The sequence below is a fragment of the Schistocerca piceifrons genome, chromosome 7 (genome assembly GCF_021461385.2).
Source record: "Schistocerca piceifrons isolate TAMUIC-IGC-003096 chromosome 7, iqSchPice1.1, whole genome shotgun sequence".
NCBI lineage: Eukaryota > Metazoa > Arthropoda > Insecta > Orthoptera > Acrididae > Schistocerca > Schistocerca piceifrons.
Window position 1 is genome coordinate 99,277,971 of NC_060144.1, and position 72,089 is coordinate 99,350,059.

General features: G+C 41.1%; 1 non-coding gene across 1 annotated transcript; it reads left to right on the top strand.

Annotated features, from left to right (window-relative positions):
* Nucleotides 1-22,044: 22,044 nt before the first annotated feature.
* Nucleotides 22,045-22,119, top strand: Trnas-cga. The gene has a single exon. It is a non-coding gene; the product is annotated as a tRNA-Ser (tRNA).
* Nucleotides 22,120-72,089: the final 49,970 nt, after the last annotated feature.

Here is a 72,089-nt window from a genome sequence, read left to right on the forward strand (position 1 = left end):
CTCTATGCCAATTTCATCCCACCCCTCTGTCTATCTTCTCTTCCCTCTCTTTCTCTGACCTTCAGTCGTGCCTGTGGTTATTTCAGATACTGTAGTCAGAATTTTTAACAAATTATCATTTAAAATTTTAAGTAAGTCGGTCAAGAACTTTACGATATTTTTCTTAATAATGTTTACCCATTGTATAATACACATTTATTTATATATGTATTTAAAAATAAGTACTTATAAGTAATCGGGTATTTCTGTGCGACGTGTCTCAAAATTTCAAGTCAATGGACCACAACTTTTCCAGTTTTGCGAGATCAAACATACGCAGATTGAAATTTTATATGTAAAGATAGCTGCTGTGACTGCACTCATAAAACCAGCGCTTGATAGCGAGAATGCAGTAAGTGAGTTATTACGCATATCCTAGTTGATTAAAGTGCCAGTAGTCAGCGATGCAAATCAAACGAACTCCACGTCTATATTTATAGTTCAAAGCAAGTGCTCAGTGCAAAAAGGAGTCCATTTACATCCATTTACACAAGTTACTTTACTGCCAGACGAGCGTAGCTTTTTATTAATTAATTTGTGAAATATTAGCACATGACAAGAAGCATATTTGTACATTAACTTCACAATTGATGCTATACGTCGGAAACAGTCCACCTGATAAAACAGTTTTCCGATTTCGTAGCTTTCACATTATTATTTGCTGATACAATGATAATAACTTTCATCTATGCGTCCATTAAGTTCACAACCCGAGCTACACTTTGAAAACAATCCACTCAGCGATCACATTACTCCACTGTCCGCACATCCCAATTTTCAAGCTGCTTTGCACGCGACCGGAAGCATTTTAAAATATTTATTTTTGGGCTTCACGGTCCGCAATGTGCATCGAAAACAGAACGCCCCATACACCGTAAACAGGGGCCATAAAGCTGCTGCTGTAGACGCGCCAAGCACGATAAAAATAAAAATATCCCGCAAATTAATAATTTTGCTTGATGTCAGAAAGAAAGGAGGTATATCAAAATATACACGAACAGAAAAAAAAAATCATAACACCAATAAGTAATTAATGTAGAAAGTGGCTCAAATGGCTCTGACCACTATGCGACTTAACTTCTGAGGTCATCAGTCACCTAGAACTTAGAACTAATTAAACCTAACTAAGGACATCACACACATCCATGCCCGAGGCAGGATTCGAACCTGCGACCGTAGCGGTCGCTCGGGTCCAGACTGTAGCGCCTAGAATCGCACGGCCACTCCGGCCTGCTAATTAATGTAGAGTAATGAAATTTCTGGAACACATTTGTCTAGCGAACACATATAAGTGATTAACATTGCAAAATCACAGTTTAATGTAAGCCATTGCAAAAGTGAAATGCAGTACATTAAGAACAGGTGTAACCGCCAGAATGTTGAATGCAAGCAGACAAATGTGCATGCATTGTGTTGTACAGATGCCGAATGTCAGTTTGTGGGATGGAGTTCCATGCCTGTTCCCACTTCGTCAGCCAGTGCAACAGCCGTTAATGAAGGTTGTGCATGACACTGGAATTATCGTCCGATGATGTCCCACAAGCGCTCCGTTCGAGACAGATCTGTAAAGCGCAGGCCAAGGTAGCATAGTGACACTCTATAGAGCATGTTAGATCACAACGGCTGTTTGTGGGCGAGCGTTATTCTGTTGAAAAACACCTCCTGGAATGCTATTGATAAATGGCAGCACAACAGGTCAAATTACCAGACTGCGAAATTGCCCCTAGGCCGTAACTCTAGGTGTATGTATAGTGTGTCTAGCCCGCAGACCGGTTGGTCGTAGGCCCTCAACTGCTCCCGTTCTAACCGACCCATGGCCATCATTGGAACCGAAACAGAACCAGCTTTCGTCAGAAATCACAACAGATTTCCACCCTGCCCTCCACTCGTTTCACATAACTGAAGTTGCAACTGGCGGTGGTTTGTGGTCAGGGGAATACACGCTACAGGGAGTCTGGCACGGAGCTGTCGTTGAAGTAATCGATTTTTAACAGTTCGTTGCGTCACTGTGATGGCAACTGCTGTTGAGATTTGTGCTGCAGATGCAGCACGATGCTCCAGAGCCATACATCGAACACGATGGTGTTCCTTTTCGGTAGTGTCAAGTGTCCATCCGGTGCCCGGTCTCTTGCAACCATGCATTCTCGTGATCACCTCTGCCAGCAATTATCAACAGTTGCTACCCTCCTGCAGAATCTTTCCGCAATATCTGAAAAGTAGTTCTATTTCAAGACTTCTTCAAACTCAATAAAGTGCTGATAATGATGTCTCTGTCGCCTTAAATGCATTATTGACTAACATCAACTGACCACGTCCAGTCTCACAAGGTAACCAACGCCCACAACCGTTATGGATGTATTTAAAGCGAACCTATTAGCGCCGCTCTTATGCGACTGGCACGAAATTTTAGAAGACATCGTGTTAGTAAAATTCCTCTCAACTTTCGTTTATGTTGCATAAGTCGTTCTTGGTGGTACGATTTTTTTTTTTTCCAGTCAGTATTTTGAAATGGGTTTTTGTATGGTGTCTTGGGATTATCACTAAATGAAAAGGTATTCGATGTACTAGATTTTGTTTCAAGACGAGGTACAATAAATGCCGGTAATGAGAAAGATTTAGTGCATCCGCAGATTATTAATTGTAGTAAGAAAATGTTTTATTAATATGGTTTCGTAATTTTTAATTAATTAACGAAGACCGGATTTAGATGTACAATATCTTACTGAAAAAAATGTCCGCCTATGAAATAGATTTATTGGCTTCGTTTTGTTAGGGCTATCGGACGAGATATGATTTATTTCTTGATTTAACTTTCTCGATTTTCTGAACTTTAAGCTATTATGAATACATAGCACGAAGCATCAAAGGTAAATGTACTTGATATCTACAGGCTAAACGTATTTAAAGGTAACTTTCCTGCAAAGAATATAGTAAGTCCATTCCTTTTCCTTTTCATTAGCATTTGCATCAAAGACTTTCACAATCGCTGACTACTGTAAACTTGTTTATTCGCATCGACATTTAGTACGCTGTTACCTAGGATCCTAGTGAGAGTGGTGAAGAACTGTACAGTTCGAAACGCTCAGTGCACCAAGATATCCTGATTCGTTGCAGTTTGACGATTTATAGGAATACGTAAGAAAATATGGGGCACTTTTCTTCTAATTACAGTGTATTAGAGTAAAATGTAGCATGTCCCTGGCATTGAACATACAGTTAAGCGGAATTGTATACTGAGTGACTAAAAAAAAAAGGACTAGTCACTGGTTTCTACAGTTTCAGTGATTTACGACGAGTGGGAGTCGACTGTACTTCTAATGTTTTTCTTTTTTTAAATGCAGTATCCATGTTTTACGTCTACTAAGATAACCATCCTAGGCAACGAACATTACTTTGTATTCAGCTTAAGCAACGAACATTACTGTGTATTTGTCTTCCGCTCGGTGTGTTTGATGAGCTAAGTTTTGTCTGAAAACGAATTGGAAGTCTGTGCTCTTCGATGTCATTAAAAGTATTACCAGAATCGGACCAGTAGTGAAACACTTGTTTGTAGTATGGTTCTGCCTCACGTGAATTTGTGTTTGTAAGATTAGCGGAAGAGTTCATACGGTTGTGATGCTTACAGTGATCGCTTTCTACACACGGTCAAGCAAATGATAGTGTGAATCGTTACAGTGTCCTGCATACTGCCAAAGATTTTATGGGTAAATCATTGACCTCACGTTACTGATAATGAGGTACTTCACCGATTTGGTACGGGTACTGAAGTCATGATCACCATCAAATAAGTAAACAGCATAAATTTATGAAATTCTCCTAAAGGAGAGACACAGAACCATTTTATACATCCTTGAAAAAACGACAGAAGAAAGAAACGCTGGTCACGGTCTTTGGTCTGCCTCATTTTGTGATTTTTTTTTGTGGTAAGTTCCTGTGGGACCAAACTGCTGAGGTCATCGGTCACTAGGCTTTGTGACGGTTCGTCACACAAATTGACATTTAAGTAAAAGATAAAAAGGTTTCTGCTTGTGTCACGTGTGAATTATAAATTATTTCAAGACTGCGTACGTGTGCGCGATGTATAAGAAAGATTAAAGAGAAGTTAAATAATGTCACCAAAAATCACAAACAGCGATGCGATGTAAAAATAGAAGAACATTCTTTTCATCTGTGTAATGAAAATGAACATGACCAGAGATTATTGGTTTATTGAAACCTCTCCTGTTTTTGTTTCGTCTAGAGGTAGGCCGCCATTGTAGCGCTGGAAAATATTTAATGTAAATTTGGTTGTAATTTTGTAAAATATACTTATAATTGTTATTGGAAAGTGTGTATTATTAACTTAGCTGTCACCTCGCATGATCGCAACAATTAATTCTCATTAACCAAGTTTGTACAGCAGGATTTAGTCGGCCATTACGTTGACTGAATCATTTAATTAAAATTTCATGTCATAATATTAAATGTAAATGCGAGAGACTTCTCAATTTTGATCTTTCATCAATTTCAAAGTTAAAAAGCTTAGTAATAAATTTCATTTACTAAAATCCACAACTCTGAATGAGTTCAGTACGTTTCATTTTGGCCGCCTAACGGCAGATGAGATTCTCTCCAGTTTTGCCTTGCAAATAATGAACCAGAAATATTGAAAATCATTACATTCAATAAGCTCCACAATATCTCAGTTAATCTTTGTGACATTTGGTATATAAATAACCAGTATCCCCTGAGACCTATATCAATAATTACAGTTTGCGTATGAATACGCATATTTTCTTTTTTAAATAGCAGCGCTCACGCAAACTTTTAGAAGGCTGTGAGTCGCACGTTGTGTTTAAAAAATATTACATCGTACGTACTTCGGGGCAGCCGATGTCCGTACGAGTGTTATCGTGGTATAAGTTAATTGAAAGACTCATGCTAGCCCACAATATCTAAAGAAATCCCAACCAAAATCATAAAATGTTATTATAGAAATAAAAAAAAAAAATGTAATTATCCCAGGATAAGTGGCCACACACACACACACACACACACACATATACAGTTATACCGTGATAGCTTACACACTACTTAATCTAACTTTAACTTACGCTAAAGACAACCCACACACACCCAACCGCGAGGGAGGACTCAAACCTCCGATCGGGGTAGCTGCGCGAACAGTGGCAAGCCGCCCAAGACCGCGCGGCTACCCATCGCGGCTGCTGTTGTGAGTTACCTCATCAGGGGAAATCAGGTTCGGGTTTAGTAATGCTGCTTAGCGTGCCGTGTGTTTACTTGACAAAGCTACAATTAAATATGAAACATACTGATTGGTTAGCTGCATCGAACAGATCTTCTTTCAACATTTTTCGACTGTTGACACTTTTACAAAAACAAAAAAAAATGGTTGTGAATTTATAACAATTATTCCTATCCCATATTACATCATAAGCTACATGCAGCTCGTCTCCAGAGTCGTAGCACTGCGAAAATGGGCACGTTTAGGTTGCATTTGTTGGTGAAATACCCACAGAAAATTTTTGGATTAGTGACTCTGTCATAACGCAAGCAACGCTAAAGTAAGGGGCACGAAAATGAGATAGACAAGCATTAATTTATAGCTACTGGGAGAAAATGGGACCATAAAAGCATTAAAAAAACTAAGTACAAGAAATACATTTTTTTATATACGTCGCGCGCGATTAGCCGAGCGATCTGAGGCGCTGCAGTCATGGACTGTGAGGCTGATCCCGGCGGAGGTTCGAGTCCTCCCTCGGGCATGGGTGTGTGTGTTTGTCCTTAGGATAATTTAGGTTAAGTAGTGTGTAAGGTTAGGGACTGACGACCTTAGCAGTTAAGTCCCATAAGATTTCACACACACATTATATACGTCGGAAAGAGCGACTGACATACTACTTTTCCACATAGTCACCAAACACAACGACACAATGAGGCAGTTATCACAGCAGTAGACAAGCTTAGAAACACCTTCGTCGTAAAATTCTGTCGCCTGAGGCTTAGGCCAGTGAGTCAAGACCGCCTGGAGTTCCGCATCGTCATCAATGCGCTGCGTTGCAAGCCAGTTCTTCATCTTGGGATACAAGTGAAAGTCGCTTGGTGCAAGATCGGAGCCGTAGGGCGGATGAGGGAAAATTTCCCATTTGAATGACTTAAGGAGTTCTTTAGTGCGGTTTGCTGTGTGAGGTCGGGCATTGATGTGCACAAACAAAATTTTGGACGTCAGTTTTCCTCGGAATTTTTTTTGAACTGCTCTTCTTAGGCTGCCCAAAGTATGTCAGTACTGGGCAGAATTTATTGTTGCACCACGTTCGAGAAAATCAATAAGAAGCAACACTTCCCTATCCAAAAACACTGTCGCCATCAACTTCCTTGCTGACAAGGTTTGCAAATATTTATTTATTTTTTATTTATTTATTTATTTTGTTTTGAGAGGCGGGTGGGGCGGCTTGTGTGCCCCCATTCCATGGACTGTAATTGTGTCTCGAAATTGACATGTTTCACCCGAGTCTCGTCATCGGTTACGAATCGGTCTAGTAATTAATCACCCCATGTTTGTGGTAGGCCACCAAAAAGTCAACGTTGCCCCCATTCGCTGTTCTTTATGGTGCTCTGTAAGTATTTTGGGCACCCACCGTGCACAAAATTTGTGATAGCCTAGTTTTTGAGTGACAATTTCAGACGACGAAGTCGGTGAAACTTGTGGAAAAGAAAGCGAAACCTCCGTTGCTGTTAAGCGACGATTTTCACGAATCGTTTCATCAACTTTAGCGACAATATTGTCAATCATAATGCTCGGGCGTCCACTTTTCTCTTGATCATGAACGTTGGTTCGGCCATGTTTAAACCGAATGCACCATTTCCGGACGAAGCATTCAATCGTTACTTTGTTTCAGTACGCTTCACACAGTTCACGATAAATTTCTGTAGGTTTTAAGTTTTTTGCCAAAAAAAAAAAACTGTATCACAGACCGCACCTCACAACATTCGGGATTTTCGATTGCAGGGTACATTTCAAATTCGAATATCGAAAACCCAGACGCGCAGAGACGTTCCCGCTGCCATAGATGGATGCCGACTGAGCTGCCGAGCACGTACATACCAAAATATACGGCGTCAGACGGAAACGTTCCCTACTTTCTGAATAGGCCTCGTATTTATAGCTTATGGTTTTTGCTTATTTTAAGGATTTCAGAACTGACCGATTTTGTGTAACCGTTGCCCGCAATGCGTCTGCAAAATCCGGGTCCTGCAAACAGCGGCAATGATTACGTGTTAAACCAACGTGGGGATAGAACTGTATGAAGCGGTGTTAATTACGGCATGCACATTCTTTTGAAATTTCAGTATAAAATGAAATTTTCGTTCTTATTTGATTTACCCACTGGCTAAAGTTACTGAGGAATTTAAATGATGTACGCTATGAACGTGTTCTATTAGTGCGGGCATTTATTTAAAAGTTGCTTCTACCATTGCTTGTATCAAATTAACTGCATCTCTGCACCGAAATTTGATAATAGTTTCTGTTGTAAATACTGATTAATTTCGACGTCATGTAAATTTACTGTGCATTGTAGAGTACACCATTTCCATCAGGCCTTTTTATTTAATTCGTATGAAAGCTGAGCAATGCTTTGTTATGAGTAATTTGTGTAATCTTCTCATCCATATGATTGCTAAACTCAGTTGACAGATGGTCCTACTGCTTTGGATAGTATGATAAGTAACCACTCGAATGTGTTGGTCACATTCATTTGGAGCGAGGGGCGTGTCTTTAATATTCATTTAGGACGTCGAAGCTGACACTAAAATAATAGGTACATTTCATTAGTTTTAAATATTTAAATGTGTCAGATGAAGCTGAAATTAAAAATATTTTATTTCTTGCGCAGGTACAGTCTAATAATGGGAGTGTTGTGCGATAATTAACAGCGCTTCCAGATTAATTGGACAGACTGACATGGTGGCTATCGATTACTTCCTGGATGGAGACAGAGATTATTAGCGATACCTGAGTCTCTTTCGCGGTGAACATCACAGACCGTGATACAGTTGTATTGCAGTTAATGAGAGCCTAAGTACATCTCACAATACCGCAGGTGGGCAATTATTTTCACTCGGGTATCACTTTGTGGAACAGGGTGTTGGAGGAGGGCTACAGCTTTTAAAATCATTGCATTCGTTAGTTAACTTTGCATTTCTGAAAAGATATAAATTTTACCATAAACGTCAATAAATAAGAATTAAATAAAATAGTGGAAGTTACGCTCTATTAATTTCTTACACCAATTTCATATCGTCTATAGCTGCAAGCACATTTAATTTTAACATCAGTTTAACTAGACAAATGTATCCTATCACACTTTTATACATTGGTTTTGAAATCAGAAATGAGATTACTTGTTGGGATTTTCATCACAGCCAGCAATATAATGTCTGAAAAAAAGAGCATCCATATTTACCTACATTTATCTTCAAACAAGAAAGAATTTTCTACTTGTAAAGTCAAGTGTAGACTACACTTACACAGAATACGTTCTTCAGGCTTGGAAACGTCAAGTCAGCACGGTGTGGCCAGCATGCATATCAATAAGTTCAAGTCAATATCAGTGATGATAGGATAAGAGATCAAATTGAATTTAGGGACAGTTTTCTTAAAGTCCTGAAATCTTCTTGTGATCAAGTCCTCCAAACGCTTCAGGTGACCTGTAACCTTAGCAATCCCGCCGCCCCGCCCCCCACCCCCCCCCGCCCCCTTTTAACTAATAAAGTAATACGACAAAACTGTCTTCACCTACTTGCCTTCTCAATAGACCCAGGTTGCTTTGAATGAGTTTCACGTGATTCCATATTTAATGTGCAAGCATCTTCTTTCCCTCGCAATGTCACATTCAGCTCAATCATTTTCTCAGATACATCATAAGACAAAATTGTCCAGAAGGAAGAGGATTTCACTGTGTGATACCCAGGTTATTTTTAACACTTTGTCCAGGCTCAACCAATTACACTGTTGGGGTAAATTACGTCCCCTCTTTCTGCCTCCACATCCTCAAGAAAAGATTTGAGGTCTCGATGGGGGAGCGCCTTTTCTCTGATTGTGTGCACAGCACCAACAGTAGAACCACCTACTTCTTCCAAGGTGCTGCTTTATAGAGGATCTCCCGATGCAAAACGCAGTGAAAAAACAATATATTACTGTCTGCATTGTGTTCTTCAAACCTGTTTTTTAAAAGCTTAAACATATCTACAAACTGCCTACAGAACCCTATGGCCACGTCTGTGGCAATGCTTGCCGTTTTGTCCAGAACATGCCACTTTCCTCCTCATAGTTTACAGCACACTCAAGAAAGTCCCGAGTGATTGTTCTACTTTTCATTGACTCTAGGTCGAGTAATTCCTGTGTGATGACGAAATTTTCATTAATTCTATAGACAGAGATGAGTAACTGTGCAATGTCTTCGTTATCTGTGCTCTAATGGTTTGCCAAAGAAAACCAAACAAAATCTTGCTTCACACGTTCTAGAATTCTGTCAATGAGCCGCACTTTAGTTCTTCTTGAGAATGATATGCTAGCAGATTTGTCTCTAAGTTCGAGACACAAGGCACATGCACACTCTGCAGTGCATTGCTTAATAAACTCGCCATCCGAAAAAAAGGCCTCTTTCGATCAGGTGTTTCACAGGTCATCAGAAAACATGCGTCTGTGAGGCTGTTTTGAAGTGCTGATTGTTTTGTAAATAAGGATTGTTGGTTCTTCAGCCTTTTCACACATTCGCAGCTCTTATTTGGTGTTTTTCGTTGGAAAGTTTGTAGCCAAATTAACTGTATTTTGTTTCGCAATGTCTTTTTAGATGGTACTCCTTGTATACGGCTTTTGTTTCTTGACATAATAAACACACTGCTTCATTCCCTATATTAACAAGGAAATATGTGTTTGTCCAGTCTTCATTAAACACACGACATTAATCACTGTTTTTATGGTTTTTGGCTGGTTCATGGTTCCAATAAAATACGAAGTTTGTATATTTGCTTTTGCATAGGAAAAGTATAAACTAAATCAACCGGAAAGGAATTCTGTATCCTCCTACATCCGCTAACAAAGTTGACATTCGGCGCCATGGCTGTTAGGAGCGACCATAAGATTTTAAATGCCTTCCGGTCGCTAATATCTGCTACCGCGTCGAAAGTCAACTTGGTTTGCCCGGTACCCATCTACACTGCACATGGGTAATGACTTGGCCGTACTAGTGGAAACTTTCGGTCCCTCACGGGAGGGAAATCTTGGTTCATGGAGAAATTTTCTGTCTTGGTGGTCCACTGAAATATCCTGTGGATCACTATTCCGACAGATCTATACTCTGAAAACCACTGTGATGTCCATGGGACAGGGTTCATCCCATTGTGCTAATTGTTAGTGATCCTTCCCGTTCCATTGAAGTATGGAGCGCGGGAAGAATGATTGTTCAAATGCCTCCATGTGTACTCTAATTAATCTAATCCTCATTATCCCTGTGTGAGAGTTAAACAGGAAGCTGTAAGATATTACTAGAGTCATCATCAAAAGCCAGTTCTTGAAACTTTCTGAGCAGGGTTTGTCTGGATAGCTTAGGTCTATGTTCAAGAGTCTGACAGTTCAGCATGTTCAGCATACCTGCGACATTTTCCCTAAAAAACATACATAGACCATTCATGCTGCCCTTCAATGCTTACGTTCAATATCCCCTGTTAGTATTGTTTCATACGGGTTGCAAACACTTGAGCAATGTTCCAGAATGGGTTGCACGAGTTTTTTGAAAGCAGTCCCCTTTTTTGACTGATTGCATTTTTTCAGTATTCTACAGTAAAGTGAAGTCTGCTTAACTCATGTTTTGTTAAGTGCACCATTATACATTTCAGAGCATTTAAACAATCTGTCATTCTTTCGACCACTTAGGAATCTTATCAAGGCCTGATTGAATATTTATGCATAGATAAGTTTACACGTAGTACTGAATCAAACGCCCTTTGCAAATCTAGAAATACTGGATCCACCCACCTGCTTTGATCCAAAGTTTCCAGCATGTCATGTGAGGGAAGCGCGAGTTGGTTTTCGCATGATCGATGTGTACTGAATAATGCTGGTTGGCATGGAGGAGGTCATTGTGTTAGAGATGCGTCATTATGTTTTAGCTCAGAATATGTTTTAAGATACTACAAGAAATCGATGTCAAGGATAAAGGACGGTCGTTTTGTACGTCACTCTACTACCCTTCTTGTAAACGGCTGTGACTCCTGCTTTCTTCCAGCTACTGGGCACGATTTATTGTTCGAGCGATCTGTTACAGATTATAGGTAGAAGACGGGCTAACTCGGCCGCAAATTCAGTGGAGAATCTGGCAGGGATACCATGGGACCCTGGAGCTTTGTTCAGTTTTAAGATTTCAACTATTCCTCAAAACCACTGAAACTATCACTTAAATATCTTAACGTTTCAGTGGTATGATAATTAAATTATGGCAGTTCTCCTGGGTATCCTTCGTAAAGGAATATTTGAAACCAGAGTTAAAATTTTTGCTATGATAATCTCAATTTAAGTTGCTGTCCCATTCGCCAGTGGTTGGTTACTAAATTTGGTGCATGAAGCTGTATAAAGGAATCACAACATTTAAAACTGATGCTGGATCGTGACTCGAACCCAGATTTACCGCTTTAAAAAAATGGTTCAAATGGCTCTGAGCACTATGGGACTCAACTGCTGAAGTCATTAGTCCCCTAGAACTTAGAACTAGTAAAACCTAACTAACCTAAGGACATCACAAACATCCATGCCTGAGGCAGGATTCGAACCTGCGACCGTAGTGGTCTTGCGGTTCCAGGCTGCAGCGCCTTTAACCGCACGACCACTTCGGCCGGCTACCGCTCTAAGAGGCCCCGTTAAGCGCTTCGTCTATCCAAGCCAGACCCAAACTTCCACACGTCGTCATGCATAGGCCGATGTCTACAAACTGCACTCATACATGTCATGTAATTCCCGTACAGAGAGGCATTTTAATTGAAACTCGCTGGCCACGTAATGGTCGATAAATATAATACTGCAGAGCCTTTGTTGCTAAGAAGTACGATTCATTCATGTCCGAAGGAACACTGCATCGTGCTTCTAACGAACAAGGCCCTGCAGTATTATATTTATTGCTCACAACCGGTCCATCGCCATTCAGTTAAAATGTCTCTCATTGGTATCTATGAGTACAGGTTATAGATTTGTATACAACCGTTTAATTACTGTCTAAGTTACAAGGGTTAGAAATCATTTATCACCCAAAACCTCTGATTTCGACACCGTAGGGTATTGGAGAATAAAATAAGTATATTTAGGAGCTACAAATATTGCAATAGACATCATTATTGGACTGGGTTAAATGTGGTAGAATAAACGCTTTCTCTGTACAACACTTTTCAGGAAATGCGGGTTAGATTTTGTAGAATAAATCCTCTAAGCGATATTACCAATTCTCAAAAAGGAAGCAACGGCTAGTCGCAGGCAGAAAGGAATCATCGCTGTATAACTATTACGGGGGAAATGATGTATGGTAACCTGCGGCAGTATCACCTCATAAAGGTTCTGTTGTTCAGGCTTTGTATGTGGTGCTGTAATCCCTCTTCCTCATTAGTAAGTTGTTAATATTTGTTGTAGTGAATATCAAAGTCAAGAGAGACAATGGGCGATTACAACGAAGAGATGAACGCCGAAAATCGGCGAAGCCAAAGCTACAGTCCTGTCTTTAACACGATTATGCGTGACAGTGGAAAGATGATTAATCAGTTTTGCGTGCCAGAATTAATTTTTCAACGAAGTGATGCTCATAAATCTGAATCGGATTTTGTTATCATGCAACTAATTGCATCTTCCCATTAAGACCAACAACAAATATTTGCCGAAAAGCGTTAAACGTTACCAGATGAGGATGACGAGCAACTTAAATAATACAATGAATACTAGAGTAATTCAGGCAATTTAAATTAGCACTGAATACATAACATTTTATTTCATCCGTTCACTAAGACGGCGAGGACGAAAAGATTACAAGAAAGTAACGGTACACACCAGCAGTTGTCCTAAAAACAAACTTGTAGCGGAAATAAGTCGTAGGGCATCCCTCTGAGATCGAGAGTCTGTGATGTTGATGAGAAACTGTGGAATTACAGTGCCCACATCCGGGCGCGAGCCGTCTGGACCAGTCTCCAGCGCAGGACGAGCATCATGAAACGGAAAGCATTCCTATTTAATGGCGACGGTCGCTTCTAGCTACTCCTGCTACTTCGAAACTCCAAGGACTCATACCCGAATTGCGCATGAACTTTTAATGTTACGAAAAATTTTCGATGTATCTAAATGTTCAGTCCATGAGGTGTAAATGGCTAATAAAATTTAATCGGTGAGAGAGAATGAAACGGGATTCTTTCTTTTCTTTTTAGATCTCTGTTCCTAGTGAAGTGACATAAGAAGTCAATCCCTCGACTATGACGCGATGACAACGGAACAGCCGAATCGCGTAATATGGCAACCTGGTTTCTTTCTGCAAGGACAGGGAAAAGGTGTGTCTGATTTTCGTGGCTGGTTGATAAACTACGTGAAAACAGACCAGGCTCCAAAGGGCACTCATTCGTTTCAGGGCCTCACGCCACTCGATCGTGCCCTGGCGTATGCCAGTAGTAGAAACCTTTTGAAATCAGTTGTCCACCTTAAGTAACTCAATGTAGCACGAAAACTGTCCCGGAACCAGGAAGATGATTCTCTGACTCCCCAGTGCAATAAATATGCGGCTTGTAAAATTCTAATCCTAGAGCGCTCGCGAATTCAGCCTTATAATTTGTATGAATTCTTAATTCAACAAATAATTAAAATTTTAGTACACGTTACCTCTTACGCATTCAATCCTACAGCGCTCCTTCTCTCTCGTTCATACACTGTTCTACTCATCTGTTAAAGAAATGATGTTAGACACATTGCTTCGACAACATGCACACTGAACCAAGAATTATACCGTCATTTTGTCACTTATACTCAGTTTATAGGTGCTTTATTTTTAGTTATCATTGCAGACACTATGAATATTAATTTGTTGACCTAACTGTATCAAATGCCAAATAAATAATAATAATTGGTGTAATGCATGTGATTCAGTTGATTTATGGCTGATGTACAATATAAGGCAATATAGGGAGATAAGAGTATGAATGAGATCCGGGCAGAACAAACGCATCGGCACGAATGTCGCTGCTCTGCATTGTCGGCCAGAACTTGGGCAGATATCGACACGTTTCGTCGTTTACTACCAGTTCCTAAGGTAAAGCCTTGTTTTTTGAGTTAATGAAACTTTTCCCAGTTCTGTTGCTGCTCAGTTGGATCTCCATTCGTTATGATACATAACGGTTGGTACCAGTGTCAATATCTTCTTACTTGAAAAATATCTTAGGGAGGACGTACAGAACGTTGCGTTCCACCAACATCAACATCACGGTAAGCGAAGTAGTGGCTGTTTAAAAGAAGATACCACTACACATGTTGTGTTGATTACTATCGTGACGGGTTTGTAGCAGCTGAATCTGGTATGGTTTGAAACACAAATGGCACCGCAAAACACGCCGCAGTGGCTCAAATAGCTCAAATGGCTCTGAGCACTATGGGACTTAAGTGCTAAGGTCATCAGTCCCCTAGAACTTAGAACTACTTAAACCTAACTAACCTAAGGACATCACACACATCCATGCCCGAGGTAGGATTCGAACCTGCGACCGTAGTGGTCGCGCGGCTCCAGAACCGTGGCCTAGAACCGCTCGGCCACTCCGGCCGGCAGCAATGGCTCACTCTCGCCTGACAACACTAGCAGGACTGCGTCCAAAAGTCTGTTGCATAGCCATGTGTTTTGAACGAGCACTCTGGCCTGACCTATGGACATCCCCATGGATGGGCAACCACAATCTTTAATCTACTTGTGGCATCGGCGAGTTCTTTGAGCTGTGGGATGTACAATATCATTCTCAGTACGAAGTCGTGCGGCATAAAAGTAATGGAATTGCACCTGTTTAAACGTTGAGCACCGAACGTCTTTTGCTGCGGTAATCTCATCTCTAGACTTGGCACACATTGTGTAATTAGCGAACCAGCGAGATAGTTCAACAAGGCAGGCTCCCGCCTGCATCTACGTGAACTTACAACTGTGCTAAGATAAGCGTTTACGTTCCGTGAGTAAATTAAAACGTTCCCGAAGTTTTTGTACTCATTCATTTTCAAGATTTATTACGCATAATCGAGTGAAATTTTTTGAGACAGCTAATACCAGAATACTTGGAGAAGGATGGGAAAAGGTGTCAGAGGTACCTCTACTAATAAATATTGTCGCATTCGCCTAACGTGTGTAACGAAAAATCGATCACAAATTCATTCAGTGTCCTGGAGCGAGAATTAAAATATTCCTATTCTTGATTACGAGAGCTGTTCACAACGGTAGGCTTGACATTTTAGTAACCATCTACGCAGTATTTTTTCTCTCGTTCAAGAGGAACTGAAGTCTGGAGAGGACATAAACCAGTCAAGTATCAAGCAGACTACGAAAAAAAAGAAAAAAACACGAAGTTGTGCTTCAGTTTTATTCTGAAGCGTAACCTCAATACACTTGCGCAATATATTTAGAAAGATTTTATGTGGATTTGAACGACTGCTTACTTACCCCAGGCCCCCTACACTAAGTTATGATTCCTGAAGCTCATTCCATTGTACCATAAGGTTAGTAAATTGTTGCGGCCCATTTTTGGAGCAAGCAAGTCATGTGCTAGTAGCACCCAAAGTAGTATGATGAATTTCAGCTTGAGACTATGAGGAAACTACAGCTAATCAATCAAGCAAGATTTCTTCAAAGGTGAATGCAGTGGTCGTTGGCACCAGCAGTTCTATGGCGACTCTGGGGTACAGTTCAAGGTTCCACTTCTAGTAAACGCCACAGTCATAGTACTGCATTCGCTGGTGATGGCTGGTATTAAAAAGAACAATTAAATTGAAACACTCAGTCCAAATCCAAGATTTTTTTTTGAGTCATCAGTCTTCTGCCTGGTTTGCTGCAGCCCGTCACGAAATCCTCTCCTGTGCTAACCTCTCTATATGAAACCAGCACTTACGACCTACGTCCTCAATTATTTGCTGGATGTATTCTAATCTCTGTCTTTCTCCACAGTTTTTATCCTCTACAGCTCCCTCTTGTACCATGGAAGTCATTCCCTGACGTCTTAACAGATGTCATGTAGTCCCGTTCCTTCACCTTGTCATTGTTTTGCACATATTCCTTTTCTCTCGATTCGTCGCGGAACCACCTCATTCCTTACCTAACCAGCCTACTTAATTTTTAATATTCGTCTTTACCACCACATTTCAAGTGCTTTGATTCTCTCCTGTTCAGATTTTCGGATAGCCCACGTTTCCCTACTCAAATTCTGTGCTCCAATTGTACATTCTCAGAAATTTCTTCGTCAAATTGAGGCCTGTGTTTGATATTAGCAGACTTCTCTTAGCCGGCAGTGCCCTTTTTATCAGTACTAGTCTGTTTTTAATGACCTCCTTGCTTCGGCCGTTATTGCTTATTTGCTGCCTAGGAAATAAATTGCTTAACTTCATCTACTTCGTGACCATCAATCCTGGCGTTAAGTATCTCGCTGTTCTCATTTCTGGTACTTCTCATTACTTTCGTCATTCTTCGGTTTACTCTCAATGGAGACTCTGTACACATTAAATTGCTCATTACATTCAGCAGATAGTTTAATTCTTCTTCACTTTCACTTAGGATAGCAATGTCTTCAGCAGATCATATCGCAGATATCCTTTCACCTTGAATTTTAATTCCACTCGTGAACATTTCTTTTATTTCCATCATCGCTTCTTCGATGTAAAGATTAAACACTAGGGTCGAAAAACTAGGTCCCTGTATTACACCTTTCTTATTCCGAGCACTTCGTTCATGGTTGTCAACTCTTATTATTCCGTCTTTGCTCTTGTACATAATGTATAATATATTATCCGTCTCTCCCTACAGCTAACCCCTATTTTTCTCAGAATTTCGAACATCGTGCACCAATTTACATTGTCGAACGCTTTTCCCAGATCAACAAATGCTATGAAAGTGTCTTGATTTTTCTTTAGTCTTGCTTTCGTTATCAGTCACAGTGTCAGAATTAGCCCCCTAATGCCCTTACCTTTCCTAAAGCCAAAATGATTGTCATCTAACACATCCTCAATTTACATTCCATTCTTCTCTGTATTGTTCTTGTAAGTAAATTTGATGCATGAATTGTTAAGCTGATTGTACCATAACTGTCAACTCTTGCAGTCTTCGGAATTGTGTGGAAATGGTATGTCGCCACTCATACATTCTACACACCAACGTAAATAGTCGTTTTGTTGTCACTTCCACTGATGTTTTTAGAAATTCTTATGGAATGTTATCTATCTCTTCTGCTTTATACACTCATGGAAATGGAAAAAAGAACACATTGACACCGGTGTGTCAGACCCACCATACTTGCTCCGGACACTGCGAGAGGGCTGTACAAGCAATGATCACACGCACGGCACAGCGGACACACCAGGAACCGCGGTGTTGGCCGTCGAATGGCGCTAGCTGCGCAGCATTTGTGCACCGCCGCCGTCAGTGTCAGCCAGTTTGCCGTGGCATACGGAGCTCCATCGCAGTCTTTAACACTGGTAGCATGCCGCGACAGCGTGGACGTGAACCGTATGTGCAGTTGACGGACTTTGAGCGAGGGCGTATAGTGGGCATGCGGGAGGCCGGGTGGACGTACCGCCGAATTGCTCAACACGTGGGGCGTGAGGTCTCCACAGTACATCGATGTTGTCGTCAGTGGTCGGCGGAAGGTGCACGTGCCCGTCGACCTGGGACCGGACCGCAGCGACGCACGGATGCACGCCAAGACCGTAGGATCCTACGCAGTGCCGTAGGGGACCGCACCGCCACTTCCCAGCAAATTAGGGACACTGTTGCTCCTGGGGTATCGGCGAGGACCATTCGCAACCGTCTCCATGAAGCTGGGCTACGGTCCCGCACACCGTTAGGCCGTCTTCCGCTCACGCCCCAACATCGTGCAGCCCGCCTCCAGTGGTGCCGCGACAGGCGTGAATGGAGGGACGAATGGAGACGTGTCGTCTTCAGCGATGAGAGTCGCTTCTGCCTTGGTGCCAATGATGGCCGTATGCGTGTTTGGCGCCGTGCAGGTGAGCGCCACAATCAGGACTGCATACGACCGAGGCACACAGGGCCAACACCCGGCATCATGGTGTGGGGAGCGATCTCCTACACTGGCCGTACACCACTGGTGATCGTCGAGGGGACACTGAATAGTGCACGGTACATCCAAACCGTCATCGAACCCGTCGTTCTACCATTCCTAGACCGGCAAGGGAACTTGCTGTTCCAACAGGACAATGCACGTCCGCATGTATCCCGTGCCACCCAACGTGCTCTAGAAGGTGTAAGTCAACTACCCTGGCCAGCAAGATCTCCGGATCTGTCCTCCATTGAGCATGATTGGGACTGGATGAAGCGTCGTCTCACGCGGTCTGCACGTCCAGCACGAACGCTGGTCCAACTGAGGCGCCAGGTGGAAATGGCATGGCAAGCCGTTCCACAGGACTACATCCAGCATCTCTACGATCGTCTCCATGGGAGAATAGCAGCCTGCATTGCTGCGAAAGGTGGATATACACTGTACTAGTGCCGACATTGTGCATGCTCTGTTGCCTGCGTCTACGTGCCTGTGGTTCTGTCAGTGTGATCATGTGATGTATCTGACCCCAGGAATGTGTCAATAAAGTTTCCCCTTCCTGGGACAATGAATTCACGGTGTTCTTATTTCAATTTCCAGGAGTGTATGTGCTTATGTCCACCAAAGCTCTTTAAATTTGATTCTAATGCTGGATCATCTATTTCTTCTAAACTGACTCCGGTTTCTTCTTCTATCACATCACACAGATCTTTCCCCTGTGAGAGGCCCTCAATGTACTCTTTCCCAACACCCGCTCTCTCCTCTGCATTTACAAGTGGAATTTCCGCTGCACACTTAATGTTACCACACTTGCTTTTAATTTCACCGAAGGTTATTTTGACTTTCCTGAATGCTAAGTCAGTCCTTCCGACAATCACCTCTATTTCGATTTCTTCACATTTTTCCTATTTACTTCATTCTTCAGCGAATTGTGTTTCTGCATTCCTGAATTTCCCTGAACGTGTTTGTACTTCCTTCTTCCATCGATAGATTGAAATATTTCTTCTGTTACCCATGGTTTATTCGCAGTTACCTTCCTTGTACATTTGTTGTTCTTTCCAACTCCTGTGATTGGCCTTTTTAGAGATGTCCATTCCTCGTCAACCGTACTGCATACGGAGCTATTCCTTAATGCTGTATCTATAACCCTGGAGAAATTCAAGCGTATCTCGTCATGCCTTACTACTTCTATATCCCATTTACGAGCGTATTTCCGTATTGATTCGTCCTTGACTAATCTCTTAAACCTCACCCTACTATACATCGTGATCTCTACTGGGTATGCCCGACCATCCAGTACATGATTTCAGAATCTTTGCCTGATCACGATGTAATCTGACTGATATTTCTCGTATCACCCGGCCTTTTTCAACTATACCTGCTTCTTTTGTTATTCTTCAGCAGTGTATTCGCTATTACTAACTGAAATTTATTACAGAAGTCAGTTAGCCTTTCTCCTCTTCCATTCCCAGTCCCAAGCCCGTAGTCTCTAGTAACCATTTCTTCTACTCCTTCCCCTAAAATTGCATTCCAGTCCGCCAAGGCTGTTAAATTTTCAACTGAGTTCACGTACCGTATTACTCTTTCGGTGTCCTCATATTCTTTCTCTATCTCCTCATCTTCAGCTTGCGATGTCGGCATGTATACCTGAACTACCGTTGTCGGTGTTGGTTTTCTGTAGATTCCGATAAAAATAACTCCATCGCTGAACTGTTTAAAGTAACACACTCTCTACCCTACCTTCCTATTCATGACGAATCCTTCTACCGATACAAGATTTTCCGCTGTTGTTGGTATTACCCTATACCCATCTGACCAGAATTCCTTGTCTTCATCCCATTTCGCTTCACTGACGCTTACTGTATATAGACTGAGCTTTTGCAGTTTCATTTACAGATTTTCTAGCTTCCCTGCCACGTTTAAGTTTCTGCATTCCACGCGCCGACTGGTAGAATGTTCTTTCGTTGGTCATTCAGACTTTTTCTCATGGTCACCTCTTCCCTGGCAGTCCCCTTGCGGAGATCCGAATGGGCGCCTATTCCATAACCTTCTTCCAATGGAGAGATCATCTTGGTACTTTTTAAGTTACAGTCCTCATGTCCTGTAGATACATCTTATGTGTCTTTAAAACAGTGGTTTCCATTGCCTTCTGCATCCCAAAAAAATGGTTCAAATGGCTCTGAGCACTATGGGACTTAACTGCTGAGGTCATCAGTCCCCTAGAACTTAGAACTACGTAAACCTAACCAACCTAAGGACGTCACACACATCCATGCCCGAGGCAGGATTCGAACCTAGGACTGTAACGGTCGCGCGGTTCTAAACTGTAGCGCCTAGGACCGCTCGGCCATCCCGGCCGGCATTCTGCATCCTCATACCATTGATCATTGCTGATTCTTCCTCCTTTATTGGCAGTCTCACATAACCGTTGGCAGAATGAGGGTGACTTCTTATGCCGGAAGTCTTCGGCCGCCAGTTTTGACTGTTAATCAAAATTTGAGCTGTGGTATGTTCATAACCCGTGAGTGAGGACTTTTTGATTACCACCCTTAGACCAAGGGTAATAGCGTACTACTGCAAGATAGTGGACCTAATCCTGCTGCTCTAGTGGAAAAAATCCAAGAATGTGCAAACAGCCGAGTTGTGGTTTTATAACCCCATCACTTCCCCTTCCCTTTTCCAGCCAGTCACAGCCTAGTAATCTCGGGGGCCACTAAAATCAAAGAGGCAATCAGAATTCGAGATAGCAGAACTAGGCAAGTTGTCGTTTGTACCCCTCCACCAGTCAGAGCTTAGTATATTAGCTTCCACGGCACTGAAAGAGCAAACTATAGTGAAATATAACATGAAACAGCCCCAGACTATTGATCTATGTGCGCTCGAAAACAGCCAAAGGACCAGAATTATTTATCAAATAGTTACGACCACAGTATTTCAGATTATGGCAACCTATTTTACACAGTTACCATCACTGACAGTTAGAATTCAGCTTTACGATGGTGCAGGGTAGGTGCTGAAAGGTGCAGTCGCTTCAGTGATGCAGAGCACAGCTGCTCCTTTCCCACGGGAGAGCAGGATTCTGTGTTATCTGAATCAACATGTTTTCATTGCTTTGATTATTATTTTGTTTCTGGGGTACAGCAATGGTCCCAAGTTTCGTCTATGATCACAAACCGGAGCAAGAAATATTTTTGGTTGCTCTGAAAATGGGACATATTCATTCATATGCGTTTTTGATCCAGCATTTTGAGTCGTGGCACCAACCAAGCAGACAATTTTCTTATATCCAATCCTACTTTTAAAATGGGATATACCAATTCATAAAACATCACTACAGCTTGAGCAATTTCTCTTACATTCAGTTGGTGATCCCCCACCAACATTTCATGCACTTTTGCAATAACTTTTGCGATAGTGGTCCATACTGGTGGGCGACTACGAACTCGGTTCTAGTCTCGGTCGGGCACACAGTTTTAATCTGCCAGGAAGTTTCATATCAGCGCACACTCCGCTGCAGAGTGAAAATTTCATTCTGGAAACATCCCCCAGGCTGTGGCTAAGCAATGTCTCCGCAATATCCTTTCTTTCAGGAGTGCTAGTTCTGCAAGGTTCGCAGGAGAGCTTCTGTAAAGTTTGGAAGGTACGAGATGAGGTACTGGCAGGAGTAAAGCTGTGAGTACCGGGCGTGAGTCGTGCTTCGGTAGCTCAGTTGGTAGAGCACTTGCCCGCGAAAGGCAAAGGTCCCGAGTTCGAGTCTCGGTCGGGCAAACATTTTTATCTGCCAGGAAGAATTACTTAAAGCCCTGTTTACTAATCCTTTTCCATGTATTTCACTCTTCCAAAATATGTGGCAAGTTATTCAAAAATCTAATCAGCTGTGGTATTCATTTTCGGTTATTGATGATGAAATCACTGAATTTGCTTGTTAAGAACTATGTTATTTCTACTTTTTCATTATGATAATTTTTATTTCTATCTAATGCTTCTCCATGAATTTTTGCTAATCTACCAATTAATTTCTGTACATCATTCATCCACATGTATTCAGTTTTTTTTTTTTTAATTAAGCCTACATGTGCTCTGTCATTGTAAATCTTAATTCTGGGAAATAGACGGTAACAATTTCTTCTACTGAACTTTTCTTTTTTTCTTTTTACTTGGTTTTATTTTATTTGCATTGTGATCAGACCATAATGGCCCTTAAAGTTACAATATATCTGCATAATCTGATAAATCAACAGTATCACATTTGGTCTTTAAATCATCCATACAACACTTTTAGTTAAAAGATTCATCAGATTGTCTATAGCTTCAGAATGTTTTTCATCCATTTTTATCTTGATTGAATTCAACTGGCAAATAACTGACAACTTTAATTGAACCAACAGGTTTTAATCAAAAAATTTTATCTTCATTACAGTTAATAGACTTTAATATTCTTTCACTTATGTTAATTTTTTAATTGCCACTCTCTCTATACTCTTTATTGTGTAACTTTCTTTCTGTTTTTCTCTTCCTCTTTATGCATTGTGCAACTTGTATTTCTGATTCACTTAATGTGTAATCAAACTGTGGACTTTCATATTGTGTTAGCATTTTTTCCTTTTGTTCATATTTACTCAGTGCAACTTGTATTTCAGATTCAGTTAATGTACAATTGGACATACTAGAGCTATTGTCAGACCATTCCAACTGTTGGCTTCAGTGTCCTGTAAAATTTACATGATATAGAGCTACTTCTTTTTCAACTTCTCAATTTTCTTCGACATGTTTCAGAAGATTATCACTTAATACTTCAGTTCCTTGATTTAGGAGCTCGATTTCATCAAGAACAGGCTGATCACCTTTTGTGTTTGTTTCATATTCTGTTTCGTTTGTTGTTTCCAAAGCCTGAATCCTTTCTTTAGTTCTTAATTTTTTTCGTATTTTGTTTAGGTTTTGTAACAACTTTTGGATGATATTTTGTAACATTTAGTATAGACAAAAAGTTGAGAAATCATTTTTACATTTAACATTTAGATGTTGAACAAAAATCTTTAATTTGATGTCTGTATATATTATCATTTCACTTCCTAGTTGTATCTATTGTAATAAGTCAAACCAATCCTCATCACAACTTATACTATAACGTTCTTTAAAATTATCAAGCTTTAAGTATCCATCAACAAACCCATAGTGAATTCTCTAAATAAATTTTAAATTATGTAGATTATTCTTCACTAACTGTTTTGGTATTGTTAAATTTCTCTGAGCTCAATAAAAGCAATCTGTTCGCTTATGTCTGTCACTGGTAACATATTTTCTAACCACATCCTGATTTCCAAGAGTGAAATAAACGAATACTACAATCTAATTATCTTGACATGGATCCAGTAATATGGTTTCATCACTATTTTCAATAGAAGTAGAAATCTTCTCATTATTTTTGTTTTCTAGTTTTTGCATGCTTTTATAAAATCTTGATATTCTGGTTGATCTAAAGTTTTACAGTAAAAAAAAAAAAGAAGTTCAACTGTCCCAGAGCTAGCATATAATTTTCAATCATTAATATCGTTTTTGCACATCTTCTTGGCCCTGTTATTGCACATTGATTATAATTAGGCATGTGCTTTCCCTACTAGTTTTTTCCTTTTCTTTTCTGGAATTCTTATTTTTGGTTCAGAATCAGTTTTCATTTTATTAATAATATTCTTGTTAGTAGTGAATGAGTCACCTATTTCAGTTGAGTGGTAAGTTATCTATTCTAAAAAGAACTGGCTGTACCTATATGAGCTGACATAGTAATGTTGCATTACTTGGTTTTCAAATAACCTTTTTAACTCCAAATATTAAGTTGAAAAATAATGAATTGTATTATGACAGAGAGACAGTTTGAAATTACTATTGGTCAATATGCTTTGAAAAGCTTAGATAAATTTACTCATTGGTAAATGCCTAATATTCACATGAAGACATATGAAATTTTAAATAGAGTTATTATTGAGATGTTTATGGACAAATATGATCATATTAGAAGTGTGTTTCGATTTAGTGGACAAACTGTTGTTGCTAATGAAAAGACTGTTGCCAGCTATATTCCTAAAATTATTTCATTCAAATGAATCAACATGAATTTTAATTTGACTGCAGGAATGTTTGTGAAACACACTGATCACCTTCCTCAAGAAACTTATATTATTGCTTCATTCAAGTCTAATGCTGAACTTGGTGGACCACTAGCTTATGAACCACATTATCCTGTACATATTCCAGTTCACAATAAAATTAAAGATTTAGATACAACTATAACTGATGAATATAATAATTTAATGGACTTCAGTGGTGCCTGTGTGACAGTTGTTTTAGAAATGCCAATTAGAATTTGATCCTGATAAAATGAAAAACTTTGAAAGCTGTCAGTTTTATTCATTCCCTGTCAGTGAGGAATATAAATATAACCTAAACGTTCCTAACGAGAACACAGAAATTAACATCCACATAGGAGATGGATCGCTCCAAGACAGTGAATTGACATCAGTTTAGGAGGTGGTTGCTTCATTCTAATCATGCTCAATTCTAAAGAAACTTTAAGACTGTTAAAACTGATATATCAGAGTACCCAACATGTGACAGAAAATCCAAGAAAAATTTCATCGATTGTTGTGTGCCAAAGCTATTTGATTTTATAACTATACAGAAAGGAAATAATCGAAATAATATTTTATCTAGTACAGAAGATCCTTTTATTTCCTCATGATATTTGTTGTACTTGACTTAATGTCTTGCTGATAAAATAAGCAAGGAAGGTGTTACACTGGCAATGGAAAAATAATAAGCAATGAAAATGAGGTGCTTCATCCACCTGAAATCCTCGATGGATTTTTCAAAGATTATAAGGTCACATCTGCGGAAAATCTTTCTGTAATTTTTACATGCTCTTCAATTGCTAGAGATAATATTCTAGACAGTCTGATTACAATGTTGTGGGATTTTAAATATAAGATAATCTTGCAAATGAATTTAGGGTTGTTGTAGGATTTGTGGAGATTTTGTGTACCTATAGTAAAGTATGAACATAGTTATGAGCTTGAAAATATTTAAAAAACAGGGAATTTAGTGAATCTTTTACGAATAAAAAAAGTGGAATTCGCTGCATTAAGTGGTAAGAAGAATTGTTAGGTAGTACGAATTTCTATAACTGAGCATAATCTGATATCCCTTTCTTCATATTTGTTACATTTCTGACAAATTAACTGAAGCATCTGTTAATTGATTCATCATTATTTGACCATGTTAAATTACTTACACTGTATCTTAAGAATGGAAGAAATTAAATTTCTCTGCAAGATATGTGGAACTTAGCTGCATCAAATAAGCTTTGGGATCTTTCAAAGATTTTAGATGAGTTACACAGTTGAAAGGGATTTTTTGAATGAACCTATATCATTTCATAACAAATTATCCAGTTTATGTCATAAATATGATTTTTTTAAAAGAATGGAACTACCACTGAAGAAACAACGATGAAATTTTGTGCGTCCTTTAATGATAAAATTCCTGTAGAGTCCATCGCTTATGTAATTATGGGTGGAAATAAAAATATGACACATGCTACACAACACAGAATATTAACTGAAAATTTTAATTATATTTCCTATGCAAATCAAGATAGACTAAAAACTTTATTGTGTCAATTAGAAGATAACTTCTCTGGGTAGCACTTTTCATACAGATTATGCTAGGTTTTTGAATTCTTAAAATCAGTTAGTATTTGGCTGACAAAAAAAGCAAAGCCATCAGGTGGCATCTGGACCCCATGGCTGACTAATATTTCACCATTCTACCTCTAAATAATAGGACCACAACTTCCATTTGCTCCATTCACACTACTTGCAATATAAAATTAAAGCAGCTAACAATGCCTTGTGTGGTTAGCTCAGTGAGTGTGTTTCGGTTCACAAAGTATTTATCAATGGCATTTCATTGTTTTAATCCTGCTGAAATGCTGAATAATTTTTTAAAAATCCAGGTTGGTGTAGCCCATGGTTTCTTCAAAGAAGACAAGACTTCAGAAGAAAGAAATTATTTTTTTAAGCAGTAAATTTCAAACCAAAACTTCATATTTATTAATAAAAAATATTTCTAACTAAGTGGAGCAATAAACATTTTCAATTTGTTTCAAAAGATTAGTGGTCTAGAAGTAAATGTTCTGTAGAACATTACTAGATGTAAGTATCTTAATACCAGTTATGGAGAAAAATTTGTTTGTTACCTTATATTGAGTTTAATGTTCTTTTACAAGACAGATATTTAAATTAATAACTAACTGCGATTTTCAGCTTTTTGAACATGCACATGTTAAACTGAGATACAATGGATTAGAGAAAATGAAAAATAACCATAATGGGTTTTATGAGTTGGAATTTTAATTTATTTGAAATTTTTTATTATTAGTCTTGCTCGCCCCTCTGCTGGCACCAATTCTTGTTTTCTCCCCAGTATGCTTGACAGCTCCAGCTATTGCATTTCTCATCTCACAAGTAGTATTCTGATGAAAGAGCTCCTGTGTGCGCTCAAGATATGCACCTACTACTGATAAAATATAAAAGTATATAAAATAAAACAAACGATATAAAGTAAATTGTGGCTACTAAGACAATGCTTATGCAGGGTGTCAAATTCTTGGAAACCTTGTAACCTTCATAAATACATACACCTAAAATTGGTTATTTCCCTGCTTATTTACTTTTTGTTATTATTAGGTACAGGTGAAGGAGTTGAAAGTAAGAAAGTAGGAAAAATTGGTCAGTTGAGGATTATTTTTTCTATAGGAAGAATGACATAGACCACGAAATTCTGAAGGGATTTTATTTTATTTTATTTTTTGTCATTCTTTCCCTTGAACAAAATGAGCCCCAACCTACAAATTCACACTACTACCACCTATTACAAGCCAATGTCTACAACTGACCGAGGATCTTAACCTAACTACACTCAGTCGCACACGTTTTCAGACTCGCAAGTTCTTCATCGATTTACAACAGCGATATAGCCGATGGAGACTAGAGGAGTATGGCCTTGCACAGGGAAGTTTTCTGGCTCCAGTTCTGTTCAATCCATGCTAGAATTAGCAACCCCTATCATCCAATAGCAGAGCTTCTTTATTAGTGATGGCCTAGCTTTAGCAACCCAGAGCACCATTTTGAATCAGTGGAGAAGATGCTCGCAAATGACCTTAAATATTTTTTCCAGCTACTGCAACACAAACCAACCTAAAACAGATCCCACAAAGGCACAAGTGTGTGCTTTTCATGTGAGAGACAGGGAGGCTCATTGAAAATTAAAGATAATATGGCGAGTTGTGGAACTGTAACACTTTAAGGCCCCATAGTACCTAGGAGTGATACTTGATAGATCGATTACTTTCAAGAAGCAAAGCATGGCCTGTGAGTCAAAAGTATTCACCAGCAACGATCTTCTGCGAAACTCGCCGGATAACAGTGCTGTAGTCAAATTGAAACTATGCAAACATCTGCAATAGCACTATACTATTCTGTGGCAGGGTACACATGTACTGTTTGGCGTGATTGAACTCATGTCGAACGACATAGCTCTCAATTGTTGTTGTTGTGGGCGTCAGTTCTGAGACTGGTTTGATGCAGCTCTCCATGCTACTCTATCCTGTGCAAGCCTAGTTTGAATCTGCTTAGTGTATTCATCTCTTGGTCTCCCTCTACGATTTTTACCCTCCACAGTGCCCTCCAATGCTAAATTTGTGATCCCTTGATGCCTCAGAACATGTCCTACCAACCGGTCTCTTCTTCTTGTCAAGTTGTGCCACAAAATCCTCTTCTCCACAATTCTGTTCAATACCTCCTGATTAGTTATATGATCTACTCATCTAATCTTCAGCATTCTTCTGTAGCACCACATTTCGAAAGCTTCTATTCTCTTCTTGTCCAAACTATTTATCGTCCATGTTTCACTTCCATACATGGCTACATTCCATACAAATACTTTCAGGAATAACTTCCTGACACTTAAATCTATACTCGATGTTAACAAATTTCTCTTCTTCAGAAACGCTTTCCTTGCCATTGCCAGTCTACATTTTATACCCTCTCTACTTCGACCATCATCAGTTATTTTGTTCCCCAAATAGCAAAACTCCTCTATTACTTTGTCTCATTTCGTAATCTAATTCCCTCAGCATCACCCGACTTAATTCGACTACATTCCACTATCCTCGTTTTGCTTTTGTTGATGTTCATCTTATACCCTCCTTTCGAGACACTGTCCATTCCGTTCAACTGGTCTTCCAAGTCCTTAGCTGCCTCTGACAGAATTACAATATCGTCGGCGAACCTTAAAGTTTTTATTTCTTCTCCATGGATTTTAATACCTACTCCGAATTTTTCTTTTGTTTCCTTTACTGCTTGCTCAATATACAGATTGAATAACATTGGGGAGAGGCTACAACCCTGCCTCACTCCCTTCCCAACCGCTGCTTCCCTTTCATGTCCCTTGACTCTTATAACTGCTATCTGGTACCCTTTCGCTCCCTGCATTTTACCCCTGCCACCTTTAGAATTTGAGAAAGAGAATTCCAGTCAACATTGACAAAAGCTTTCTCTAAGTCTAAGAATGCTAGAAATGTAGGTTTGCCTTTCCTTAATCTTTCTTCTAAGATAAGTCGTAAGGTCAGTATTGCCTCACGTGTTCCAATATTTCTACGGAATCCGAACTGATCTTCCCCAAGGTTGGCTTCTACTCGTATTTCCATTCGTCTGTAAGGAATTCGCGTTAGTATTTTGCAGCTGTGGCGTATTAAACTGATTGTTCGGTAATTTTCACAGTTGTCAACACCTGCTCTCTTTGGGACTGGAATTATTCTTCTTGAAGTCTGAGGGAATTTCGTCTGTCTCATACATCTTGCTCACCAAATGGTAGAGTTTTGTCAGGACTGGCTCTCCCAAGACTGTCAGTAGTTATAATGGAATGTTGTCTACTCCCGGGGCCTTGTTTCGACACAGGTCTTTCAGTGGTCTGTCAAACTCTTCACAGAGTATTGTATCTCCTATTTCGTCTTCATATTCATTCTCTTCCATTTCCAGAATATTGTCCTCAAGTACGTCTCCCTTGTAGAGACCCTCTCAATTACACCTGGGTAATAATACTTGTTTGCTAAAATTCGCTCCAATCGAATGGCTTTTTCCACCTTGCATGAATATCACTACCTACCAGTCTCAATAAAAGGTTATTTATTTGTCACACGGCCACTTCCTGGTTTGTTGCCCATCCTCAGTTATTTTTACATTCACCTACATGTTTATTTTGCTGGTATTACTTGCACTCAACCCTAACAAATTGCAACAACTAAAATCTTCTCCCACATCAGAACAAAGGTATTACATTAGAGTGATTAATTCAACCATCATCACATTTGACAAAAATGGACCTGAATTACTTAAGAAGGGTCTCATACATAATATCCCACAAATACTCACTAACAACAATATCAAAGAATTAATTGTCAGCACTAAAATGGCATGTGACTCAGCTAAGGTAAATAATACTGAAAAGATTAGTACTGGGTTGCAAGTTAGGAATACCATATAAAAAACTTACAAAATAAAAAATCAAACAACTTGACTCCAAACTTCTCATGAATATTAATAGAAAACTGTCTGAAAACAAAGCTCTGGTAGTCAAATCTGATAAAGGGAACTTAGCTGTTGTTATGTATGAATCTTAATATATCAACAAAACTCTAGAATTATTCCAGAATAATAACATACATGAAACATGCAATGAACGCACACCAAAATTTCAGGCTCAGCTTAAGAAACTACTGAAACCTTCTGACTTCCTGTTATTTGACTCTGATGTTCTAAAATGTCATGAACCTATCAGCACCAAAACTACATTCACAACCTATGATTCATGAAGAAAATTGTCCTATACACCCCATAGTCTGCTCAAGAAACAGTCCAGCATATTTTTTCAGCAAGAAACTTAAAGACATTCTTAGAACTTTTATACCTATGAAAACGATTTTTCAATTACAAACTGCTATGAACTTATTGAACGTATCAAAGACCTATCAATACCAGAGGGTGCCAAATTTGCTTCAGTAGACATAGTAAACCTTTACACCAACATGACACTATTCAGATATTTAAAAATAACCTATTAGATAACAAAAAGCTAACCAAGGGTGAGATATATGAACTCATTGACTTGCTAGAACTAGTCCTATCACGCAATTATTTTACTTTTAATAACAAAATTTACAAACAAGAAGATGGTCTTGCAATGGGCAGTAGTTTGGCGGGAATAGTTGCAGATACTTGCATTAACCACATAGAAAATAAATTTTTCAGATCAGATTGTTCACTTGAAATGAAAATAAAATACAACTATAAGTATGTCGATGATACTATCATCTTGTACTGTGGTACAGCTGAGGAGATCGAGTAACAAGCTAAAGGCCTCAGCAGCATACATCAAGTAGATAAAGTCATCAGATTTCTCCGCCTTACAATATATAATGTAAACAGGAAACATGTCTTCCAGATTTGCGAAAACCCGCCACTAGTGACCTTGTTATTAACAACTCCTCATGCTATCCAGTACAACACAAAATGGCATTCTTCAGGTCCACACTTAATCATATACATAAAATCCCACTCAGCCTCCATGATGACCAAAAAGAAATTAACATTATCGAAGAAATTGCATGTAGAAATGGGTACATACCAAATGCAATTGATAAACTTAACAATAAAATCAAAAAGAAAAAATACACTCCTCCCAAATCAGATTCAGAAGCAGGAAAAAACACATTTGCCAACATATTATTTATAGGTAAAATTTCATACCAAATAGACAACCTCTTTCAGAAAACTAGTATTCAAATTTCTTTCAGCACTAACAACAAGTTACAACAGCACAGCACATCATCCACAACAGTAAGACAAATAACCAGTGCCACCACAAATCAAGTATTTAAGATTTATATGTGACAATGGCCCAGAGTTCTATATAGGTCAAAGTGGAAGGAGTTTCACTATAAGATACCATGAGTATATGGATGCCTTCCAGCTAATAATTTTAGTAAATCCACCTTTACGATGCATCTAAAAGACCATGGTCACGCAGCCACAGCCATTACAGACAACCTACAATTACTACACATTGTCAACAAAGGAAAGAAAATGATCTGCTTGATGAGCTAGAAATTTATATCCACAGCTCTAACTCACCAGACTCACTTACAAACAAATCCTATCTCCACTTGTACTTCCTAGAACTAAGTTCTCTGACAAAAATGTGAATCAAAAAACTTTAATAATGTGTATCAGTAAACTTCGCAGTCTATAATAGCTTTTTACGTTTCTATATGTGAACATCCCTGCACTTCCTATGGCTAAGTTCTTTGACCATAACCTACATGTTTCTGTATGAGCAACATCTTTACGCCTACTGAAACGTCCCCTTTGAACAATTATACATGACTGTGCTTAAACTGACACACAATATTTTGTTAGCGCAACGCAATCTGACTTTCAAAATTCCCTACAAAAGAATGGCCCTGACTAACATTAAACTATACCTTTCACAAATCACTTACCTCACAAAAATCTTCGCTGCTCAAGCTACTGCAATACAGCGAGCGCCACTACTGCCAGCTAAATAAAAGATTCAAACTACTGAAGGCACTAACTACTGATAGGGATAGTTAGCAAATGAAAGATATTAATAGAGAACAAACAATGTATTTACCTTGATATCATCATATATAAATATAGCAGTTCATGACAAATTTCAAAACTCCGCCATCTCTCTCCCCACATCCACCACTGCTGGCGGCTCACCTCCAACTGCACAAAGCTACGCGCTGTTCACATCCAGCTGCCGCTGCCCAACACTACAATGGCAGACAACAATGCAAAACTAGCCACAGACTGCACACAGCACAGCCAGTGATTTTCATACAGAGGTGGCGTTACAAATAAAAAAACTTAAACAGCCTACTTACATACTGCACTTCCTATGGCTAAGTTCTTTGACCATAACATACATGTTCCTGTATGAGCAACATCTTTACGCCTACTACATCTATTTTCTTTGACTATAGCTCACATGTTTGCATGTAAACACAGTGTATTTCACGAGTGCACTTCTTAACAGCGAAATATGCGGCTAAAATTTATAAAACTAAAATATGGATGTGAAAATAATGACAAGTGTGCAACTAAGTGGCAAAACTCTACCCACAGCGTAACTATAATAATGATGCTTCATCATTATATAAGCACAGATATATTTTTGATAAATTTTGCCTTGACACTTACAATTGCTCCACTTGTATCTGTTTAGTTACCAGAAAATATTTTGTTTTTGTATTTATACAGTGATATCGAGTAATATAAACCTTTACATGAATGTATAAACACCCGAGGACGGGCACAAGCCCGAAACCGGTCGTGTGACAAACAAATAACATTTTATTGTGACTGGTAGTGGAAATTTTTCTATACCCAATAAAGTAACACTCACGGAGTTCAACAGCATCTACTATGGATAAAATTTATTAAATATCACCACCTCCTGTTCGAGGAGAAACAGCTGCGTATAAGCAAAGAAAGTAAGTGGAGCAGGAGATAAAGTATCCTCTGCAAGGGCACGATCCGCACCATCAACAACTGAAGTCTAGAATGAGTTTCCTTACAAAGGATCCTCCCCATCGCACCCCCCTCAGATTTAGTTATAAGTTGGCACAGTGGATAGGCCTTGAAAAACTGAACACAGATCAATCGAGAAAACAGGAAGAAGTTGTGTGGAACTATGAAAAAATAAACAAAATATACAAACTGAGTAGTCCATGCACAAGATATGCAACATCTAGGAATGTGTAAGCAAATGAGCGCCGTGGTTCAATGGTTAGCGTGAGCAGCTGTGGGACGTGGGGTCGTGGGTTCAAGCCTTTCCTCGAACGAAAACTTTAATTTTTTATTTTCAGTTTACGTGACAAACTCTTATGTTTTTATCACTTTTTTGGGAGTGATTATCACATCCACAAGAAAACCTAAATCGGGCTAGGTAGAAGAATCCTTTTACCCATTCGCCAAGTGTACAAATTAGGTGGGTCGACAACATATTCCTGTCATGCGACGCACATGCCGTCACCAGTGGCGTATAGAATATATCAGACGTGTTTTCCTGTGAGGAATCGGTTGACCTATGACCTTGCGATCAAATGTTTTCGGTTCCCATTGGAGAGGCACGTCCTTTCGTCTACTAATCGCACGGTTTTGCGGTGCAGTCGCAAAACACAGACACTAAACTTATTACAGTGAACAGAGACGTCAATGAATGAACGGACAGATCATAACTTTGCGAAAATAAAGAAAGTAAAATTTTCAATCGAGGCAAGACTCGAACCAAGGACCCCTCGATCCGCAGCTAGTCACGCTAACCACGGGACCACGGCGCTCCTTTACTCACTGTATCCTATATGTTGCTTATCTTAGACATGGACTACTCAGTTCGTATATTTTGCTTTTTTTTTCATAGTTTCACACAATTTCTTCCTGTTTTCTCGATTGATCTGTGTTCAGTTTTTCAAGGCCTATCCACTGTGCCATCTTATAACTAAATCTGAGGGGGGTGCGATGGGGAGGTTCCCTTGTTAGAACATCGACGGCGCTTAGAACAACTGCTGAAAAAGTTAAGTTGCAACTATGGAGGGTTATGACCAACCTTCTCCATGACTGGATATGAGTTTCAGAAACTCTACCTCCTGGCTATGATGAGATATGGACGACTTGGAAATCCCTGAACTGACTGATGATTGGAGTTGGCACTCAAAGAATAATTTGGCACGTTGTGGATACACAGATCAAGACGATATTCAGAGTGACTATTGAGAAGATGTAAGGGCCGGCAGGAGTGGCCGAGCGGTTCTAGGCGCTACAGTCTGCAACCGCGCGACCACTACGGTCGCAAGTTGATATCCTGCCTCGGGCATGGATGTGTGCGATGTCCTTAAGTTAGTTAGGTTTAAGTAGTTCTAAGTTCTAGGGGCACCTGACCTCAGATGTTAAGTCCCATAGTGCTCAGAGCCATTTGAACCAAGATGTAATGTACCCCTTCTGTTTAAGCCACATTTTATTTCCTTATTTTGCCCTATTACACATCTGTATCGTGTCTGTGGATACCATGTAGCACGCAGTGTGGGTAAAGCGGTATTGCAGAATGCACACAGTCGAGACTAATATCCCTACGTCAATTAAAGATGACAGTGCACCATATGACGTTTCCAGTAGATGACGGTGTGAGGCGCTTTACTAGACGCGGGAACGCCGGTTACGTCAGCAGCGAGGTACCTAGGAAAGTACAGCTATTCTGACAGGAAGCGAGTCATTATGGTTAATATGTATTTGCTAATAAAAGTCGCTTTTTCCAATACAAATATTAGGAGAAGCCTACGTGTCATAGGTACTACCTTATAATAATGTTACAACGCGAGAAATCGATAACCTTAACAAATAAATGAATAATGTTTAAGCTAACGAAAACATATGAAAGGCTACGAAATATTACGAGTATAACGACGAGGTACAGGCTGCGTTCCATAGCCGCCAGTCACCGAAAGGTTGCCTCCCGATATACACTCCTGGAAATTGAAATAAGAACACCGTGAATTCATTGTCCCAGGAAGGGGAAACTTTATTGACACATTCCTCGGGTCAGATACATCACATGATCACACTGACAGAACCACAGGCACATAGACACAGGCAACAGAGCATGCACAATGTCGGCACTAGTACAGTGTATATCCACCTTTCGCAGCAATGCAGGCTGCTATTCTCCCATGGAGACGATCGTAGAGATGCTGGATGTAGTCCTGTGGAACGGCTTGCCATGCCATTTCCACCTGGCTCCTCAGTTGGACCAGCGTTCGTGCTGGACGTGCAGACCGCGTGAGACGACGCTTCATCCAGTCCCAAACATGCTCAATGGGGGACAGATCCGGAGATCTTGCTGGCCAGGGTAGTTGACTTACACCTTCTAGAGCACGTTGGGTGGCACGGGATACATGCGGACGTGCATTGTCCTGTTGGAATAGCAAGTTTCCCTGGCCGGTCTAGGAATGGTAGAACGATGGGTTCGATGACGGTTTGGATGTACCGTGCACTATTCAGTGTCCCCTCGACGATCACCAGTGGTGTACGGCCAGTGTAGGAGATCGCTCCCCACACCATGATGCCGGGTGTTGGCCCTGTGTGCCTCGGTCGTATGCAGTCCTGATTGTGGCGCTCACCTGCACGGCGCCAAACACGCATACGGCCATCATTGGCACCAAGGCAGAAGCGACTCTCATCGCTGAAGACGACACGTCTCCATTCGTCCCTCCATTCACGCCTGTCGCGGCACCACTGGAGGCGGGCTGCACGATGTTGGGGCGTGAGCGGAAGACGGCCTAACGGTGTGCGGGACCGTAGCCCAGCTTCATGGAGACGGTTGCGAATGGTCCTCGCCGATACCCCAGGAGCAACAGTGTCCCTAATTTGCTGGGAAGTGGCGGTGCGGTCCCCTACGGCACTGCGTAGGATCCTACGGTCTTGGCGTGCATCCGTGCGTCGCTGCGGTCCGGTCCCAGGTCGACGGGCACGTGCACCTTCCGCCGACCACTGGCGACAACATCGATGTACTGTGGAGACCTCACGCCCCACGTGTTGAGCAATTCGGCGGTACGTCCACCCGGCCTCCCGCATGCCCACTATACGCCCTCGCTCAAAGTCCGTCAACTGCACATACGGTTCACGTCCACGCTGTCGCGGCATGCTACCAGTGTTAAAGACTGCGATGGAGCTCCGTATGCCACGGCAAACTGGCTGACACTGACGGCGGCGGTGCACAAATGCTGCGCAGCTAGCGCCATTCGACGGCCAACACCGCGGTTCCTGGTGTGTCCGCTGTGCCGTGCGTGTGATCATTGCTTGTACAGCCCTCTCGCGGTGTCCGGAGCAAGTATGGTGGGTCTGACACACCGGTGTCAATGTGCTCTTTTTTCCATTTCCAGGAGTGTAGTCCTGTCGTAAAACCATGCTCTCAAGAAATTGCAATTTTTCTGTTAAACATCACTAACTGTGTCGATATTATGAGTTTATGATGTTTGGAAAATACATTCATCATAATGGTATCCCCTTTCGACGTTATTCCGAATAATACAGCTTCCCGATCCATCACAGGAAGTAGAATTTACATTGAACACGACAGTACTGATATTGCTTGTGTGAGGGACATAAACTTCGAGAGCTTCTCGGCAAAACAGGTAGAAAGAATGCTATCTGCCGACTCACTAAGGTAGTGTCCGAATTGTCTTACTCTCCGCAAAACTAGGATGGAAAAGCACGACCAGCCATACTGATACGCCTCTTATACCATCGTCTGCGGACTCAATGGCTCATCTGGGACATTTATGGAGGTTTATTTTAAGTTGGGGGTTCATGCAGAGACGATACTGTTTGCCATATGTTTCAATGCCGACTGTTGCTTGAATGGGCAATTTCCTCTAAATGCCAAAAGCTGTTCGTCAACAGTAAGATATTCACTAGGTGAAAAATATTTTTGGCAATTATTCATGAATAGTTCGAGTACCTCTATGATAGCAGCCAACTTGTCGATCTCTCTGCGAACACCTCTATCACGGATATTACCAAACCTCAGACACCTCAACAGAAACCTGAATCGGTTTTCACTTAGGCATAAATAACTTGTTTGAAGTCCGTTTCCCTTTCAGTTATCCCATAATTTCGATATACCCTTCCTAGAACATCTCAAAGATCCACACAGATATAACAAACCAATGAAAGCTGTGATCTCTATCGCATCCCTTTCCCTAGAGAAGTTACCACGAACTTCACTCATGTATATATTAGTGCATGTTACGATAATGCTTATTGTGTTTTCATCCAAGAACAAATTCAGAATTTCTATTTCTGTCTTTTTTTATACGAGCTTGATTTTTTGGTGCAGGCAAATGCGTAATAATATTACAAGATCTGTTTTTAACATTGGTTCAAAAAATTGTTCAAATGGCTCTGAGCACTATGGGACTTAACTACTGAGGTCATCAGTCCCCTAGGACTTAGAACTATTTAAACCTAACTAACCTAAGGACATCACACACATCCATGCCCGAGGCAGGATTCGAACCTGCGACCGTAGCGGTCGCGCGGTTCCAGACTGTAGCGCCTAGAGCCGCACGGCCACTCCGGCCGGCCAACATTGGTAGGACATTTATTTTTCCTCCGTTTAGTTATTCCATCTTTACCTGCAAAAAATGCATCGTCTTGAGTTACTTCTTCCTGTGACTCATATTCATCACTTTCTGGCACTTGTTGTTCTGTCCCAGAATCATGCCCGCTTTCATGAACACAATCCTCAGTCTTTGAGTCAGAGCTCACTGCGAAAATCTTTATCACTCAGCACATTGAACCATTCCAACCATACCTAAGGATCTCTTCTAAACTCTGTCCCAGATTTTTTTGCCTTTGACATTTCTTCCACAATCTAAAAATAAAGGGAATGCTAGGTAACACGGAAGGTAACTGCAATCAGTTTCAATACGTCTAAACTTACGCACATGAAAGATCTAGCAAAGCAATAAAGTAATACAGATTCACTTTGTTTCAGATTGTGGCAGCAGAGCTCGCGTGTATGACCAGTGTCCTCCAGACTATAATAATGTGTCGTAAACAATGTATTTGAAAAGCCAACAATGATTGGAGCTAGCAGACGGAAAGTTAACAGAAAGGTACTGAAAATGGGGCGAACTCAATGCAGCCCTGTCAGACAAAACTGAGCGGGAAAGTCATGTGGATGACTAGTGTCATCGGTGCGAGCAACGGAGGGTTAAACAAATCCCAGTACAACTCGATGCAGTCTGCAGAGTGAAGGGTACGGTGGATACTATAGTCGATAACAGCAAGTACAGTAAGTGAAAGGAACACATTTGCTTTAACTAGATAAACAGCTCACATTGTCGCCAATTGCACCGTTTTGCAGACATTCTCAGTTGAAAACACATACAAAGAATTTTGGAGTTAGAAATGAAATACCGTAGAATACAGTTGCTATGTATAGTGCTAAGGAATCAAAGTGCCATTACTTTGTAACTAGCCATCAGAGACCAAGAGCATCTCATTTCGAAACCCTCAGAAAGTTTCGTTGAAAGTCTTCAAACTTTTATTGATGGAGGTCTCTTTCATCACGTACACGGTAGTCATAGAATTAGATGACGCTGTTTTCACCACGCATAAATTGAAGAGAAAAGAATAAACGAAAATCCGTAGGAATAAAAGAAACTAGAGAGGCGGACGTCGGCTCGTGGGGGTGTGGCGGCGGCAGCGGATGTGGGGGTGGCGCCCTGGCGCCAGTCTAGCCGTTGTCTGCCCCCTCCCAACGACCTCTGACGTCACGCGACCCACTCGCCAAGCCGCGCCGCCACGCACTTCCCACGCTGCGCTGTGCCAGACCGCAGTCACGGAGACGGAGTAATTTTCGCGCTCCTCGCGGCTGTTCTACGTGTACGAGATAATTAGCGAGCTCTGCAGTAGAGGGGCTAACTTTTACAAGCCCTCACTGCAGAGAATCACCTCTGCCCGCCGGTAACGAGCTGGCTGGCGCAACACTACAGGAAGAGACTAAAAATTACTGTCAAGTCTTGGATTGAAGCACCGCTGTGAAGTTAATTCCAAGCACAGGAAAGTACGATGTGTTTCTTGAAGCTTTCTCAGCGGACTGAATATTGCAGCAGATTTCAGCTGCATCCAGGGCCGCAATATTTTACTTATTTTGACTGTTGAGCGTTCAGTCATTTTAATGCGATTCGCTGACTGAATTATGAGTGTCCAGAGTGGCTATTTGAACGCTAAAATGCTAAAAGCTGGAACATTGTTCTATCATTGTGCGAAATACTCAAGTATCTTCAGGTTCTGAGCTCCTCAACTAGCAAATCAGCTGACGGAGCTACTACTCAAGTGTGTATAGTTATGTACGCGGTTTAGTTTGATTTGTAATTTAGTTTCGTAGTGTTTCTCATACCAATATTTTTATCTCTCAGCAGATTATCTGAGGGTAGCGCGTTAGAAGTAACTAAACTATTCAGGTGACCAGAGGTTGAATATAACGGTGAAATTGCTTGTAACTGAAATGTATTTGCAGTTACGAATACCAACAACCGCCAGCTGTATAAGGAAATGACGACATTGAAAATTTATGCAGGACCGGGCCGAACTCGTATTTCCCGCTTTACGCGAGCCGTCACCTTAACCACTTTGGCTATCCGTGCACGATTTGTGGCCAGACCTAAACTTCAAAATGTCGTCGTTCCTGCGTCACATCATGTACTCGTTCACACATTAGGTCATTGTAACTGATAGTTACAGCCTCATATCGGCGGATAAACTTGAAATTACAGTTCCTGTGTGGTTAAGAAGGACAATTCAATGTAGCTTTGGATATGCATTGATATTCGTAGGACTGTTGCAACGTTATTCTTAATAATGCAGGCGTTGCAATGTATTAGAACACCTTGTACCGACAGGTTGTGTCCATTCTGTAAAAAGCACTCGGTCATCAGGCCACATGTGCCACATCGGGATCATCCGACCGCCGTGTCATCCTCACTGAGAATGCAGATAGGTGGGGTTTGTGGCCAGCACACCGCTCTTCCGGTCGTTATGATGGTTTTCTTTGACCGGAGCCGCTACTATATGGTCGAGTAGCCCCTCAATTGGTGTTACGAGGCTGAGTGCACCCCGAAAAATGACAACAACGCAGGGCGGCCCGGATGGTCACCCATTCAAGTGCCAGCCACGCCCAACAGCGCTTAACTTCGGTGACCTGACGGGAATCAGTGAATCCACTGCGTCAAGGCCCTGGTAAACTCCTTACAGCAATCTAAATGGCTAAAACAGTCAGCTGGTCATCCAATCCAAGTTGCAGGTTGCCTGACTAACGCCTTCCATAGGCAACAGAACTTCGATTTTCCTATTTAATACACTTCTTGAACGACTATTAAAATTTACAGTGCTTTCTTAATCCACCTATTAACAATCACAATCTTACATTAAAGGCTCAACACAAAACGTGAAATAAAAATGTTAATATAGATTTATATCTGGAGGTAATATAACCCCTTGCACGGCTTTTACTCAGATTACATTCACACAGTATTTGGCAATAAGAGCATTTAGTGACTTCCAACGAAATTTGAAGATAATTTTAAATGTTTTCGAAAGTATTCACGATGACACCTTCCACAGAATACTGCAAGGAAAAAACTACCACTTACTACCGCATGGTTTTATATTTACAGCGCTGTCACTCACTGAATTCTAATGTGGGCTCTGATTATCGTATGACAACGAAACACAATAGATGATCTAATGCGTTAATTCAGAACCGATTTACGCTAGTTAGTTCCAGTTTTGGCTACCAGGTACAAATGTGCCGTCGTGAATGCAAGAAACGCGTAAATAAATGAAACTTCCTGGTAGATTAAAACTTCGTGCCGGTCGCGGATTAGAAATCGGGACCTTTGCCTTTCGCATGGAAGTGCTCTACCACCTGAGCTACCGACGCATAACTCACTACCCGTCCTCATAGCTTCAGTTCCGCCAGTACCTCGTCTCCTACCTTCCAAACTTCACAGAAGCTCTTCTGCGAACCTTGCAGAACTAGCACTCCTGGCAGAAAGAAAGGATATTGCGGAGACATGGCTTAGCTGCAACCTGGGTATGTTTCCAGAATGAGATTTTCATTCTGCAGTGGAGCGTGTGCTGAAATGAAACTCCCTGGCATATTAAAACTGTGTGCCGAACCTATGCCGTTGGCAAGTGCGAAAGGCAAAGGTCCTGAGTTCGAATCTCGGTCCGGCACACAGTATTAATCTGCCAGGGAGTTTCATGTCAGCGCAAACTCCGCAGAAGAGTGAAAATCTCATTTTCGCTACGTAAATAAATGTCTCCTTTAGTAACAGTTCAGAAATGGGACGTGGGCAAAACAGGACTAACAAATTCGATAAACATAGTACTGACTTTGTGATTAACCGTCGCTTACACAGTTTGTCCAGTATGAGCATCGGAGACGTCGACGATGTGCTGCATCCTTAAAAAGGGATGATTAGGAGTTGTTCGCAGAGGTTCCAGTGGAATCTGAGCAACGTATTCCTCTATATTGGCCTTCACATCAGTTAGGGACTGATGGTTCCCTAGGAAACACACTATTTTATATACCCTCAGAGCCAGAAGTTACATGAATTCAAATTAGGTGGTCTTCTTGGCCATGCATCTGCAAGAGATCTTGTGATAGCTGGTTCGTGGAAGGATGCAGTAGGCAGACCTCTCACTGAGCGAGCGACATTTAGTGTTTGTTCATCTTGCATGGAAACAATGGTTTCCCAACGGATGACCTCTTACACAGCAGGAAACACAGGCTATAAAGGAACGTCTCGATAACGTGCAGACGTCACGGTTCACATGACAGACCCTCGGCGTGAATTCTATTCAAAGAAGAACGGAACGAGAGTAAAGCAGAATGTGAATGCACGCAGTCACATATGCCCAGTGAAATGGCTCTGGGTGCATAACATGCGGTTTAACAGTACCCCAAATTCGATTATTCTGTGTGTTCACTGCCGCCTATAGCGTAAAATGTGCTTCATCACTCCAGAGAATATAGCCCCGTCACATCACAAACATTCATCCGTGCCAGAAACGGAGGACGAAATTCAAGACTTTGCAGCGGTAATGTGATACAGACTGCAAGACTTTCGTACTGTTGACCATGGAATAGACAGTTCTCATGACACCGCAAGAGCATTAGCACTACCGAAAGCACGTGGTGCTTCATGAGTTACGGTAGTAAAAACCTCGTCAGTAGACCTTTCACTCGCTGACACTCAATTCTCCACAGTAGTTACTACTGTTCAAATAAAATAGTTTCACTACCAGCGCACGGTCTCTCTTCTCCATAGCCATACCGTTGATTCACGTTATGGATTCCCAAATGCCAACTTGGATGTCGTACCTTCATACAGTGTACAGCGCCAGATTTGCACCTGGTACTCGAAACTGAAACTTTTTCTCGCATTAACGCATTAGCACATCTACCAAGTCTCGCTGTCACACAATAGTTACAATTCACACTGGCTCTCCACGAGCAGCTGCACTTGAATTATAACCAGCCGGTGCATCATTGCTGTTCATGCCGTAAAAATACGGCATAATCATGACGTTTTAATTTATTGCTTCTCTGTTACTCGCTCTATTCGCTACAAATTTTTTAGACAGTATCTATTTTTATTACGAATGTACTTGCCATATTAAGCAATAGTACAACACATTTTTCAGGAGATATTACGTCATAAACATTTCTGAACATGGAACACTACCTTTTTAATACATGGAACTTGCTTAATATCTCCTACGCACTATAAACGTATCACATAACGCTAATACTCCCTCAAACAACCGCAGTTCGTTGCAGAACTGTTGAATAGAAACAGTTTATTCTTTCTTAGAGGAATTTCCTACCAATATGCATGTAGTGTAGCACTGACATTTTTTTTTTCAGGGACAAATGAAATCTGCCCCTGAGAAGGGATGTAGATCAGACATTTGAAGAAGTGAACTTGGAGTAACAAATCTGTCAAAGAGAAGTCGTATATCGATCACTCCGAAAGGAATGATTCGTACTGCATCTGTGCACCCAAGACATGTGACCGTTTGAGTAGATCATAACAAATAAAATTTTGACCACAATGAATCTAAATCGTTTTATTCACTTATTATTGGGTTAAACGTTCAAAAAATAGTCAGAACACAAACCAAGTTGATTCGCGTAGAGATTACCCTCTCCGTGTTATCTTTCCCAAGCGCGTTAGGATTTGAAAAATGTCATCATTGCTAACTTGAGCTGATGATAAAATCTTTACTTAAACAACCTGTTTCGGTCGGGTGACCACCACTGCGGGTGTTCCCGTCTTGTTAAACATTCTTGTAGCTTGACGCTGCCACATGTCGAGCAGGACCTCCGCACTACTAGATAATCTTCATAGAATAAAAGTCTGACTATGAAATGAAAGCCGAAATACCTACCACTGATTGGATTTATCATCGACAGAATAACTCATTAATTGTATTATACGGAATATTATAACCTGGGAGCTTTGTACAGGCTCTTTATGTCCCATTTCTTGGGACGTACATAGAAGAGATGTTGATTATTGTTCAGAATCACAACAAACAGAACTTTCCTAGGAGGATCTCCATGGAGCGACGCATCGTGTTGCAGACTCCGAGAAAATAGTGGTGATGACTCACGCACGTCGAATTGAGGAGGCCTTACGTCATCACACGATGCCCGAGGATTACCTCAAACATAAAAAATAGGACCAACCAAAACAAGAGTCGTACTACTATTTTAACTAATAAACAGTAACTTCAGTGTTGTTGAATCCTAATTCGAACTGACCATGCTTTCCCAGTTATAAAAGCCGTTGGGCGCACTAACGCCACCAAAACTCTCGTAAATTAAAAATTTTTGGTAACATTGTTGGGAAAACAGCGATCTTTTGATCTATATAAAATCAGTGTAAAAACAGTCTTGATGGCGGCTGTTATTTTATTGAGGTGATCTGTTTCGTCCTAGGCTTAGGCCATCTTCAGATGGCACCATCAGCAGAAGTTGAAAATACGTAGAACAGTCAGTTGACCCCAGTCGCAGTTACAACGAATGAGGTCAACTGACTGTTCTACGAATCATCAACTTCAGCTGATGCTGCTGATTTTCTCGTTCATTTCATAAAATATTCTTGTTCTCCCACAATAACAAATTGAAACAACACATAAATAGATGTTACGTACTCCATTGAAAACATTTACAGTATCATATTAGGTGAATATAAAATCAGTGACGTGACATAATAAAAATGTGAATATGTCGCTGAAGATGGAAGCATGACATACGTGAAGATGTAACCCTTTGTAGACAAATTATATCATAGAAATATAAATGCTTCGCATTTATACAGAATTAGCTGTTGTTACATCGTAATTTAAACTACATCACCAACATATAATGTGTGCTAGGCAGAGCACTCCTTCAATTAGCATCAGCAGTTGGCATTAACACTGTGAACGGTTGTATACCAGATACAGGCGACTGCATAAATGGAAACTGTTCGCTGTTAGAGCCAAAGATGATCCAAGTGGGCGCCATACACCGATAGCGGCTAGTATCTTACGACTGGACAAGATGTGTGTCGTATGCTACGAAATGTAGATGCGACGGATCTAACAGAGCAACGTAGGCGAGTTGCAATCATAGTTAAAGTGAGAAAAATTGAAATCTTATCTGAGGAGCAACTAATAAAAACGTATAATGTCAGTTGCTTCAAATTTTTTCTGAAAAAGCGAAAAACTGATATATATTAAACCATTCAATGGAAGATAAAGCCGTTTTCACAATTAATTCCGTTGAATTCGATCCCAGTTTGCAACATATCCAAATTTGATTAGGATGGTTATAAAATCAGTTTATGTTTTTGACAATATAAGCTTTAATCAGTCACCTAGGACATTATATATTTTATTGGTTTTCAGTATTAAATCTTCGTTAATTCACACGAACTTTAACACCTGAAAATGATTGTTATCTTACAGTAATTTTCAACTGCTTTACATTAATTATGAAACTTAGAACATTGTAACATTAATATTTACTTGAAGGAATGCTACAAAGCCTTAAATTACATAAAAACTGTTCAACACAGTGGTTTTTTACTAGCAGTTTTAACCATATTTTGTCCACGCCTGCTTCTTCTTGTAAACAATCACACTTGATATCTTCTGGGGCGAAACTTCTACATGGAACCTCTGAAATCCGTGAAAAAATTAAGTTTTTCTTCTTATTCCCAATGCGTTTCTTCACATCTTCCCTTTTCTCTTCCGTTATCATGTTTGACAACGCTAGGATAGATCATTCAGTAGCAGAGAATATATTACGTTCTCATTCTGCCAATGTTGTGAATGATTTAGAAGGTCCATAGGAGTAATAATAAATTGCTGTTTTAAATTATATATCCGGATCAAAGACACTCTTCACTTATTCAGAATTATTATTTTTACTTCACTGATGCTATCTTTTTCCCTTCCTTTAAAGTTCTTTATAGTTCTTAGGCTCCCAGTCTTTTCCAATTATCTGCGTTTCCCCTTATTCTTTACAGAACTGTATATACTTCTCTGGATTCAGAATTTCTTTAATTTGGCGCGGTATTCTCTCAACTCGTCCAAAGATCCCGTCTGCAGGTAAAAAGAACTGGAAAATGTAGATACTCATCCCTTTCATGTAATGGAGAACTTTTCAGTAGCCAAAATGCAATAGCATGAATCATAATGGAGAACTTTTCAGTATCCAAAATGCAATAGCATGAATCAGTTGTTGATTTTCATTCTGGCCACCACACCCATCATCAAAGAGTCTGAGAGATGTGATAGGCTGGTCAAAGGATGTTTTAGAAAGAAAATCTGCGATGGCTTATGCAATTTATTGTTGAGCTCTTACAGCTTGAGCTTGATTCCATACATACAAGAAAGGGTGTGTGGTTTCTATATTCGTTACACAAAAGCTATAAAATGTAATTTGTAAGGCGCTTCTACAACATTCAGTTTTGGCAGAGGCTGGACCTGTTGCAAGCCAAATGCAAAGGTTTTACTTCCATGTGGCGACTGCTTCATCAGTTAATGCAAAGCCTGAGCTTTCAGCTTATGAACACAAAGTTCAGCCATTAACTTCTTCTTTTGATTTGTACCTACAGCACTTCGAATTTCATGCCGCGTTCCAAGGCAATAACTGCATCTATCACTGGCAAGGGAGTCAAAACCCAAGCTGAATTCGGAGTTGAAAATTCTGCTGAAGAATGATTTTTTAACTTCGAGATCAGTTGCTGCTGAGTTGTATAATTTTAAAAGCTTGTTTGTATTTAATTTACACGAGAGATACAGTCTTTGGCTCTTGTTCCTATTGTAATGACTTTTGGTGGCTTTCAATTTTGATAAGTATCCTGCCACATGCTTTCCTTTAGTTTCATACTTGGCAATCTTATGATCACATCTTTTATCTGTTACTCCTCTCCAAGATGCAATTCCTTTCACAATGTTATTTAATCTTGCACATCCAATACCAAAGAGTTTCAGAAAAAATGCAGCCCTTACAGGAATTTTCTCATCCGATGATTTCACCTGTAATTTACAAAAATCCATGTCAGCATATGATGGTTACCTTCTTAACCTTGTGGAATAATAATGTCCTTTGTTCAGATTTGCACGTTGGAACATTAACTGTAAGTGTTCCAGAATGTGTTGCATCATTTTCTGTTTAGAATCTGTACAAAAATACACTTCCTTAAGAAGATAAATTAAAATGAAAAATAGCGCGAATCTCCAACTTACGTGATATTTCACTGGCAGCTGTTGGTTTTTCTGTGTACTTTCTCCGCGAATTTTCCGATGCTTTGGACTAGTTACATCCAGAAAGTACGATATTTTTTTTAACTTCGTCTTTTTATTTGGTGCCGAAAACACATTTCGTTTGGTTCTACATAGAACGCTTACTGGGATAATGGTTCAAATGGCTCTGAGCACTATGGGACTTAACTTCTGAGGTCATCAGTCCCCTAGAACTTAGGACTACTTAAACCTAACTAACCTAAGGACAGCAAACACATCCATGCCCTAGGCAGGATTCGAATCTGCGACCGTAGCGGTCGCGCGGTTCCAGACTGTAGCACCTAGAACCACTCGGTCGCCCCTCTTCTAAATCCAACGGACGCTGTACACGTGAAACACAACAGAATAGGGCTGCTATGCAGTACTACGGATAACGATTTTGCTAAAACGATGTCAAACAATACCAGATGGCAGCAGCCGACTAAAGCTTTGAACTGCCGCAGGCATTGACTAAAGTTAAGCTCGACAGTACTGCCAGAGTAGATGAAACAAAAGCAAAGGCTGCAGCGTAGATGGTGGACATTATACATTCTGTTTCAATCACGTGACAGTATACGATTTGTTTTAACCGGTCATTTTGAATGTACTTTTCCGATGTTACAATATACAGATGAACGCAATCTGATTGATGGGTCAAGGGTCAAGAAGAGCTCATGAAATACGACCAGAAACTACATAAACACAATTTTGTCCACCGATGGACAATATACGTTTTGATTGGTTGCTCCTCATATATACAGATACACGCTAGTAGGAAACAAACTATAACCACATTTCGCAAGTACACTGATCATGTCTCACAGTAGCTTTTAAAGGGGAGGTCCTGTGATTGTGTGTTCAGAACGTTCGCTTATCATTTATTCACAAGATCCAATGGATTAACCATTGTTCCACAGTTTTGAGACGGCGCCTCTTAAATTTTGCAATCAAAGTATTGCGATTCTCTATCCTCAGGAGAACACTGGATCCCTTATTGATATTGAGACTGTAATATTTATCTTTTTGGTATTCGATCACCACAAAATGAGTGGAGGACGCAAGGACAGGAGTTGTGCTGCTGCTGAAACATCCGTTCCAAGTTTATCTGAAGCGGTACTGGAACATCAGCAGGAATCTGATGGCCGCCTCGCTGCTTTGGCTATGTGGATTACGTTTTAATTATAACAACTTGGGAAAAGTTCAAATTTAATTTTGGTGAGCACGGTACACAGCACAAAGCGCAGAGAATTTTACCGTGTTTCATGGGGAAGTCAAAAAGACAAATGAGTTTCTATTAGTGGCTGTTGAGCTCCAAAATACGTTGTCTTCACAATACCTAAATTTCCCCGTTTTCATTTATCTGTTACGAATCAAGAGACAAGTGGACTCTTGGAAGAGGAAACTGCAGGAAATTCAATTGCGGTCTCGGGAGAATTCTGAGAGGGACCTACGTTTATTGTGCAGGAAACGGCAGTTGCTGGGTTAATATTAATTCCGCCTGTTTCATGTGCTATCAGAATGATGTTGGAGCGGGTTTCAGTTCCTGCTGCTTTTGCTGTATGCGGTCCCGCGGTTCTTAGAGGCTCCAGGTACCAGCCTCACGAGTGTGTGTAGAGACCGACCCAAGTGGAAATGAGGCGCGAGTACGCTTAGCTCAGACAGGAGCTTGCTTACTATTTTCTTTTACAGTCCTGGCATTGATTTGGGAGAATTAAGTACGAAAACTCTGAGACACGTTGAACAGTGCCTGTAAATTACACATCCAAAACATTTATTATTATTCTCTCAAAATAAGAGAGTAGTTCCCAAAACAGGATTAAATTTACAGCTGTGTGCTGTAAGTCAGTTGGAATTCAGTTACCTTTGTACAGAATGACATCAGACTGGTCTGCGACTGATTTGGAAAAAGATATTTTCATCGGATTCATGACAAACACTTTATGATGAGTACACTACTGGCCATTAAAATTGCTACACCACGAAGATGACGTGCTACAGACGCGAAATTTAACCGACGGGAAGAAGATGCTGTGATATGCAAATGATTAGCTTTTCAGAGCATTCACAAAAGGTTGGCGCCGGTGGCGACACCTACAACGTTCTGACGTGAGGAAAGTTCCCAACCGATTTCTCATACACAAACAGCAGTTGACCGGCGTTGCCTGGTGAAACGATGTTGTGATGCCTCGTGTATGGAGGAGAAATGCGTACCATCACGTTTCCGACTTTGATAAAGGTCGGATTGTAGCCTATCGCGATTGCGGTTTATCGTATCGCGACATTGCTGCTCGCGTTGGTCGAGATCCAATGACTGTTAGCAGAATATGGAATCGGTGGGTTCAGGGAGGTAATACGGAACGCCGTGCTGGATCCCGACGGCTTCGTATCACTAGCCGTCGAGATGACAGGCATCTTATCCGCATGGCTGTAACGGATCGTGCAGCCACGTCTCGATCCCTGAGTCAACAGATGGCGACGTTTCCAAGACAACAACCATCCGCACGAACAGTTCGACGACGTTTGCAGCAGCATGGACTATCAGCTCGGAGACGATGGCTGCAGTTACCCTTCATGCTGCATTACAGACAGGAGCGCCTGCGGTGGTGAACTCAACGACGAACCAGGGTGCACGAATGGCAAAACGTCATTTTTTCGGATGAATCCAGGTTCTGTTTATAACATCATGATGGTCGCATCGGTGTTTGGCGACATCGCGATGAACGCACATTGGAAGCGTGTATTCGTCATCGCGATACTGGCGTATCACCCGGCGTGATGGTATGGGGTGCCATTGGATACACGTCTCGGTCACCTCTTGTTCACGTTGGCGGCATTTTGAACAGTGGTCGTTACATTTCAGATGTGTACGACCCATGAGACTACCCTTCATTCGATCGCTGCGAAACGCTACATTACAGTAGGATAATGCAAGACCGCATGTTGCAGGTCCCGTACGGGCCTTTCTAGATACATAAAATGTTCGACTGCTGTCCTGGCCAGCACATTCTCCAGATCTCTCACCAATTGAAAACGTCTGGTCAGTGGTGGCCGAGCAACTGGCTCGTCACAATACGCCAGTCACTAGTCTTGACGAACTGTGATATGGTGTTGAAGCTGTACACGCCATCCGAGCTCTGTTTGACTGAATGCCCAGGCGTATCAACGCCGTTATTACGGCCAGAGATGGTTGTTCTGGGTATTGATTTCTCAGGATCTATGCACCCAAATTGCGTGAAAATGTAATCACATGTCAGTTCCAGTATAATATATTTGTCCAAAGAATACCCGTTTATCATCTGCATTTCTTCTTGGTGTAGCAATTTTAATGGCCAGTAGTGTATTATCGTGTGGTATTGAATATGTTAAGATCAGAGCTAACTGATGATATGCGGTTACCTGTGACCATATTTGACCGTATAGGCATGGCTTCAAGTCTGTGTGTGAGTGCGTGTGCGTGTCTGTGTATGTAGATACGTACGTGTGTATGTATGTGTGTGTGTGTGTGTGTGTGTGTGTGTGTGTGTGTGTGTGTGTGTGCATGTGTGCTTTCAGAACGCTGTTTTACAAAACATTTAAAGAAAATGTATTTCCACATAAATTTTCTACTGAAAAAAAAACAATGCTGCATATGGTAATCGATGGAATTCGACTACTTGGTCGTTTTCAAGTCTGGGAAGAAACATATGTAATAGTGGAGAATAAACCTAAGGCAACTTGAAAATGACGATATGGTCTAAATCCAACTATTGTGATGCGGGAAGTTGGCGTCAATAAGCAACTACAACGCTATGGCGTGACAGATGACGTACAGGAGGCAGTGTCGCATCAGGTATGTCACCGCCCAGAATGAAGAAGGAAGACGACTGCCAGGACACGGAGTTTGGTCACCCACGGTAAGGAGAGAACGTTGTAACGATAAACACGGACTTATAAACCAAATAGTAGGTACGCGGCACCCGTTTTTACACGTTTGCGGGTGTAAGACTGTCAGAAATTCCATCCTTCGTAGCTTGGCAGAAGTCGCATACGAAATCGAGGATGATGATACTACATCGAGGAGACATCCATTTCCAGACCACAGCTCCCAGACGAAGATCAGCGATAGAGGTTTCCGATACAAGGAACAGGAAGGTACGCCCGACGATCGCTATACATCGGCGGAAATAACTCTATTGGAACATTTCAGTGATCATGAAGCCGTAATAATACGAGTGGAATGTGAGGATCCACCAGCCCCGTCCTTATAACGATCGGTGGGAGGATCGATATCCCGGAATCGGGGATCCATTCCAAAGCAGTGGTCGTTGTTTTACCAGGAGGCGCATCAGAACCGAGTGCTGTAGGTCGCTGAAGCAATAACAGGTTATGACTGGGCAGTTACTTAAAATATCAAATTTGTAATTTATGGAAGCTTCAGAGTTTTCTTATTTAGGAAATACGGGATTTTAATAGGTAAATGGTAGAACGGATGGAAGATTAGGGTTTAAATCCCCCTCAACATCGTGGTCATTACAGATGCAGCACAACGTCGAATTGTTTCGAGGATGGAGAAGAAATATAGCACGCCCTCAAAGGAACAACTCAGACATTTTGCTGGAGTGATTTTGGAAAATCACGGAAAATCTAAATCTGGATGACCGGGTGCGGATTTGAACCATCGTCCTCCCGAATGTGAGTCCAGACTGCTAACTACTGCGCCATCTCACTCGGTAATGTACTAGAAAATTCTACGTGTGTTTGTAAATGACGACTCTGTATGAACCTGACGTTGCTTGTAGACAAAGCTACCACCGCAGCAGGTACTCCATTCCTAATACTACGTGACAGTGCAGTACCTCGTTGCGAACAACAGAAGACCTACGACAAAACATGATGTCTTCTAATAACTTTATGATGAGTGAGGATCCGACTTGGAAAAGAACTCTAAATACATATCAATGAAATATATAAATATCTTATCAGTTATACACAGATATTCGTTTCTCAACACTCTAGAACACGTGAAGGTACCTGCTTATCGTGATCACCGAGTAGTGAATTGTCATACTGATCCATGTTACGAAATATTTATCTGGGAGCATACAATACGTGGTCATCGAACTGTGACTCTCTCACCTACATGGCGCTGTATACACGCTGTATCATAATTAATGGTCTAAACGCATACAGTTGAAAGTACACGATACTGGAAGCAAAAAAGTCTCAATAAACATTGTTCATTAGAAGTTTTGTGTTTACAAGTAGCGAAGATGAGCACGTGCTCATAGCACTTAAGGTATGCATTTTATATCACATGTTTACTGGACTTTTTTTCTTGTTTTGGTCCGTACTACTAGTTCCCAAAATGTGGAAAGCAAAGAACTTGCAGTAGAAGAGATTTGCTTCACAGTATCGAAGATGAAAAGCTGCTCGTAGCTCTTAAGGTATGCACTTTCTACCATATGTTTACTGATACTTTTTGCTTCTAGTATCGTATACGTTCATCTGTATGCGTTTACGCCCTGTACTTCCATTGTGCTCTAAGCTACGGTAAGAAGACGGATCTTCATGACATGAGATGACAGTTCGGTAAGATCATTGGCAACGAATAGCAGACTTTTCGCTTCGACTCTCGCCCCACCATAGAGTCTGAGTCTTTGCTAATCGAGAGATCTATGTAGGAGTGCTTACGTGAAGTATGAAGGAGTCTGTTACAGGCTCTTATGGAGTATACGTCTATTACCTGTACTGGAACTGCTGTTAACCGGTCAGATAAAGTTACTAGAATGAGAGATTAGTTGTGTGATGAGGAATACAAAAATTTATCCTTGAATGTCCATCCAGTGTGACAGCGGAAAACAAAATGTTCTGTTGGGACAACTGAAGCTGGTGCAATGCCGAAGATGGGAAATGTGTGCATTGCCTCCTTTTGAGAGCATCGTGAAAGGGACGTCACTGTGTTATAGTGGAGAAGGTTTGTATCTTGTGAAAGACGTGGAATATTATCAGCTGTATCCATTTCAAATAGAGTTACCGGAAACTTGAATGAGATTGTCACTCTACAGAGGATTGTGCGCTGATGTGAAACTTCCTGGCAGATTAAAACTGTGTGCCGGACCGAGACTCGAACGCGGGACCTTTGCCTTTGGCGGGCTAGTGCTCTACCATCTGAGCTACACAAGCATCACTCACGCCCGTCCTCACAGCTTTACTTCCGCTAGTACCTTGTCTCCTACTTTCCAAACTTCACAGAAGCTCTCCTGCGAATCTGCCAGGAAGTTTCATACCAGAAACTTGTTTACAAAACTGTGGAAAAGGTTCGTCGATCCTTGTGGAAATATTAGCCGTAGTAAGGTAGACTGGAAATTGGAAGTAGAAATGTGAGATTTTTCTGCAGATGATCGCCAAAATGTCTCAACAGTCCGGAATTTAGCCATCCATAGTGTCTCCCAAACCTTTATGAACAAACCTACACATACGGAGTAGGTGATACTTTGGAGGTGAATAGCCAGTTGACGGAAATTAAAGCAGCTAGCCGTGCGAAGTTCTGAATGAGAACAATACACGAGGCTTGAGCTTCTAAATTGATTACGTTTGATTAAAAACTGCTGACTGCAGCACTGATGTCGGCGGCGGCATCTTGGAAAAAAAGGGCTGAAATATCTGCGCTGTGCTCGTTATCAAATATATCGTTTGCTGCCATTATTGAAAGATTGTCGCCAATGAACCACATGCACGTGACACAGACTTGCAGCCGTGTGCTTGCAGCAGGCTCTTAGTAACCCTTTTTTTTAGGTTTTCAGTCTTATGACTGGTTTGATGAGACCCGTCACGAATTCCTCTCTTGCTCGAACCTCTTCATCCCAGAGTGGCACTTGCAACCTACGTAGTTAATTGTTTGCTGGACGTATTCCAGTCTCCGTCTTTCACTACAGCTTTTGCCTTCTACAGCTCCTTCTAGTACCATGTAAGTAATTCCCTGATGTCTTAACAGATGTCCAATCATCTTGTCCTTTTTCCTTGTCAGTGTTTTCCACTTATACCTTTCCTCTCCGATTTTGTACAGGACCTCTTCATTCCTTACCTTATTAATCCACCTGATTTTCAACATTCGCCTGTAGCACCACATCTTAAATGCTTCGATTCTCTACTGTTCCAGTTTTCCCAGAGTCCATATTTAACTACAATACAATGCTGTGCTCCAGACATATATTCTCAGAAATTTCTTCATCAAATTAAGACCTATGTTGGATACTAGTAGATTTCTCTTGGCAAGGAACGCCCTTTTTGCCATTTCTAGTCGGCTTTTGATGTCCCCCTTGCTCCATCTGTCACTGGATATTTTGCTGCCTAGGTAGCAGAATTACTTAACTTCATTTACTTCGTGACCATCAATCCCGATGTTAACTTTCTCGCTGTTCTCATTTCCACTCCTTCTCATTACATCCGTCTTTCTTAGATTTTATCTCAATCCATATTCTGTACGCATTAGATTACTCATTCCATTCAGCATTTCATGTAATTCTTCTTTAATTGAGGATAGCAATTAATTTTAATTCCACTCCTGAACTTTCATTCTATTTCCATCATTCTTTCTCCGAAGTACTGATTGAACAGTAGGGGCAAAAGACTTCGTCCGTGTCTTACAACCTTTTTAATCAGAACTCTTCGATCTTGGTCGTCCACTCTTATTATCCCTTTGGCTTTTGTACATTTTGTATATTACCTGTCTCTCCGTAAAGCTTACCTATATTCTTCTCAAAATTTCAAACTCCTTGCAGAATTTTGCACCGTCGAACGCTATTTCCGGGTTGACAAATCCTATGAACGTGTCTTGATTTTTCTTTAATCTTGCTTCTCGTATCAACCGCAACGTCAGGATTGACTCGCTGGTGCCTTTAAATTTTCTAAAGCCAAACTGATCGTCTTCTAGCACATCCCCAATTTTCTTTTCCATTCTTCTTATTCTTGTCAGCAATCTGGATGCATGAGCTGTTAAGCTGATTGTGCGACAATTCTCGTACCTGTCAGCTTTTGCAGTCTTTGGATTGTGTGGATGATATTTATCCAAACGTCAGATGGTATGTCGCCAGACTCAAACATTCTACACATCAACGTGAATAGTTGTCTTGTTGCCACCTTCCCTAATGATTTTGGGAATGTTATCTATACCTTGCGCCATATTCGATTATAACTTCTCCAAAGCTCTCCTAAATTTTGATTCGGATACTATATCCTCTCTCTCTTTCAAGTCGACTCCTGTTTATTCTTCCATGACGTCAGATAAATTTCCCCCTCATAGAAGCCTTCAATGTACTCTTTCCACCTATCCGCTCTCTCCATTGCATTTAACAGGAAAATTCATGTTGTAATCTTAATGTTACCAACTTTGCTTTTAATGCCACCGAAGGATGTTTTGACTTTTTTGTATGCTGAGTGTGTCCTTCCGACAAAATTTGTGTCAAATCTTATGGGACTTAACTGCTAAGGTCGTCAGTCCCTAAGCTTACACACTACTTAACCTAAATTATCCTAAGAACAACACACACACCCATGCCCGAGGGAGGACTCGAACCTCCACCGGGACCAGCCGCACAGTCCATGACTGTAGCGCCTAAGACCGCTCGGCTAATCCCGCGCGGCTGTCCTTCCGACAATCACTTCTTTTTCGATCTCTTCACATTTTACTTGCAGCCACTTCGTCTTACCTTCCCTGCTCTTCCTACTTATTTCATTCCTCAGCGACTTATATTTCTGAATTTCTAAAGTACCCTGAACATTTTTTTACTTCCTTCTTTCATCTATCAACTGAAGTCCTTCTTCTGTTACCCACGGTTTCTTCGCAGTTACCGTCTTTGTACCACTGTTTTTTTCCAACTTCTGTGATTGCCCTTTATAGAGATGTCCATTCCTCTTCAAATACACTGACTACTAAGCTATTCTTTATTGCTGCCTTAGAGAACCAAAGCCGTATCTTGTTATCCCTTAGTAGTTCTGCATCCCACTTCTTTGCGCATTGATTCTTCCTGACTAATCTCTTAAACTTCAGCCTACTCTTAATCGTTACTAAATTGTAATCTGAGTCCATATCTGTTCCTGAGTACACCTTAAAATTCAGTATCTGATCTCGGAATCTCTGCCTGATCATGATGTATTCTAACTGAAATCTTATCGTATCATACGGCCTGTTCCAATTACTACTCCTCCTCTTGTGATTCCTGGACAGAATATTCGTTGTTACTAGCTGAAATTTATTACAGAACTCAATTTGTCCTTCTCCTCTCTCATTCCTTGTCCTAATCCCGTATTCACCTGTAATCGTTTCTTCTACTCCTTGCCTTACATCCACATTCCACTGCCCCATGACTGTTAGATTTTCATCTCCCTCCATGTAGTGTATTACCCTTTCAATACCCTCATATACTCTCTCTATCTATTCATCTTCAGCTTATAACGTCGGCATGTACACCTGAACCATCGTTGGCGGTGCTGGTTTGCTGTCGATTCTGATAAGAATGACTCTATCATTGAACTGCTCATTGTAACACACTCATTGCCTTACTTTTCTATTCATAACTAATCCTACTCCTGTTATACCATTTTCTGCTGCTGTTGATATTACCCTCACTCATCTGACCAGAAATCCTTGTCTTCCTTCCGTTTCACTTCACTAGCACCTACCGTATCTAGACTGAGTCCTTGCATTTCTCTTTTCAGATTTTCTAGCTTCCCTGCCACTTGCAAGCTTCTGACATTCCACGCCCCGACTTGTAGAACGTTATCCTATCATATGATTATTCACTCTTTTTTTCACGGTCACCTCCCCCCTAGCAGCCCCCTTCCTGGATATCCGAATGGGGGACTATTCCGAAATCTTTTGTCAATGAAGAGATCATCATGACACTTTTTCAATTATAGGCCAAGTGTCATGTGGATACACGTTATCTGTCTTTAATGCAGTGATTTTCATTGCCTTCTGCACCTTCACGCCGTTGATCATAGCTGATTCTTCCGCTTTTAGGGCAGTTTCCCAAGCCAAGGTCCACTCCTCCGCCCCCTTTGGAAAGACCGTTGGTGATGTGAAGGTGATCTCTTATGGCGGAAGTTTTTGGCCACCAAAGCTGATTATTAACCAGAGACGCTAGCCTTAGACCACGGATTACGTGCACGAATCTGACGAAGAAAGTTTTACAACATTCGTTATCCTAAATGGAAGAAATTTATCGGCGTGGATAAGAAAAGTACGAGAATTTAAAGTCGTTCCAGCCACCGCCACCGGAAGTTGGTCAAAGTTCATGACCAAGAATTATTCGTACAGTAAAATTTGAGGAGAAAGCGTTGTGTTGTTTTGTGGAAGCATCATCAGTATCTACTCGCGGATTTCCCTGTTGGAAACACAAAATGTGGTGAATACTTGTACTGTAGCAAGTACAGATTCGCAGTAGAACGTATGGGTAACGTGGCCAAATGTGTGTGAACCCAAAGTGCAGTTCTGTCATTCTAAACAGGTGCTACAAGTACAAGGTAAGGCAGTATGATATAACTAGGTGACGCCAATAAAAAAATCTAGATATTCATTTCGAAACACTAGTTACTGGCCTTGACGTAGTTAGTTTAGTGTACTGAATCTTATAATATTGACACATTAGTTGCGAGGAATGTGTAACCAAGTAATGAAAATTTTCGACGTTATGCCATAAAAAGCACCATTTGGCCCACATTTTTCATGGCAGTGTCGACCGAAGAATAGAAGGAAGTTACACACAGACAACTATTTCTACAACGATTAATTTGTTTTTAAACGGCAGTCCTAATTATATCATAACGGTTTTATATACAAAACCGATTGCGGTTCCTAGGCCATTACCACGTGCCGTATTATTCATCCCGAACATAAAAACGAACAACCAGTATATTATAAGAAAGATGTAAAATCTTCCCATAGTACATCAAAGATGCATAAGAATTCGGCGTTAGGAATGCCAACAAATGTATACATCGCGTAGAACAGAAATCGTTTTTCTAGTTGCTTTTTGCTCAGGACACAGTTGTGGAACTGCAGAGGTTGTTGCCTTCACAAGGAGCAGAGTCAGCTGAAGAGACAGCCGCAAGATAGGTGAAATTGGACTAAACAGGAGCTGAGCACAAATAAGGTCCTGAAAGCTGTGTTCTAAGACAAGACAGTGAAAGAATAACGTACGTAGCTAGATACAATTTTAAAATATGACGTACTGAAGAAAGACTCCGCGGCTAGCTACTTTTATCAACTGTCTGCCTAGTTTGTAGACAGCACACCATTCTACATTGCTCTTTCGAGTCCAAAAAAATCGCGATTTGTGTGGACAGATTCGTCCACCGTTTTCGAGTCACTTTTCATCGCTGGCCTACCTGGCTGTGGGTGCGTTCAAGTCTACTGGAGAGTACGTGTATTATGGATCTAGTATTGTTTTAACTTGTAGTTTTTAGGATTATGCTAACTTTGAACTTCTGTACAGCCTAACAACCACACCTCCTAATGGCTCCCTGTTTTATTCTCTACTAGCTGACAAACCTGGCGCTACTCAGCTTTCATTTTGACAATTTTCTATTAGTAACGAAAACAAAAAGTGATCTGTGTTTGTTGTGAAATTTCCCAGACCCTTTCTGTACACTGCGCGCAGCTGCTTCGCATGTCTACAACGCGATTTTGTAAACGTTTTTATGGCAAGGCCGCATCATTCCTCTACAGATGGCTATTGTTTCTGCCTGCAGCCATTGAAAGCTCTCAAAATCGCTGAGAGACGTCAAGTATTTCCATACGTTGACTTGGCTGTAGGAGTGTCTTAGTAGTAAGAAGTGTATGTATTAAAACTTCACGCAAAATACTGCATTTTTTCACGCATTTCAGTGCTTATGAAGTCATATCTCTAGAAATTAGTGTCGTACAACGATATTTTGTGAGGGTACGTTCAGTGACATATGTGGATACTGCAAAATGTGGCCGGCCGGAGTGGCCGAGCGGTTCTAGGCGCTACAGTCTGGAACCGCGCGACCGCTACGGTCGCAGGTTCGAATCCTGCCTCGGGCATGGGAGTGTGTGATGTCCTTAGGTTAGTTAGGTTTAAGTAGTTCTTGATGACCTCAGAAGTTAAGTCCCACAGTGCTCAGAGCCATTTGAACCATTTGCGGATTAAATAGCACGGAAGTGATATATTTAAACGTTATATATGATGTGACAGATTTTCATGCTTATCATTGTGTATGACCTCATTGCTGTTGAACTATGCCAGGTAGGTAGTTCTTAGCCCAAAGGCGATTGTTACCAGACAGTAAGAGAGACAGGTACGTAGGGTGGTTGAAATCGGTCCTGCGGTTTATTACGCGCACACATACATAATAAGTCATCTACGGATAAAATTGCCCCTCTCATCGCCCCAGCACTTTCAGATTGCACAAAACTGTCCCGAGAACTCGTGAGCTCACGATACAATTCCTATTGCATAAATTTTACGCCATTAACTGGTTTTACATTTTACTACGCAACATTAGTCTACTAGTCTACAGTTACTACCACATCGTTTTAAGATGCTTACTGCTTATCTTTAAAGTTAGGGTAACTAAAACCACGTTTAATGGCCTAGGGACAAAAACAGCTCGTATGAATGCATATGTAGTTATGGAACTTGAGCTACAATATAATAAATTTAATAACGACATTTAGCTATATCCGATGGCCTAGTTATGAGGCATGCTGGACGAGAAGTTTTCGGCAGGCATTCTGCCTACAGTTCCCGCTCCAAAACGGGGCCAATGTCCGGAGTTCCTCGACAACAAAATGCAGCAGCGTAGTCACGGCTCACGGGCGTCTCCGCAGCTGCAGTTTGCTGCATGGAGGACGTCGTGACATGCTCGGCTATTTTATCGGACGTGCAAAACTGTGAGGGCTCAGTCCACTCAAACTGCAGGGATCGGCAGGTCTACTGTGCACCATCTAAAATCGAAACACAACAATGAATCAGTGGAGGAACGTGTTGTTCGCAGTTCGATCTCTATTCAGCTAACAGAATGTTTTCGTCACACAATCAAGTGGGAGGTATTCCTTAGACGATAAAATGACAATCACACAAAGGAAAAACAATGTCCCGCTGGTGAAGAAGTGCAGCCGCGGTCACAGCACGTGGAGATAGGACTCACATTATGCAATTCATCTCCCCGTGCTTACTGTGCCAAACAATGGTATTTGTGAAGTACTTTCAACCCATAAGGTTGTGTTCTACGTGAAGGATAGAAGCAACTGACAGTGCGCGTCATCTGAATGCGCGACATTTCAGCTACATGCAAAAGCGTGCTGTGTACTATTGTGTACTGAGTCCCAAGTGACAAACTACCGCTACAATACGGCTACAATGACCAACAAGCTGTTTTTAAAAATATGTTGCCCATAAATTCCAGAATGTGGTAGCTCCAGCATAAGTGAACTACACTACTTGGCCATTAAAATTTCTATACCGCGAAGATGACGTGCTACAGACGCAAAATTTAACGGACGGGATAAAGATGCTGTGATATGCAAATGATTAGCTTTTCAGAGCATTCACACAAGGTTGGCGCCGGTGGCGATACATACAACGTGCTGACATGAGGAAAGATTCCAACCGATTTCTCATACACAAACAGCAGTTGACCGGCGTTGCCCGGTGAAACGTTGTTGTGATGCCTCGTGTATGGAGGAGAAATGCGTACCATCACGTTCCCGACTTTGATAAAGGTCGGATTGTAGCCTATCGCGATTGCGGTTTCTCGTATCGCGACATTGCTGTTACTATTGGTCGAGATCAAATGACCGTTAGCAGAATATGGAACCGGTGGGTTCAGAAGGGTAATAAGGAACGGCGTGCTAGATCCCAACGGCCTCGTATCACTAGCAGTCGAGATGACAGGCATCTTATCCGTATGGCTGTGACGGATCGTGCAGCCACGTCTCGATCCCTGAGTCAACAGATGGGGACGGTTCCAAGACAACAACCATCTGCACGAACAGTTCGACGACGTCTGCAGCAGCATGGACTATCAGCTCGGAGACCATGGCTGCGGTTACCCTTGACGCTGCGTCACAGACAGGAGCGTCTGCGATGGTGTACACAACGACGAACCTGGCTGCACGAATGGCAAAACGTCATTTTTTCGGATGAATCCAGATTCTGTTTACAGCGTCATGATGGTCGCATCCGTGTTTGGCGACATCGCGATGAACGCACATTGGAAGCGTGTATTCGTCATCGCGATACTGGCGTATCACCCGGCGTGATGGTATGGGGTGCCATTGGTTACACGTCTCGGTCACCTCTTGTTCGCATTGACGGCACTTTGAACAGTGGCCATTACATTTCAGATGTGTTACGACCCGTGGCTCTACCCTTCATTCGATCCCTGCGAAACCCTACATTTCAGCAGGATAATGCACGACCGCACGTTGCTGGTCCTGTACGGGCCTTTATGGATACAGAAAATGTTCGCCCGCATCTTGTGGTCGTGCGGTAGCGTTCTCGCTTCACACGCCCGGGTTCCCGGGTTCGATTCCCGGCGGGGTTAGGGATTTTCTCTGCCTCGTAATGGCTGGGTGTTGTGTGATGTCCTTAGGTTTGTTAGGTTTAAGTAGTTCTAAGTTCTAGGGGACTGATGACCATAGATGTTAAGGCCCATAGTTCTCAGAGCCAGCCAGAAAATGTTCGACTGCTGCCCTGGCCAGCACATTCTCCAGATCTCTCACCAATTGAAAACGTCTGGTCAATGGTGGCCGAGCAACTCACTCGTCACAATACGCCAGTCACTACTCTTGATGAACTGTGGTATCGTGCTGAAGCTGAGTAGGCAGCCGTACCTGAACATGCATCCACGCTCTGTTTGACTTAATGGGCAGGCGTATAAAGGCCGTTATTACGGCCAGAGGTGGTTGGTATTAATTTTTCAGTATATATTCACCCAAATTGCGTGAAAATGTAATCACATGTCAGTTCTAGTATAATATATTTGTCCAATGTATACTCGTTTATTGTCTGCATTTATCTTGATGTAGCAATTTTAATGATCAGTAGTGTAACTTAGCTTTACTTAGGAAAATAAAACTGCATATGAAATTTAAAAAGGGAGGAACCTTTGTAGAGAATTTTATCATTTATATAGTCAACAAGAAGGACGACCAGTCAAATTTGTCGGATGGGCACAGATACTTCCGACTATCTCATCAGTGCAATAAAAACGAGTGTTTCTTATGTGACCACGAACTTTCAATAGCCGATAAATATGGAAGAATCGCTGACTATTGCTAGCGGAGAGCTATGACGAGCCCTACTAAAGAGGTGTCGGTGTTTCAGTGGTAACGCCTTTGGTTAGTTATCTGAATCGATGTAGGTCCTCGATTCAGACGAGATACGTATAAATTTTAATAGACTCAACTACAGTTCTGTTTCTGTTTTATCTATACTCTTTATACTCCGTCTCAAAGTTTATTTTTGTCGTTTACCGAAGTACTTTGTCTTAAAATACATGTATTCTCATTCCAATGCATCACACGCTAAATTACTAATGAAATCCATCCAACAATTAAGAAATTTTACTGATATTCGTTTTAATTTTATGTAATTAGTACTTATTTTGCCTGACCAGACTAGTGCCTTAAGACCCTCTACTACATCTGACCAGGAACATCACTTACCAAAATATCACAAAAACATAGTATGCACTAAATTACCTACTTTATTCAAAGGAAACGTTTTTCGCAATGAAATATCAAACCAATCTATCTTTTCATCCGTAAAATAGCTAGTCCCTCAGGAGATGACCTTTTGGATACTCCATTTACAAAGCCAAAATCTGATGTTCGGTACATGCATAAATCTAGCATCAACTCACTAAGTCTTTATTAAATACCCTGATTACATTCAATCAATTAAAAGAAGGTTTTAGCAAAACAAGACCACATGCTAGTGCGTTTGATACCCCATTTGACTACTTCCCACTCTTCGCTTGGCTATGAAAATCCAGGCAAAAACCTATCCCGTGTTAATCATACGACAAAATAATGTCTCTTTGAGTGCCAAAATTTACATAAAACCTCATTTCAATGTCTGGAATCGTTTGTGAAAAATGTGAGGGTACAAGCTGTGGAGAGAGATTAGAGCGGCAATTTACCGCAGTGCACATGCCTGGCGATTGCTGCGGGGCCATGGCGAGCGGCTAGCGTTTACGTGGCCTTGGAAAAACACGAGTGGACGCTGGGCAGGGACGTATATGGCCGTGTTTGCGCCCTTGGTGAAATTCATATACCAGAGAAAAATTGATAAAAACACAACTAAGAGTGACAGGGAAGTGCGCGTTGGCACCCACGGACAGAAAAATATATAAATTATCTACACTCACGCTCATAAATTAAGGATAATGCTGATACGAGGTGAAAAAATGCTCTGGTGGGCGGTTTGCGGGTTTAAACCACCTCCGGGTGTGACCATGCGGTGCATCTGACCTGCGCTCGTCGCACGGTGGCGCTGGCAGCAGTCCACATACGCAGAAGTGTGTTGATGCATGTCAGAGTACGGTGCAGCGAGTACGTATACAGACGTTTTCAGACGTGCTAATGGTGACTGTGTGTTGAAAATGTCCCAAAGAACACATAATGATGACGTTATGAGGGGTAGAATACTAGGCCGACTGGAGGCTCGTCAAACACAGCAGGTCGTATCACGGGAACTCAGTGTGCTACAAAGTGTGATCTCAAGATTATGGCAACGATTCCAGCAGACAGGAAACGTGTCCAGGCGCTACAGTACGGGACGTCCACAGTGTAAAACACCACAAGAAGACCGATATCTCACAATCAGTGCCTGCAGACGACCGCGGAGTACTACAGGTAGCCTTGCCAGGGACCTTACCGCAGCCATTCGAACAGATGTCTCCTGACACACAGTCTACAGACGACTGAACAGACCCGAAAGGTGCATTCCACTGACCCCTGGTCACAGGAGAGCCCGTAAAGCTAAATAATGGTTCAAATGACTCTGAGCACTATGGGACCCGAAAGGTGCATTCCACTGACCCCTGGTCACAGGAGAGCCCGTGAAGCTAAATAATGGTTCAAATGACTCTGAGCACTATGGGCCTTAACATCTGTGGTCATCAGTCCCCTAAAACATAGAACTACTTAAACTTAACTAACCTAAGGACATCGCACACATCCATGCCCGAGGCAGGATTCGAACCTGCGACTGTAGCGGTCACGCGGTTCCAGACTGAACCTCCTAGAACCTCTCGGCCACCCTGGCCGGCCCGTAAAGCCTGGTTTCAAGAACACCGTATATGATCATTGGAATGGTGGTACCAGGTATGTTAACAGACGAGTGCAAGTATAGTCTGAACAGTGATTCTCTCCGGGTTTTCATCTGGCGTGAACCAGGAACCAGATAGCAACCCCTTAATGTCCTTGGAAGGGACCTATATGGAGGTCGTGGTTTGATGCTGTGGGGTGGGATTATGATTGGTGCACGTACACCACTGCACGTCTTTGAGAGAGGAACTGCAACAGGTCAGGTGTATCGGGACGTCATTTTGCACCAGTATGTCCGCCTTTTAAGGGTAAAGTGTGTCCATCCTTCTTCCTGATGATTGATAAGGCACGGCCCCACCGAGCTGCCATCGTGGAGGAGTACCCTGAAACAAAAGATATCAGGCGAATGGAGTGGCCTGCCTCTTCTCCAGACCTGAACTCCATCTAGCACGTCTGGGATGCTCTCGGTCGACGTATCGCTGCATGTCTTCAAACCCCTACGACACTTCAGGAGCTCCGAAAGGCACTGGTGCAATAATGGAAGGCTATACCCCAGCAGCCGCTCGACCACCTGATTCAGAGAATGCCAACCCGTTGTGCACCCTGTGTATGTGTGCATAGTGATCATATCCCATATTGTTGTCAGGGAGCATGCGCAGGAAACAGTGGCGTTTTGTAGCACCTGTGTCCGCAGCTCGTGGTCGTGCGGTAGCGTTCTCGCTTCCCGCGCCCGGGTTCCCGGGTTCGATTCCCGGCGGGGTCAGGGATTTTCTCTGCCTCGTGATGACTGGGTGTTGTGTGATGTCCTTAGGTTAGTTAGGTTTAAGTAGTTATAAGTTCTAGGGGACTGATGACCATAGATGTTAAGTCCCATAGTGCTCAGAGCCATTTGAACCATTTGTAGCACCTGTGTTTCGGGACGGTTTTCTCAGCTTATCACCAATATCGTGGACTTACAGATCTGTGTCGTGTGTGTTCCCTATGTGCCTATGCTATTAGCGCCAGTTTTGTGTAGTGCCACGTTGTGCGGCACCACATTCTCCACAATTATCCTTAATTTGTGAGCATGAATGCAGATCCGCCATAAAAATATATAAGAGCTATAAAGTTATTGTCATCTTAAAAATTGTAAATAATATCTCAGCAATAATTTGGCCGATTAATACGAACAAGGTGTTTACCTATGCGGCTAGCAGAGCTACAGCGCGCAGTCATAGACGATTTAGATAAGTATGTTCCAGTTTTGAATGAGAGGTCGGAATATGGGATTCAACTGAAATAAACTGTTCTTTTGGTAATAAATAAATTAAAGAGACGAAACTAGCGGCAGCGTTCTAAAGTTTACAGAGATAGATGAGTAATTAAGTACGAATTTTTATGCGTTTATTTATGTTCACCGTCAATAATCCGGGAAAAGCAATATCACGCAACAAGAACATTATTTATTAAAAAACGGTGGCAGATACAGAAAATTGGACCTTAAGTTGTTATTGCCTGGAAATTTTCCATATTTTTCGATGTATCATATGTGTTTTTGTATTTAGTTATAGAATATTCGTAATTCTTTTTGTCAAACATTGTTTTGAGTTAGGCAATCGTTTCGAGACTGCATAGGGCGGCCATCTTTGATGACAGGGGAGTTGGTTTTGAGCAACGCTAAGAGCCGGAAGTGCCACGTATCTGGGGTTCGTAGTGTGTTGGTAGCCACGTTCGGGGACAAGTAAGTATGCAGCGACGTTCGAAAACGATCAAGTTGAGCGCAAGATAGTGGATTAGAACTGCAGACAACAGCGTAATTTGTGAACTGTGAGCAGGCTGTGGAGTGTCGTGATCGCGACATATGAATTTTATACTGAACTGTTGTAGCATTAGTTATTACCGGCCACCCTTACGTAGAAGCCCCTTAGACTGCATTTTAAGTGTTTAGCGCATACATTGAAGACTTTCGTGGAAAAATAGAAATAAACAACATGTTCAAATTATAAATCAACGTGAGAGACTCAGTATTTTTAAATTTTACCACAGTACCTGCCTGCATTGTTTTTTTTATATTTTATTTCAGCTTGAAAATTGAGTTTACGGCAGGTGTGAGCTGGAGCCCTATGACGCAAAACGTAGCCAAACACTGAGACCAGCCACACCTCTGGGCCGCTCAATTAGCTGAGTGTTGAGCATAACAAATACCGTATATATATGTTCGTGTAATATGACGTAGGGGCTCGAGCCAAACTGTACACTCTTCATTGCGTAGTGACAGTACCGTCGTAAATATTGTGATACGCATAAATGTAACTGGGAGTTACGTGCACGTTCCGTCCGCCTGGATGAGCGATGTCGTCAACAAAGGTTCGTCGCTATGATGCAGTTAAAACAGAGCACATAAATGCCCTGCTAAGGGTACTCTTCTTGCAGACGTAGAGGAGAGATCAAGACACACTGTAATTTAAAGGCTATGGGATTCAGTGCTCAGGAATAGATACTACGTGTCGCAGATCCTTTCGCTAACTTTTACATCTGGAGTCAGATTAAATCGTAATGGAATAATATCTACGTTTAAATTAGACTTGATAGTGACATATTCCCGGGCTTACCATTTATAAACAGTTTTTATACTACAGAATAAACATTAAAAATTTATCTGAATAGTTGATTATACGTGAAATGTAGTAAGAAGTTCACATCCCAGCACTCTTTTTTAAATCTGACCATTGTGTTGATATAAGAGTTTGAACCTTGTTTCTGTCCTCGAATTTACGTTCGACAGTGAACCTAAGTAAAAGGGGAGCTACTCGTGAGTAACAGAGTAAATATTTAAATTAGAACATTGACTGCAAACATCGTACAACAATGCCTCAAAGTATATTGAGTTTTGCCTTGTGGGAATAATTTATGCAAGACAAATGTGTTTTCCTTCTGTCACCTACACAGGATATTGAGCTGAAGGTTTATGAGCTTATGTGGAAGAATAAATAAGATTGGCTAAAGCTGTGTCCACTGCCGCGGCTCTCGAAATACTGCATTTACGGCGCCTTAGCTGAAGTGCTGTGAAGCTCTTACTAATGATAGTATCAAATGCTGCTTCGCTAAGTTTCTTAATTTCGCAGCAAATTGCAGTATGAGTGCAGCATGTTTAATGAAACTAATCTTATGTACTCACTTGTAGAGCTATGGGACCCATCGTCGAATTTGTGGCCAATGGAGGAGGTGGAAGATAATATGCGACCAAAATTATGGATAACACCGTTTAATACTTGAAAAGATAACGTACAACGGGTTACTCAAGGTAAAAATTCCTAGTTTCGCATCAAACAATTTAATATCGCAACTGGATATCTTGGCACAATAATATGTAAAATCAGTTAACAAGCTTCTGAAACATGATCTTGCTATTGAGGGCCTCTCTTTGTAAGTCACTTTAATTTAATGATGGTAATTACCGAATCAAGTACCGATCGCCACCTGTTCTCAGGAGGTTAGAACGAGAACAAAAACATAAAGTTTCGCACATCAAATTTTAATGTAAAATGTGACGTGAAAAGAACAGAGTTGTATATAACCCAAAAGCAAGCGTGAATTTGAACAACGTAAATACAACCCGAATGCTCGGCATTTTCTGCAGTCTCACCATAGTGATGAAAACTGTCGCTCTAATTTCTAAAGTAGAAGAGAGGTGTCTAAATCAATTAGGCATGATGTGCCGCTAGGAGGAAGGGCGTTGTGTGCCTAAATCGCATAAGGCATCCAAACAAAAATTAGTGAGGCCAGTGCTCTCAACGACTGCAATGGTCAAAGCTCTGTACGTCCCTAAGATATACCAGTAAGTTCCTTTGCAAAGATGCACCATTCCTGCTGACTGAGACGGCTTGGGTCGGACTTCTTTTGGTTGACCAGTGACTAACTTGTATCGTGCGAGTGTACCTTCATAAAAGACATTCGTGCTAAAACAGCTATCATTCGGCTCCTCCTAACAACCTTAGTTATGAATTAACGTGTATTACAGACTGTATTCCATGTACATGTGTATATGGTACAGCTAGATTTTAGCGGTGTCCCTGGACATCCTCCGAGTAAAGTATCAAGCAGTTATCAGTTGTGGTGCTAATACCTTCCCTGAGCTGTCGAAGCAAAGTTAGTACTGTTCCCTGACCCTCTGGACATACAGCTGCAGGATGTCTTCATGAACCGAGCGGTTGCAAAATTACCATGCATAAGGAAATGCTACTAAATCCCTACTCAACATACAATCAATAATTACAGAAGTGCCCACAATAACTACGTTATGTTGGTGTGTTCGCTAATACAAATAATGCGGCCATGCTATGTACTAAATGAAAATTACTGATCCAGATGTATTCATTTCTTTATAAAACCACAAGAGAAACGGGTTTGCCAAGAGGCATCAAAGCAACTGAATATCATAATCTATACCGAACATTTCAACACAACAAAAGGTGCAGCATTAATAACGAGTAACAAGAAGCCTACTGTTATCTTAAATATCTGGAGGAAGAACTATGATGCTTATGGTGAAGGGAAACATCCATTTTTTTCTCTCGTGACTCGACGAAATGTATCGTTCGACTTTGATTATTGAGGTGTATGATTACTCGATTCAAGAAGAAAAGTGAAGCATTCATAGACATTCTGCTACCACACTATGACTCAGTGAGGCATCGACGCTTATAGTTGGTTTCCACTGCACCATCCAGACAAGGCAAGCTACTGTTCACCGAAAACTTTCTAATACTGAATATAAGCAGACTCCCTCTACATACCAAAGTTTATTCTGAGACTTACAAGTACGGAATCATCTTGAGTGGCTCTCTGTGTCTCACCACCTGTACTTGCAACAATGCCTCCATTTCTCCACCACGACCAATCCCGAGGCAGACGTGAGATGTTACTCACAATCAAAGAAAGTGACAATAATATTTAACTCCCACCAGCTTAGTTAGTACACAAGAGCTAATTGAATGTGTTCTTGCCTGAAGCAGATGCACGTCCAAACTCAGCACTCTCACTTCTCTTGCAGGCGTCGAGTTCCTTTCTACAAGAATGCAAGTCAGAAATCAAACATGTTACTTTAAGTGCCATATGCTTTCACGAGACCTTTGATGTTATCAGTTCAGAAACATTCAACCACTGCATTTATTAGTGTGTAAACTTCTCTGACAATTCTACTGCAGGTTGAACTCCACTAAAGCCTTAGTTTTGTTACCCACAAAGTCTCCCAGCATTGCTCACTCTCCATCTCTAAAAAGAAATTTCTCCTTCTGGATCTCCAGACCATGGTCAGAGTGACATTCACTGACTTTTTCAGATATGATCGGCCACCACATCACCCGTGAAAACCGCCCATCCAGATGATGCCTGCCTCCTCCGGTCTAATGGCTTCAGCTGGGCATGTTCCCAATCAGGGAGACTGTATAAAATACCTGTTTATCCAATAGTCCAAGATGATAGAAATTTTGACGTTTTCTAACCTGCTGCCTATTGTGCAGCATGCATCGATGCACTGATGTCATACTAAACGCAAGAATAAAGTAAGGAGATAAAATAGGAGGAGGAGGCCTAGACAGTGGTAAAGCCTTTCATCACCTCCACCATCGGGTAAGAATATCACACCTGAGAATTTTCACTGAGAAATAGGTTGTAGCCCTTCCCAATCAATTTCACATTAAGGCAATTGTTCTGAAAAATAAAGTAAAGGGTGTTTATCGATATGGAAAGAAAGGTAAAGTGGTCTCACACACCAAGACTCTTCCACACTCATTAAATGAGCCATCATTATATACATACTCAATGCTGAAGAACTCCAAACACGTTTCGTAATCAATATTAATACGGATTCCAGATATTAAATCTCATTCACATTACCTTCTTTAACTGGGTTGGTAATCCTCATAAACGCAGTTAGACTTCTTAATTTTATAAATGTAAGACCCGAACGTTTATGTAGCATTCATTCTCCCTTTCTCTCTCTCTCTCTCTCTCATTCACACACTCACTCACTTCATGATAGCTCCAGATAGTACTGATCCACACCATTAAATTTGTAAATTTGCAACACACATTCGTTCAGAACCCAAACAATACGACTCTGGTCTACCCATCTGACATACATGATTATAATTCCACCCATACACACATGTAAGTGGTTTCAAACTTTATCCTCAAGAAAAGTCACACATAAGACATAAACAAATCCTACTGTATAAAACTGAAAACCAAATCTCTCTTTCTTCAGAATTATTTTACATGAAAACAACATGATCAGAACTTCTGCAGTTTTTATCGTGAAAAGTCCATGGTCAGGAAATGCGGTAAATTTAACCTATGCAAAGTAATCCTGTACTATCCCAAATGTGAATCGAAAAAGTTTAATCAAAACCATATCATATGTGTACCTACATATTCATAACTAATCAAATAAAAATAGGTAGTTAATTACTAAAATTACTTCAATACTCTATGGCTTTCAAATACTCGATTTGTTTACAAGTTTTGTACATGCATACACGCTTTGCAGATACACCATGCAGTTACAGTAAATCACCGGAAGGTAAATAAACCATAGAAAAATGTGTGCCAAAAGAAAGATTAGGAGAACATATAAAATGAACTGCCTGTCTCTGAAGTCCTTGGATAAAATCTTTTTGTTTAATTAACACAAATTTCCGCTTTCACTTACGTCATATAGGGTTATACTATACATATGTAGTAGATGAGAAAACTTCTGATGCTAATGTTCAAGTTTGTTGTACACGTTGTCTAACTCATGGATTGACTCACAGTGCCTGGAAGATGGACAAAACTGGTTTCGTTTGGTGGCAGCGTCTCGGCTAGTTTTGACTTTCTGTAAATCATTGGCACTGTGGTTGCCACATAAGGTAACACGCCGCTATTGGTGTTTTGTTTTGGGGAACTTGATGTACACTGTACTGATTCTCCAACTGCGGCCATCAGCTGACGTCCCCCTTGTCGCAACGCTCGATCCTTCGGGATTACAACTCTCACCCCCGTTGCTCCATATGGTTCGTCACCTCGTGCCCTTTGCAGTGCTAAACTAGATCCTTCACGGGTCAGTAATCCCATGCGATTGTTGGCTCTTAATGTCTTCAATTCTTTAACAACCAGAACTACCAACTATATAAATCTAATAAGTTTATACAAATCATTGATCACACTCTCCAATCTAATCGATAAAAACATTTCTTTATTCTTTCTGGGTTATCTTTACATATTAACAGTTGTCGTTAGTATCAGTGACTTTACCATACTGATGTCATGAAAGAACACATGTTTAAGGAAAAAAATCTCTACTCTACAAAATATTTATCGGTAGCCTTTAGTCGTACAGAAGCAGTCATAATATTCATCAGAATCGTTAATTTTACAAAAATAAAAAATTCTAATCTTTAAAAACTCAGTTCATCTTACATTATATATTAAACTCTGGATATTCAAAATTTGCAATTCAATTTAACTCATTACTTCTACATTCACTCACACACACTATCTGACAAATTAGTGGACAAGTGTTAGTATTCAGTAGCTATTATTAGCATCCCATCACCTTCATGGTCTTAGGCACTCACATCTCCTCTGTGCTCTCATCTTACACAGTTGCTATACTTACCCCACTGATGCTCAGACTCTCTTATTTACGAGTAAATTTACATACATACATTATAAATCTAGTCTCATGCCCCAAAACTGATTTATTTTCATTATGATTTATATGTGCACATTGCACATCTAACATCATCTAACTCGTGCATGGTGTATTGCAATGCACTCCAATTACTGGCTATCAAACTACGAAAGAAAATAGATCGTTACTTCTGATACTCCTCGCTCTTGTCATTCGTCATTTCTGGGCCTTCCTTTGCTTATACATAGCTGACATCCAT